The 72,089-nt window shown below is 44.5% G+C and overlaps 1 long non-coding RNA gene and 1 pseudogene across 1 annotated transcript; both read right to left on the bottom strand.

Annotated features, from left to right (window-relative positions):
* Positions 1-11,919: 11,919 nt before the first annotated feature.
* LOC149990129 (uncharacterized) lies at positions 11,920-25,988 on the bottom strand. The gene is made up of 4 exons (XR_016508922.1): positions 25,943-25,988; positions 16,472-16,589; positions 13,195-13,282; positions 11,920-12,007 (listed from the first exon to the last, which is right to left on the bottom strand). It is a non-coding gene; the product is annotated as an uncharacterized LOC149990129 (long non-coding RNA).
* Positions 25,989-33,178: 7,190 nt separating this feature from the next.
* Positions 33,179-70,455, bottom strand: LOC149990128 (CLIP-associating protein 1 pseudogene; annotated as a pseudogene).
* Between the last annotated feature and the right edge of the window lie 1,634 nt (positions 70,456-72,089).

The following is a 72,089-nucleotide window of genomic DNA, read 5'->3' as shown; positions in this document are numbered from 1 at the left end:
CACTGTAAGGGTCTGTAGAAGACATAGCACTGCCCTGGCTGGTGTGGCTAAGTGGATTGAGCGCCAGCCTGTGAATCAAAACGTCGCCAGTTTGATTCCCAGTCAGGGTACATGCCTGGGTTGTGGGCCAGGTCCTCAGTTGGGGGCGCACGAGAGGCAATCAATTCATGTATCTCTTGCACACCAATGTTTCTCTGCCTTTCTTTCTCCCTCTGTTCCCCTCTCTCTAAAAATAAGTAAATAAAACCTTATTAATAAAAAAAAAGGTAAACAGCATTAACTTCTCTTATATTACCTCGTTTCACAACCTAACAGGTACATTTTCCACACTATGGGAGAAGGGAAACGGGCCAAGGCAAGGCAAGCCAAGCCACGTGACCCCTGGGCTCAGGTCACGTCAGGAGCAGATATAGAACAGTCATCTGCTGAAGTCTCTGTCTTTCCTCCCACTGGCTAGCTAGGTGGCCCCAGGCACTGCCTGAGCTGACCTCTCTAGAAGCTGGTGACAGTGAAAAAGGACCAAAAGCCACAACACAGACAGTCACACAGTGACAGGGACAGAGGGGACACTGGTCCACCTGGGGAGCCAGCAGCCAGGCGCTCCTGCTGTGGCACCTGAGCAACACGGTGCCTTGGAAGAATCACAGGCGGGTGACTCAGTAAGTACATGAGGGTCAGGCCCCAGGGTCTGACCGTCTGAGTCCAACAGCTTCTTTCTCATTTTTAACCTGGAGTGTATGAGTCGGATGGTTGGATTCTGCGTCCGACTGTGCCACGTCCCGGGCATGTACACTTGGACACGTGCTTCATCTCTCTCTGCCAATCTCCTCACCCACAGAGTGGGATTAATAATTGCACCTGCCTTTGCAGGCTGTGAGAATAACTGTATGTAAAGTACTTAGAACAGAAGGAAAGAAGGAACTCCTACCCTTCACGACAGCATGGGTGGAAATGGAGAGCATGACGCTAAGTGAAATAAGCCAGGGGGTGAAAGACAAATACCGTATGATCTCATCCTGTAAGTGGAACCTAATGAACAAAACAAACAAATGAGCAAAACAGAACCAGAAGCACAGAAACAAGGCACAGACTGACAGTGACCAGAGGGGAGGGAGGAGGGGGATAACAGGGGGAAGGAGGGGAAGGGTCTAGTCAAGGCACCAGGATACATAACCCACAGACAGCTGGGTTGGGCAGGGCAGGGGAGAGTAATGGGGAAAAACTGGGACAACTGTAACTGAACAACAATTAAATTTTTTTAATGAAAAGAAAATCATACAACCACCTCGGGAAACAGTTCAGTAGTTTCTTAAAAGAGGATGTTCATTAAAAGTAGATGATTTAGCCTGGCTGCTGTGGCTCAGTGGATTGAGCGTCGGCCTGCGAACCAAGTGTCGCTGGTTCGATTCCCAGTCAGGGCACATGACTCGGTTGCACATCAGGTCCCCACTTGGGGGCGCGCAAGAGAGGCAACCACACAGTGATGTTTCTCTCCCTTTCTTTCTCCTCTCCTTCCCCTCTCTCTGAAAGTAAATAAATACAGATAAGTAAAATAAAAATAATAAAACAACAACAACAAAATGAACTAACTAAATAAATAAAAGGAATAAAAGTAGATGATTTAATAATTAAAAAAAAATAAAGTACTTAGAGCAGGAGTTAGCAAACTGCAGCCCCCAGCCTGTTTCTGTAAATAAAGTTGTTTTTAAAGATTTTATTTATTTATTCTTTGAGAAAGGGAAAGAGAGGGAGAGAAACATCGACTGGTTGCCTCTCTCACACCGTGATGAAAGACTGGCTCCACAACACAGGCACGTGCCCTAACTGGGAATCGAACCGGCAACCTTTCGCTTTGTGGGATGACACCCAACCAAACTGAGCCACACTAGTCAGGGCAATAAAATTTTGTTTTAATTATTTTTTTTTTATTTGCTGATTTTAGAGAGAGAGAGAGAGGAAAAAAGAAAAAAACACGTCGGTTTGTTGTTCCACTCACTGAGGCATTCATTGGTTGATTCTTACATGTGCCTCGACCAGGGATGGAACCAGCCACCCTGGCACATTGGGAACAATGCTCTCACCAACTGAGCTACGTGTCCTGGGCTGTAGATAAAGTTTTCTTAGAACAAGGCCTTATACTCATTACATACTGTCTATGCTGTTTGATGTGACAACAGGTAGCCGTCCATATTCACTATCTGGACCTTCACCGGAAAAGTAACCCTGGCTTAAAACAATGCTGGAGTAAAAGAAGTACTCAGGAAATATCAGCTATTACTTACACCCAAATTCACTTCCAGAATGATAAACCTGAGTGTGTGCACAAAGAATCTCTACACACAAGCACTGATGGTGCTGGTGACACGTGGAATAACAATGTTAACTAACAGGAAGCTGATTAAATAAATTATGGCACATCTATACTAAGGAATACTATACTCTTGCAGCCATTAAAAAGAATTTAAAAGAATAAGGGAAGTCTGAGTATATGTACTGTATATACCAACATATAAAGACCTCCAAGATCCTGCCTTGGCCAGGTGGCTCAGTTAGTTGGAGCTTCACCCTGTATCCAAAAGGTTCCAGGTTCAATTCCTGGTCAGGGCATATATGGGAGGCAACCGATCAATGCCTCTCTTTCTGGTATAAATGTTTCTCTTTCCCTTTCTCTCTCCAAAAGCAAGGAAAAAATTTCCTCAGGTGAGGATTAAAAACATTTTTTAAAAAAGACCTCCAAGATATTTAAGTGAGCCAAGATGATCAAATGAAAATATAATCTCATCATGTTACCCAAATAATACACACACAGAAACAGAACTATGTGTTTTCCCAGAAAAGCCATAAGCGAAGTACGAGCATTAAAGTACTGAGGGAATTTTGCTTTTGGTGTAAGTAGTTCTGTGCTGTTTAAATGGTTTGTTTGTTTGTTTAAGATTTTATTTATTTTTTGAGAGAGAGGAAGGGAAGGAGAGAGAGAGGGAAACATGGATCAGTCACACCCCTCCAACTGAGGCATGTGCCCTGACTGGCAATCCAACCTGGGTCCTTTTGGTTCCCAGCCGAGGCTCAACCCACTGAACCCACACCAGCCTGGGCTGTAATGTTTAAATTTTTAAATAAGCTGGAGTTCTGTAACTGTTCTCATGACTTAAAAATATTAGTTGAATCTTTTCGGTTGTATCCTAGAGGTACACTTTTCAAACCTTCACGTCTGTACCTCTCCGGGCAAAAGGGAGTATGAATGAGTCCTAAATGCAAGACTCTAAGTGAACTAGGCCAGACAGACAGACTCCGGACTACGTAGGACATTGGGGGTGGGGTGGGGCAAAACTGTAGGGATGGGGACCAGTTCCGTGGTTGCCAGGAGTTAAAAATGGGGGAAGGGTGCCTACAAAGCGACAGCAGGACGGATTGTAGGGGTAACGGAGCTGTTCTGTATCCTGATTGCGAAGCCAACTGCAGACTATGCGTTTGTCCAAACTCAGTGAACTGTGTACCAAAAAGTGACTTCTACTACATGTAAATTTAAAATAAATTCAAATAAACACACACACACACACACACACACACACACACACACACACACACAGAGAACAAGCTTGGGGAGTGAATTTTCTCTGAGCGATCTATGAGCACACAGACACGTGAACTCAGGAAATGTTTTCCACCACAATTCCCCGTCCGTCTCAGGTCCGGAGCTGAAGCCGCGGGGACAAGAGGGCGGCGTAGAAGGAACGACACTCTCTTCCTACTGACTCCCGGCCAACGCAGACCTGCCGGGTCCGCGGGGACCAGACGCCCTTCTTTCTCTCGCGCTCCGTGCCTGCCTCTCCGCTCTTGGCAAGAAGAGGAAAGCCCCCAACGCCCGCAGGCGCAGGGACCGCCGCGGGGCCCCTCCCCAGGCCGGGCACAGGGGCACCTGGACAGGACTGTGTAGCGTTGCTGACGAGTTGCCAAGAACCGCGATCTGAGCTCCAGTCCCGGGAATCGCGGCGGCTCCAATCACAGATCAGTTTAAGGAGTCGGGTTAGACAATGGGCAGGACAGGCCACCGGGCTCGCGAAACTGCGGGGAGACCCCGTCTGGGGCCCTGGCACCCTGTCCTACTGGAAAGGCAACCCTGCTTAGGCTCGATCGCCCGAGACGCGCGAATCTTGCGGTTCGGGTTGGAAGAAGCCTCCGCGGTCCGCGCCGTTTGGACAGCGCGGGAGAGGAGGCCACGGCCCGGCGCCGCTTGGTGTACAGCTCGCTCCCAGAGCCCGTTTCCCAGTCGCCGCTCCGCCTTCTCTCTCTCACTCCGCGCTGCAACCCCGGCGCACGCACCCCGCTCACACCCGAACCCCGCAGGGCTGTGCCGGCGGCGCGCGCCCCGACCACCGCGCTCAACAAAGCCGAGATCACGCCGGAACCCGCTCCCCCAAAAATCGGCTTCTCCACGATCTCAGTGCAAGCTTTGTGCGCCTTACTTTCCAACAATAACTGCGGCACGCGGGTGACCCCCTCCCTGCTGGAGCTCCCCGTGCGGGCCGCGGAATCCAGGGCGGGCGGCCACCGGCGGGTCCTCGAGGCCGTGGGAGGCCGCGCCGCGGGAGCCCAAGCCCTGGGCGCCCGCGGGGCCCCGTCCCGGCTCGGAGGGCGTCCCAGAGCCCGCGGGGCCGCGGGGCGGGGCGGCAGCGGTCCTCACCTGGGTCTGGGGCAGCGTCCGCTGCTCCGGGGTCCGGTGCGGGTCCTGGGAGTTTCCTGCCGGAGTGAGTCAACTCGAGCGGGCCGGGAATGCGCCAGGGAGGACCCGGCCTCCGCCCGTTCCTCCCGGGGCGGGGGCTCTCCCGGCTGGGCCCCTTCCTCCCCGCGCTCCTCCGTCCTGGCGCCGCCGCGCCCTTTGCCGCGGCCTGGAAGGGCCACTGGCACAGTTGGGGCCGCCCTCGGCTCTCGCTGGCTTGGGCCACCACAACTCTGCGCGGCCCCGCGGGGCCCCGCACCAGATCCCGGGGTTCCATGGGGTCGGGGCGGTGCGTGGGAGGAGCTGCTTGCAGAGGGTCCCGGGAGGGGGGAGCCCCGAGAGCGCGCACACCTGCGCTCCTCCGCCCGAGCCCCGCCGGGGGCGGGCACCTGGGGCGGCGAGTGCCCGCCGCCGGAGCCCAACTGGGAGAGAGCCACTCCGACGGGTCCCGGAGTGATCACGCAGGTACCGACCCATCCCCCTCCGAGCCGGAGCCAACGCCTGCCCAGGCTTGTGGAAATGGCTGAGAGAAGAAAGCCTGACGCGAACTAGACCCAGAAACCTCTCAGAGGCCTGGGAAGCCGCACAGCACACGGAAACGCTGCGTGGAGGGAGCTCGTCACAGTCACGCTCCAGGGAACCGCGGTGCCAAAGTTCCCTCTCGCTCCGCTTCATCCCGCCCCCATTCCGGCTTCTGATGGAGAGAAGGATGCTGCCAGCCGGGCAGGCGGGGACGCTCATCTGGCCTCTGCATGATGAGAAGCACGAGAGGTCTGACTACCCCTGGAAGTCCTCTGGGTTTGACACAGTTAGAGCAAAGGGATGCTGATTAGTAAGTTGTCTCAATTCAGAGAACACTTTTTCCCTCCCACGCCTACACGACGTGGGCTGTGAGTGACTTTCTGGTTCTCCGCCCACACGTTTCCAATCAGCAAATGACCGCTTGTTTTTGCCCAGAGCCAGGTGTCCAAGTTCCATTCCAAAGGCCGTGTTTGTTTGTTTGTTTTACATTACAGGGAAGTGAGAGAATACACATTCAAGGTGTATTGGGATAATTTTAAAATACTGTAATCCCTAGAACAATGAATACAAAAAAAAAAAAAAAAAGAGGAATAGCTAAAAATCCAAGAGAGGAAAGAAAATGGAGTGTTAAATAGACTCAATCCAAAGAAGGCAGCAAAGAGCGAGCAAAAAGCACACAGGACGGTAACACAGAGCAAGAGCCATTTGGCTTAACCCACCCGCGTTACTAATGACATTAAGTGAACTAAACACTCCAGCGAAGCACAGAGATGGTCACATTGGATAACAACAAAACCCAAGTATATGCTGCTTAAAAGAGACGTGCTTTAATATAAGGACACAAAGTGACTGAAATGAAAAAGATGGAAAATAACCTACCATGCACATACTAATATTAGAAAGTCGAAGTATTGACGAAAAGGGACATGTGATAAAAATAAGTGGGTCAATTTATTGAGGAAACAATAATTAGTGTATGTACACCAGATAAGCTTTGAAATACTTGGGGAAAATTGGTACAATCAGAAGTAACAGTCAAATACACCCCCATAATTAGAGATTTTTAACATTCCTTAGTAATGATGGGACAGGCAGACACAAAAATAAAGGTACAGAAAAATTTAAAAAGCAATTAACTAATTTGGTCCAAATAATACCCCCACGAAACAGAATGCACAACACATTGTATTTAATGAAAGATGTTCAAAACCTTTATACTGAACTTTCAAGGTATGACTGAGAAGAATTAAGGTTGTTAAATATAGATGTAGCATTCACAAAATGTAGCATACGTGAGGTAATAAAACAAGCCTCAGTATATTGATTTCAAAAGATTGGAATCATAAAACTTTCTGTGTCCACCAGGAAATACAACTAAAAAGCTGTAACCAAAAGATAATTTTTCAAATGCCCAACTGTTATAAACGTCCCTTCGCTTAAAGAAGAAATCACTATGGAAATTGAAAAAGATGCTGAACTAAACAATAATGAAAAAGTATCAGGCATCATTTAGCTGAGAGCGAAAATGAATGCTCAGAGGGAAAGTTTACATGTGAAAGGTATATGTTAGAAGACGAGAAAGGTTTAAAAAAAAGGAAACAAAGATTTAATATCAGTTATCTAAACTACCTCAAAACAGTTAGAATATTAAATATTAAATCCAAAGAAGACAGAAGTGAAGAAATAAAGAAAAACAAACAGCCCTGGCTGGTGTGGCCCAGAGGACTGAGCACTGGCCTGTGAATCAAGGGGTTGTGGGTTTGATTCCCAGTCAGGGCACGTGCCTGGGTTGTGGGTCAGGTCCCCAGTTGGGGGCATGCGAGAAGCAACTGTGCATTGACATTTCTCTCCCTCCCTTTCTCCTTTCCCCTCTCTCTAAAAATAAAATTTAAAAAATAAAAAGAACAGACATAATGAAGTGGAAAACAAATGCCCAAACGAGAAAATATCAAAAAACTATCTTGGGGGGGGGGAAGGTAATGGAAATCTGAATCGTTCCTTATTTCTATATGGGTGAGGAAAACAAATGAATTTGTAATCTGAAATCTCATAAAGAAAATCTAGGTTACATAACTTCCCTGGTGAATTCTATAAAGTAGTTGGAAGAAACAATACGAATTTTACAAAGCCACAGTAATTAAAATAGTGTAGTCTTGGCATAAGGATGTACAAATAGGTCAATGGAACAAAATAGAAATAAGGCCTAATACGGGCTAAGTGTTTATGTCCCTTAAAAATTCCTATGTGAAAACCTAATACCAAGTGTGTTGGTATTTAGGGGTGGGGCCTTTGGAAATGATTATTAGGTCATGAGGGTGGATCCCTCAGAAATGGGATTAATATTTTTAGAACAGAGACCTCAGAAGATTCCTTCATCCTTTCTGCTATGTGAGGGAATAGGTCTATGAACCAGGAAGTGGGCTTGGACCAGACAATGATCTGTCAGCGTCTTGATCTTGGGCTTCCCAGATCAAAGAGAAGGGAAGTCTTTTTAAAAGAAAAAAATTTTGTAATGTATTGATTTGAGAGAGAGAGAGAGAGAGAGAGAGAGAGAGAGAGACATCCGTTTGTTGTTCCACTTATTGATGCATTCATTGGTTGATTCTTTTATGTGCCTTGACTGGCCCTCAACCTTGGTGTATCAGGATGACTCTAACCAACTGAGCTAGGTGGGCCAGGGAAAGTTGGGTTTTTTTTAAGGTTTTATTTATTTTTTAGAGAGATGGGGAAGGGAGAAAGAGAGGAAGAGAAACATTAATGTGTGGTTGCCTCTCTCATGCCTCCAACTGGGGGCCTGGCCCGCAACCCAGGCACGTGCCCTGACTGGGAATTGAACCGGCGACCCTTTGGTTTGCAGACCAGCGCTCAATCTACTGAGCCACACCAGCCAGGGCAGAAGTTCTTCTTTGTTTGTTTGTTTGTTTGTTTTTAATGGTACTAAATAACTGCATAACCATTTGGAAGAAACTGAACCTTGACCCCCCTTTCCACACTATACACAAAAATTAACTCAATATGGCTCATAGACCTACATGTGAAAGCAAAGGATACAAAGTCTCCAGAAGAAAACATAACAGAATAATTTTACAACTTTAGGGTAGAAGTAGACAAAGATTTCATAGAACAGAAATGTACCAACCATGCTTTTCAGTATTCTAAGAAAAATATGATAAATTGACAGATCAAACTTTTAAAACTTGCCAGCTCCGGCTGTGTGGCTCAGAAGATGAGCACCAGCCTGTGAAGCAAAAGGTTGCCAGTTTGATTCCCCATCAGGGCATTTGCCTGGGTTATGGGCCAGGTCCCTTTCCCTCTCTCAAAAAATAAATAAAATCTTAAAACAAACAAACAAACAAAAAGTGCAAGTAATTAATTTAAAAATAGCAAATAAAAAGTAAAAACGATTAAAAATAATATTCAAAGAACCCCTACAAATCAACAATAAAGTGACACCCCCCCCCAAAGAAAAATAAAAACAGGACACTGTTTTCAAAGAAGAAATCACTTTGGAAGTCTCTTACACAGCCAGACATATAAAGCTATGGCACAGTAATTCTACTTCTGTACATTTACCCAAGATATATGAAAATTTATCTCTACACAAAGACTTGTAAATAAACATTCGTATTAGCTCTACTCATAATAGTAAAAAATGAGGATTGAAAGTCTGTAACTAGGAGAATGGATTGAAAAATTATAGCGCATTGATACAATGAAATATTACTAATTAATACAAAAGAATGAATGATCCAAGTATTGTCACAAAATAGGTGAATCTTAAAATTATTATGTAATTTTACAAAACACAACAGGTAACACATTGCTTGGTGTGAGCAAGACGGCAGAGTAGGAACCACTAGGCCCTCGTGCCCCCAGAAACACCCTGTAAACACTGTGCTGACCAAAGGGGTTTCATGAGAACTTCAGGAACCAGTTAAGGATCTATACCACCCAAGGAACGCACAACCAGGAAGAATGGCACTCAACGTTCTCCCAACAACATTTTCGAGGCATTTTTTTTAAATCATTTTTTTTTAAATTTATTGATTTGAGAGAAACATTCATTTGTTGTTCCACATATTGATGTACTTATTGGTTGATTCTTGTATGTGCCCTGACTGGGATCGAACCCACAACTTGCATATTGGGAGGATGCTGTAACCAACTGAGCCTCCTAGCCAAGGCCCAAGACATTTTCAATCATCCTTACCCCCTGCCTCCCCGCTGCAGAACACATAGGAGGAAGCTGCTAGGTTTCTGTTTCCTCCCTTAGGATGGAAGGGAAAAGCAGAAGTTGTTTGCAGTCCTCTGACTTGTTTGCGGGCTGTTGGAGGGACTGTCTTCTCTCCTGGGGGACTCCAAGTGCTGACGGGGATGGGGGAACCAATCTGGATATCAGGCTGGAGGCAGATTAAAGCAGTAGTGGATGCCAGAGCATCGTGAAGGGCTGTAGGGGGATCCTAGACCCCTGAGCACCTGGGGGCAAGAGATTGTGGGTACAGGAATAGAAAACATCTAAGACCCTGAGAAATAAGACTTTTTTTAAAAAGTATTTTTATTGATTGGTTTTGAGAGAGAGAGAAAAGGAAACATTAATTTGTTGTCCCACTTATTTATGCATTCATTAGATCATTCTTGTATGTGTGCTGACTGGGGCTCGAACCCACAACCTTGGCATAGGGGTTTGATATTCTAACAACTGAGCTACTCGGTCAAGGCAGAAATAAGGCGTTTTATAAAGGAGCTGTGTATACAGGGGTGTTGTGGGAAGGGGTCAGACACACAGGCCTAAGAAAGATGCATGAGCCCTGGCTGGTGTGGCTCAGTGGATTGAGCGCCAGCCTGCAAGCCAAAATGTCACGGGTTCATTCCCAGTCAGGGCATATGCCTGGGCTGCGTGCCAGGTCCCCAGTTTGGGGTGTGCGAGAGGCAGCCAGTGTTTCTCTCACACATCGATGTTTCTCTCCCTTTCTCCCTCCCTTCCTCTCTCTAAAAATAAATAAAATATTGAAAAGAAAAAAAGAAAAACGCATGAGCAGAGAAGCCTTCACGCTGCTCTCATAAGTGAAGGTCTCCCTGCCCCGCCGCCCGCCCACCCACCAGAACGGTCCTCAGAGACTGGAAGACGCGCCTGTTTGTTGTTGTTGTTGTTTAAGTTCTTATTTACTTTTAGACAGAGGGAAGGCGAAAGAGGGTGAAAGAAACATCAGTGTGAGAGAGTGACATTAACTGGTTGCCTCTCAGAGGCACCCTGACCAGAGACTGAACCTTCAATCTGGACATGCGCCCTGACCGGAAATTGAACTGACAATCTTTTGCTTTGTGGGTAAGCGCTCCAGCCAACTGAGCCACACTAGTCAGGACTGCACCTCTCTTTTCAAATGCCCAGTTTTGACCGATGCTCAAAAGATTTAAAACAAAAAAGGCTGAGAAATATGACTCACTCAAAGAAACAAAATAAATCTCCAGAAACTCACCCTCAAGAAACACAGGCTTCATCCCTGGCTGGTGTGGTTCAGTGGCTTGAGTGCCGGCCTGCGAACCAAGGGGTTGCTGGTTTGAGTTTCCGTCCGGGCACACACCTGGGTTGTGGGCCAGGTCCCCAGGGGCAACCACATATTGATGTTTCTCTCCCTTCCTTTCTCTCTAAAAATAAACTGATTAAAAAAAAAAAAACACTTCTGTGTTTAAAGAAAAAAAAGAATCACATAATCTCTGATGCTGCCTCTTTTAGGTGAGCAGATTCTTCAATCCTTTCCTTAAACAGAAGTGGTAAGTGACGTGTTGCCAAGATAAAACAAAGCCTCACAGATGAAGCCCATTAAAACGCTCACAGCGCGGAGGCCCCAAAGCCACATACTCACCGCCAAGCCCCCAGGCCCGCCTGCCAACCTTCCACAAACATGAGAGCCAAGTTCAACACCTTCATGATGGCTTCTTTCACAAAGCCGACCTGCGGGGCAAAGCCGGGACAGAGCACAGCTCAGTGACTATGTCTGGACACTGAAACCACAACTTTTGCCTACTCTGAACGTCACAGAGAAGGCTCACCAGTGCAATGGTCGCCTCCTGGGTCTGAGAAAGGGCGCTCGGCTGTGAGCAAAGCGCCCTGGGAACCGGCCACACGCCCCGCACCCACGATGCAGGTAGTGGCAGCACAGCCTGACCCGCAGAGCAGCCACCATCTCCTAGGACAATGAAACGGGGCAAGTAATTCCCGTGGCTGTGACAAGATGTAACCCTAAATACTCACACTGAGGGGGACGTGCTTCCTGACTACTACACACATGCAGATAAAATTTTCCAACTGAACCTGGGCTGGTGTGGCTCAGTGGTCTGAGTGCCGGCCTGTGAACCAAAGGGTTGCTGGTTCGATTCCCAGTCGGGGCACATGCCTGGGTTGTGGGCCAGGTCCCCAGTTGGGGGCGTGTGAGGGGCAACCACACACTGATGTGTCTCTTCCTCTTTTTATCCCTCTCTTCCTCCTTTCTAAAAATAAGTAAGTTAAATATTTAAAAAATGTTTTTCCAACTGAATCCAAGTGCGAGTAGATAGATTGGCCCTACAGGTCTCACCTGCTTCTCATACAGATAATTTCTGGTCAGATGACCCAAATTTGTAACCTCATGTGATCTGGTATTTCCTTAAAGAATATTCTACAATTAACTTACATGTGTCAAATGGGTCACTGTAATGTTGTTTCTCACAGTTACCTTCCCATCTGCCAACTGAAATATAAAGAGCTTTTTGACTCCTGAAAGTAGCCTGAAAAGAAATAGGAAATATCTGTGTACTTTCAGTATAGAAAAATATTCACTACAGCAGTGATTAAGAATTGTAATAAAAGACTCAGAATTAGGGGGGAGCAAAAAGGGCCGATAATTAGAAAACAGAAGACATTAATCTTTTAATCTGATTACCTAACACTTAATATATTTCAATATCCTTAGAGAGGAGTTCAAGAGTGCTGTCAAAGCATCTCCTCACATAGGGGACAGTCCACACAGACCCTTCTGCTTTATTTTTGTTTTGTTTTTAAACATTTTATGTATTTATTTTTAGAGAGAGGGGAAGGGAATGAGAAAGGGAAGGAAACATCAATGTGCGGTTTCACCCAGTCATGTGTTCCGACTGGGAATCGAACCAGCGACCCCTGGTTCACAGGCCAGTGATCAATCCACTGAGCCACACCAGCCAGGGCAGATGCTCCTGTTTTTAAGAACATCAATATCAAGCCTTCTGGCAGAGGACTGGAACCTGGAGATCTCAGAATGACAGTTCTACATGTCATGCTTTTCAGTTTCCTTTTTGTGGGAACACAATCTGATTTCTTACCTCCTGGTCTCCAGGTGTGGGGCACAGGCTACTTTCATGATATGTTCTGCCTATTACAAGCAGTAAGTAGCAAAGTAGAAACCTTGCTTTGAACTCACATATTAGAAAAGTGATGACTTAGACTAGTTAAAATGATATATTTATTAAGCTATTCAAAATGGGGGGAAAAAAAGCAAACACATCAAAATCTCAATCTCCATGGCTGAAAATAAAGTTTGGGCTTCTCAGGTCCCCCAGTGCAAGTCAGGTGCCTCCTGGGAACTTTTTAGGGTTCATACCTAAAGGCCTGTTTCTGGTTTGCATGTGAAAACCCCCTGAACACTTTTCTTTTTTTAAAGATTTTATTTATTTATTTTTAGAGGGGGGAAGGGAGGGAGAAAGGGAGGGAGAGAAACATCCATGTGCAAGAGATACATTGATCAGTTGCCTCTCACACACCCCCAACTGGGGAACTGCCCGCAACGCACGCACGTGCCCTAACTAGGAATCAAACCAGTGACCTTTCAGTTCACAGGCCATCACTTAATACACTGAGCCACACCAGCCGGGGCCTGAACACTTCACTTTAAACCACTAATAAAGTCTTCTAGGCTATTAATTAGGTCAACAGGACTTACCACAGGGTTTCCCGAATAACCTGCGTCTCAGTGACAAACACTGTAGTCCGGGAGGTATAGCGGGTCACTGCTGTACAAGTGTTGGTCCCTATTACAAAGAAAATATCAAACGTCAATGCAAAGGTTTCTCATTTGGTAAAATTACTTCTCAAAGAATTTATGCAATTTAATGGTGATTTAACCAGCACTCAAAAAGCAAATAAACATAACACAGGCTCTAAAGGCCCTGCCATATCCATTTTCGCGAGTCACCTATAATACTCCCAGGAGGCACTTTCAGAGTGATGCCAACTGTTACGTTTATTGCTAAGTGATGTAAGTACTTAAACTATGTATCCTTTTTATTTTTTCTGGTCAAAATGGTAATGGTGTTTCTGCAGTAAGTGCACTGAAATGGAAATCAAATAAATGGCCTTATAGCAATCCATTTACGTTGAAAATCAAAAGAGAAATTAAAATTAAAACAGTATGTTCATTTAAAAAATAAAATATAATTAAAAACTGTTCAGCTAACACTGTTAAAGACACGGTCAGTTTAAATTTCAGGGATGTACTTGATCTAAATCATACATCAAACCAAAATTAACATCAAATTTTTTTTTTCCCCAAAGGACAGACAAAGCATAAACTTTTTACTTCCCCAGCCAGTCGATGCTGCAGTTTAAAGGCTTCAAGGTGCACAAGCCAGTGCCTGGACTTCCCAGGGACAGGGCGGGGCCAGGGGCAGGAGGGGCGGTGTAGGAGGACAGCTGTAGGACAAACGGCAGGCATTTCTCTGAATCTGTGGCACAAGCACCAGCCCAATTTCCTCCTCAGCCCAAGGATGGGTTTCTGTCTCAGTTTAATGGCAAGAAGGTGCGCAAACCGGAGGTGGCCTGGGTCTCCCTCCAGGTGAGCTGGGCTGGGTGCGTGTGAAGGGAGGCAGTGCCCACGGTCACGGAGGACTCAGCTCTGGAGAAAACGCTCCGCTCCTGCATCCGTGAGGGGCACGTGAGCTGCCTGCTAGCCCCCAAGGGTGCCCACACCCCACACCTCGGCCGGACACTGCCTGTTCCTCATGCACAGCTACATGGGAAGCATAAAAGCCTCTGTGAACGCCTTTTATTTTTTATTTTTTTGCGGGGGGATCTTAGGGAAAATGTGCGATGGGTTTTCTATTCCCCCACTAGCAAAAACTATGTATCCACAGCCCTGGCCGCATCCTGATATGCCAAGGTTGCGGGTTCAATCCCTGGTCTGGGCACATAAGGAAGCAAACAGTGAATGCATCAATAAGTGGAACAACACATCAGTGTTTCTCTCTCCCCCTTCCTCTAAAATCAATCAACAAAAATAAATTACATATCTACACACACAGTTAAGACACACACTCATGTCCATTTTCAAGAAAACATTCTTGCCTATGACCACAGAATCCCAGCATCCAGCCATCCCCAGGCTGAGACGGTCTAATAAGTGCACAGATGGGGTGCAGCGACACGTGCGAGGCTCTGTGTTGTCACACAGTGAGAGGGCAGGGAAACCGAGGGGCTACTCATGCGGGATTTGCTTTCTGTCCAATCTCAGGTCCAGGCTGTGGGCCCGATGCCGTCAACCTAAGAAACATCCAAACCTGAAACTGATGACAGCTGCCGGGAAGCAAAACCTCAACGGATGAGAAAATTCTCCAGAAAATGGCAGTTTTGTACCTTATTTTATACATTATAATCAAGAGAAGACGTCAGCAGGGCGCATGAAATCCACTGGTAGCCCTGGCTGCGTGGCTCAGTGGATTGAGCATCGGCCTGCGAGCCAAGTGTTGCTGGTTCGATTCCCAATCAGGGCACATGACTAGGTTGCACGTCAGGTCCCCAGTTGGGGGCACGAGTGAGAGGCAACCACACAGTGAGCTTTCTCTCCCTCTCTTTCTTCTTTCCCCTCTCTCTAAAAAAATAAAATTAAACAAATAAATAAATTATTATTTTTAAAAAAAATCCACTGGTGATAGATTAGGGAGGCGGAGAAAGCAAAGCTGGCGGGGTGGGGAGGAGAGGGGAATCTCTGCAATCCGATAAAAAGTAAAATGACAGACACGTACTTCTTTCACACAGGTGGGTACAGGACAGTAAACAATCAACAGTTAACACGATGGTAAAAGGGAGGGGGTTTGTGGTTTCCCTCTGGTGCGGTGCCTGTGCTTTGAGGGGTCCGGAAAAAGGAAGTCACTCGGACCTTCCAAAGGCAGCTTATCTTAGATGCAAAAAGACAACGGACAGGCTTAATTAGGCACAGATGACCTTTGCCAGGGAAGAGTCCAGCCTCGGCCATGACTGCCCGCCACGACCTGCTTTTAGTAAGTTTTCATTTCAGACCATCCTGTGTGGTTCCTTTCGGTGTCCAAGTTTGCAAGGCCGCCATTCGGGCCCCCCGAGCTTGTCAGGAGTGTGGCCCCTTTCTGTACACAATGCGGTGGGTGGCTGGATGGCCCCCGGTCACTGGGCTGAGGGGGAGTGACTGGGCAGAGACCAAGCAGGACAGGCCTGGTGCAGCACAGCAAGGGGGCCGAGCTCAGTGACGGGGGCCAGGAAAGGAGCACTGTCAGCAGAGTGAGGCCCCATGCGCGGGGAGCACGACTTGTGCCCGTGGTGCCCGCAGGGGCCGGCCCCATTCTCATCACCAAGGACTCGACCCTGCTAAGGGGGCCAAGCCTGTGATGGAGGAAGGCAGCCAGAGGCAGTGCAGCCACCCTGTGCTGCTGGCCTGGGACACAGGTATCCCCGAGTAAACTTATCCCATCCTCGCTGCATTGCCTCAGGACGGTGACCACAGGCACTGTGTCACTGTGCCCATACTGGCAGGACCCGCTGACAATGACATCTCTTTCTCATCAGCTCTCACAATGCCACAGCGCCTGACTGGCAGCCACTACAACATCTCTGTCCCCCACCCAACAGAGGTCACTCACTCAGGCCTCTATCTGGATGCCAGCGGAGCAGGGGCCTTGTTTGGGGACAGCACTGGGCCCTTGAAAAGCCAACCCAGCAGCAGGCGCTCAGGCCAGAGGCCCCGGGCAGCAGTGCGCATCCGACTGGCACTACGCGGTCCCCCACTGCCGCTCCGTACAGGTGGCCGCTTTAGTGGGAAGGCCCCACTCACTGGCTGCTGGGGACAGACGGGGAGGCAGGGGTCCAATGCCAACCTAAACCCAAAGTGGGCGCCTGCCAGAGATTCAGCTCCGGCAGGGCCCCAGCCGGAGTTCCTTCTGTTAACACATTAAATGAAGAAACCAGGCTCTTACCAGACAGCAGCTAGATTGGAGTGCAAGTGCGAGCTGTGGGGGAGCCGCGGGGAGCGCGCCGGCCAGTACTGGCGGACCACGTGCTGCTCCAGCCAGCTGCGGGCGTCCGGCTCGTCCGCTGCAGGGAAGTTAAGGCTTCGGTTAGGCGTTAACGAAAAAACACAAGCGATTTGGCAACAATACCTGAACTCATGACTCCACTCAAATATTCAACAGAAAAAGGCTCTCTTAAAATAACAGTTAGGCTCCATTTTCTTCCTTTTCTTCAAGTCTCTTAATATCCTTACCTATCTTCATATAAACGGTTTTAAAAGTTATTGTAGGGGACTAGTACTGCTGGTGGGTCAGGGTTCGGAAAAAAAGAAGAGTTATCATAGCCCTGGCTGGTGTGGTTCAGTGGTTTGAGCGCCGGCCTGTAAACCAAAGGGTCACCGGTTCGATTCCCTGTCAGGGCACATGCCTGGGTTTTGGGCCAGGTCCCCAGTTGGGGTATGTGAGAGGCAATGGGTTGATGTTCCCCACATTAATGTTTCTCTCCCTCTTTTTCTCCCTCCCTTCTCCCCTCTCTGAAAATAAATAAAATCTAAAAAAAAAAAAAAATAGGTAAGCACTGTGCTCACCTCCTCCCACAACCACACCAAAATTACAATTACACTACAGAACAACCATCATTGAGAACAGCCTGAAGTCTAGTTGAACACAAGTCATCCAGAAAGAAGTCACGCTAAGACGGGTCCCACACCCATATGTGGTAGCTGAGAATCAGGAGGGATGTCCTGGCTGCTAAGGTTCCCCCCGAGGGGCCAGAACTCCCAGCCCCACAACAAGCTCCCCTGCCTGGGCTTCTAGTGCTGGTAGGAGGAGACCCCACAATATCTGGCTGTGAAAACAAGCAGGAACTCTGTTCATCCAGGGGAGATGGTGTAACAGGACCCCTGGGCTGCTCCGATGGAAACAGAACCCACGGCCTGTTCAGTTAGGGGCCCGATTGCCCGCGGCCAGAACCATAACTCTCAATACCAGAGTTTGGTGAAAAGAAAAAGAATTGTTTATTTGCACATAGTTCTGCCGGCCCCTCCCAGACCTGGCCCGTCTTAGGAAAGTCAGGAACACCATTTCCCTACTTCCTAGGCACAGTTCAGCTTTACCAGTAGCCGCCAATCCACTCAGTTCTGATTGGGGAGGTCCTTTCTGTGCTGTGGTGCCCTCCAGCTTTCAATGCACAACCGCCTGGATTCTCAGCCTCCTTGTAAACTGCCTTCTTCCTGCAAACCTCATGGATCTCCTCTCCTTCTCAGAACCGCATGGCGAGAGCTTCTTCTTTAAGCAGCCTGGAGACCCCTTCTCCAAGCCACGTGGAGGGAGTCCATGAGAGCCAGAGCCAGCCTCTTAAAGCAGTCTGGAAAAACCTGTTCCTCTAAGCCACATGGAGGGAGCCCACGAGAGCCAGGGCCAGAGAAAAAGCAAGCCCCAGAGAGCCGGAGCCAGCCTCAGAGCCCCGCTAACATGTCTGCAGCTGCTTCTTTCTCCCTCACTGCGTCCTCTGAGGCAGTGGGTGTTGCAAGCAGTTCTGACCTTTCACAGAACCCTACGCAGGCTCTGTAGGCTCCTTCCGTACCATTCCACAGTCCAAGATCCCTCCCATCTTCCTGAGCCTTGGAAGTAAAGCGGATCTTTGCAACAATGTTTCCAGCCAGTAGCTCCAAGCCTGCAAGGGCATCCTGAAAGCTGCTTCCTTTTCCCTATCTCCTAGCCGCAAACTCTGGGGTTTGTTTTTCGACTCCCCTGTTTCTGTAACAATGGGAGTCTAATAGAAACCAAGGAGCCCACTTAAAGGGCGTGCAGACTTGCCAAGATGTGGAAGCAACCGAAGTGTCCCCTGATAGAGGTGAGAAACGCTCACAATAAAAAAACTGGGACACAGGACTTGAGCAGCGAAGCGAGGCCTTCACTTACGAGTCTGCAGAGCCGGGCGCACCCTCACAGCCAGGAGAATGTGCGCAAAGATGGCTGGTTTTATAGTCTTAGCATCCCCACGCTGAAATGAAATTGATTAGCTTCCTCGCCCTAAAGTGAGAGGATCAGCTCACCCTCCCCTCTCCTCCTTGCCGGTTTCCTCATTACTGGTCACTCCGGAGTTACAACCTAACACGTGCATCTAAACGCCCCTCCTGTGGTTTGTAGATAGGCCAGTGCTGTCAGCTCCCCTCTCAGAGATCCTCTAATTACATCTGCCCTTTGTTATTGCCGATTTTGTACTGGTCTGGGAGTCACTATGTCCTTGTTTCCTACATAGACGACTGGATAAAGAAATGGTGCATATATAATGGAATATCACTCGACCATAAAAAAGAATGGAATCTTACCATTATTGACAAAACTGATGGCCTTAAAGGCATCATGCTAAATGAAATGAGTCCTACAAATACCATATGATTTCACTTATATGTGGAATCAAGAAACCAAAATAAATGAACAGAATGGAAGCAGACTCATAGATGCAGAGAACAGACTGATGGTCACCAGATGGGAAGGGGGTTGGGGAGCTGAGTGAAAAGGTGAAGGAATTGAGAACTAGAAATTGGAGGAGCCAGTCAAGATGGTGGCAGAGGCAGATGTGACTCACCTCTTCACACAACCACATCAAAATTACAACTAAAATATAGAATAACCATCAGCCAGAACCATCAGAAATCGAGTTGGATGGAAATCTAACATACAGAATTAAAGAAACCACATCCATCGAGAAAAGTAGGAGGGGCACAGACATGGAATGGGCTGGCCCCTCACCCACGTGTGGTGGATTAGGATTGGGAAGGGACATCTCAGGAGCGAGGGGACCCAGCCCCACACCAGGCCCCCAGCCCAGGGTTCCAGTCCCAGGAAGATAAGTCCCCGCAACTTATGGCTGCAAAAACTAGCGGGGATTGAGTCAGTGCAATCAACTGCTGGAGCCCAAAGCAGTTCCTCTTAAAGAACCCCCACACAGACTCACGTGCTCAGACTCACTCCCTCTGAGCTCCGGCACCGGGGTAGCAGCTTGAAAGGTACCAGTGGCACACAGGGAGGAACTGAAGTGTCTGGCATCAAGGCCAGCAGAGGCCATTGTGTCTCTTCTAAAGCCTCCCATAACAGAGCTGTCAGGCTGTTGACATATCTGAGACTCCATCAACCTGGCGAACATGAGGCCCAGAGACTCCTCCCCACTGAACTTACCGGCCCACCCAAGCTCCGTTTCCATATGAATGGCTGCTGTTGGCTCCTGGTTCACAACTTCCTAAATCCTCTCAAATAAGCAACAGCCGGCCTCAGTGAGCCTCCAGCATAGCATTAGCAGCAACCAGCCTAGATTCACACCTTGGCTTCCCCTGGGAATCTCCAAGCCCAGCACAAGTAGCAGCCATCTCAGATTGCTTTATAGCTCAGCCAGGGCGCCCGGGGCAGAAAACAGGTGGGGGCTGACCTTGGCCTGTACCACCCGGGAAAACCCCAGGGCCAATGCACCCACTGGACAGCTACAGACAACGTCAGAGAGCCACCACCCTGACCCTGCACAGCTGATCCTCCACGGAGGGTGGAGGGTGGTGGTCAGTGGTCACAGGCAATCCTTGCAGCTGACTGGCCCGGTTTAGTCCCTCCCACTGACCTGCTGTGGGCAACCACTCCTCGTGGTTTAAGGAACTGCAGCCCCGGCCTGAGCACGACGAGCCGCCAGCTTTCTGGTCATACTCGTCTCTAAGTCTCAACATAGGCTGTGTGTGGAGCATGATGGACAACCACGCAGAGGGTTGCCATGGGAATTGGATCCAAGGATGCTTGTTATGCTCATTATGCTTTAGAACTTGCTCTGCTTTCCTTATCAGTAAGGTAACATAAACAACCTCTAGCAAAGAGTATATGAGACCTTGCATCTGGTCAAGATGTTTTATGGACCCTGACACAGGCTGGTCACTGTGGCCCCTGTACTGGTATGTGTTATCTGTTACTGTCAAACGCCTAATGGCTATTGACGATTTATGAATTTTAGCCTTGTATCTCTCGTATGTATCCTCCTCAATAAAAGGCATAAGGGATGAAGGTTTGGTCTCCACTAGAGAGGCAGTCACCTTCCTTCCCCCAGACATAATAAAGTCTCCTGGGTAAGTTTGTTCTGCTGTGGTCACGAAGCCTCTGCTGGACAGAGCAACTTCCAACTGAGCCTAGGGTGTGTGTGGCACCACCGCCATAACCTGCCAACAGCAACCAAGGCTCAACTACAAGAGGAAGGTGTACTCAGCCCACACCAATGGCACACCTCAAGTTCCCAGCTTGGGTGATAGGGGAGGCTGTGCCACTGGACCCTATAGGACACCTACTACAGTAGGCCACGCTACCAAGACACGGAGTCAAGGCAGTTCTACCTAGTACACAGAAACAAACACAGGGAGGCTGCTAAATTGAAGAGGCAAAGAAATATGGCCCACATGAAAGAACAGAACAAAACCCCAGATAAAGAAATATATGAAATGTAGATAGCCAACCTATCAGATGCAGAGTTCAAAACACTGGTAATCAGGATGCTCAAAGAAATTATTGAGTACAGCCACAAAATCAATGAAAAAGTGAAGGTTATACAAAGTGAAATGAAGAAAAATATACAAGGAACCAACTGTGATAGGAAGAAAGCCAGGATTCAAATCAACAATTTGGAACAAAAAGAAGAAATAAACATGTACCCAAAACAGAAAGAAGAGACAAGAATTGAACCTCTAGGACAACTTTAAACATACCAACATCTGAATCCTAGCGGAGCCAGAAGGAGAAGAGAAAGAGCAAGAGACTGAAAACCTATTTGAAAAAATGAAAAACAGCTTCCCAAATTTGGTGAAGGAAATAGACATACAAGTCCAGGAAGCAAAGAGAGTCCCAAACAAGCTAGACCCAAAGAGGACCACACCAAGACACATCATAATTAAAATGCCAAAGGCGAAAGATAAAGAGAGAATCTTAAAAGCAACAAGAGAAAATAAGAGAGTTACCTACAAAGGAGTTCCCATAAAACTATTGTGGGCAACCACTCCTCACGGTTTAAGGAATTGTAGACCCGGCCCGAGCATGACGAGCCGCCAGCATCCTGGCCACTCTTGACTCTATGTCTCAACATAAGGCTGCATGCGGAATGTCACTGTCAACCACTCAGAGGGTTGTTGCCATGGGAATTAGATCAAAGAGCGCTCATCATGCTCATTATGCTTTAGAACTTGCTCTGCTTTTCTTATCAGCAATGTGGTGTAAGCTATCTTTAGCAGGGAGTATATGGGACCCTGCACCTGGTCCGAATGTTTTATAGACTTTGACTCTAATCGGTCAGTGTGATTCCTGATTTAGTGTATGTTATCGGTTACTGTCAAACAACTGAATACAATAGGCAATTTAAGAATTTTAGCCTTGTATCTCTCATATGTATCCTCCTCAATAAAAGAAATGAGGGATGAAGGTTTGGCTGCTGGTCTCCACTAGAGAGGCAGTCACCTTCCTTCCCCCAGACATGACAAAGTGTCCTGGGTAAGTCTGTTCCACTGTGGTCACGAAGCCTCTCCTGGACAGAGCAACTTCCAACCGAGCCTAGGGTGTGTGTGGCACCTCCACCATAGACTATCAGTTGATTTCTCAAAAGAAACTTTGCAGGCTAGAAGAAGCTAGCAAGAAGTATTCAAAGTGATGAAAAGCAAGGACCGACAACCAAGACTACTCTACCTACCAAAGCTATGCTTTAGAATAGAAGGGCAGATAAAGTGCTTCCCAGAGAAGGTAAAGCTAAAAGAGTTTATCATCACCAAGCCCTTATTATATGAAATGTTAAAGGGACTTATTTAAGAAAAAGATAAAAACTATAAACATTAAAATAACAACAAACTTACAACTATCAACAACTGAATCTAAAAAATAAAAATAAAAATAAATTAAGCAAACAACCAGAACAGGAATAGATCATAGGTGCGGGATCATTTGGAGAGTGATCAGCTGGGAGGGAAAGGGGAGAAATGGGGAAATGGTACAGGGACTAAGAAGCAAAATGGGTAGGAACAAAATAGACAGGGGGAAGTTAAGAATAATACAGGAAAGGGTGAAGCCAAAGAACTTACATGCACGATCAATGGACATGAACTAATAGGGGTGAGGTGTGGATTGCTGGAGGGAAGGGGGTATCGGGCGGGGGCAAAGGGAAAAACATCGAGACAACTTAACAGCATAATCAATAAAATATACTTTAAAAAAAGCAAAAAAATAGAAATTGGTAATTACAAAATAGTCATGGGGATGTAAAGTACAGCACAAGGAATATAGCCAATAATACTGTAATAACTGTGTATGGTTTCAGATGCGTTCAAGGCTTATGGGGGTGCGGGGGTCACTAAGTTATATATATGTCTAACCACTATCCTATACACCTGAAGATAATATAATATTGAATGTCAACTGTAATTGAAAAATTGAGAAAAAAATTTTAAAGTAGTTCACCCAATCCAATAATGCAGTGAAAAAATAAAAATGACAGAATGATCAAGGAATTGTAGCTCAGGAATTCGGGGATGATTTACTATCAGAAAATCTATCAATGTAATAATAGAGTAAAGTTAAAATATTATAGGATTATCTTCCAAATAAAGAATAGAATTTTATAAATTCAATATTCATTCCTGATTAAAGAGTCCTAGAAAAACAGGAATAGAATGAAATTGTCTCAATTTTATAAAGGCCGCATACCCAGAACCTATATGCGAACCCTTCACATTTCACAGAGGAATTTCAGGGGCAATCCTCTTAGGATGAAACCTACCCACTTCCTGTGCCCCCGCTTCCTCTGTAGACTAGGGTGCTGGCTAGAAAAGAGACACTGTTAACACGGCCTGAAGAAGACATAACATATAAGAACCAGTAGAGGGAGAAGAAACTGTCAATATATGCAGAAGATGCTGATCCATACAAAAAAACTAACGGAATAAACTGTTATAATGAAAATGAAAGTTCAGCAAGAAAGTTGGATATAAGAACAATTTACAAAAGCCAATAGTGTTCTACACACGCAATGAACAGCCACTCACAACAAAAACCGTTAACACTGTGGAAATTAACAAATACATACTTAAGATCTTTATAAAGAAAATTTCCAAACTCCAGTTAAAACAAAGAATTAGAAGAAATGTAGATATTTTCACAGGACGGATGTCAAATCTTCCCTAAGCCAAACCTATAAATTCAATACAATCCCAATAGAAATCCCAGCGGGATTTTAAAAATGGAACTTATCATACTGCTTCTGAAATGTCTATGGAAGAATGAAAGTCCACAGAAAGCTAAGCCAGCTCTGGAAAAGAGTAGAGGAGGTGAGGGGGAACTTGCCTTCTATGTGTTGACACATATTACCGAGCCATATAAATAGAAACATTTGCTCCTCGGCAGCTCACTTTTAAGGCAAGAGAATGGAATGTTCAGAAATAAATGCGTGTCTTGATATAGGATAACGGTGGAACCACAGAGCAACATGGGAAGAAAGCACTATTGACTAGATGCTGCTGGGAAAACTGGCTCAGGGCACGGAGAAAAAAATAAGCTGGATTCTTTAACCTCACTTCAGACGTAACGATGGGCCTGGTGGTCCCTAGAGACTAACCCCAAGCTGTAAAAAAAGCAAACGGAAAAAAGAAGGGCATGCTTTTGTAGAAAAAGTATCAAGCCACAAATACTAATCACACCATGGAAAATTCACACGTTTGAAATTGTCCAAGATGACTTTGGAGGATACCTTGCAAAATGTCCACAGTTAGGTGACTAACTACAAAAGGATCTTTGCAATTTCTAAAACCTAGGAATTAGTATCTAGTCATCCAAAGAAGTCTGAAGGGTGAAGCTGGGCAGAAAGAACATGGAACCCAAAAGAAAAGCAAGCAAAGGGGTCAATCATGTTGTGACAGTCCACAGGGGTGCACAAACAAAAACATCTGGTTGCAAAGGGCAGAATCCTCCACAACAGGTTGGAGAAACAGAAGAAATGTTTGCAGAGCGGTATGGGCAGATTTCACCTAGATTTCAACGCAAAGAGGAACAGGTCCAAGTTTACACACAGCGACACACCCGCATGTGATTTAAAGTCAGGACCCACCAACCAACACCTGTGAGAACACAGACATCCTCTCCATCAGAACAGGCGCTCATCACTGGGGACACAGTTGAGCATGAAATACCAATGGCAAGGAAATAAATGCAAGGCCCTGGACAAGCCAGTGACAATGGCAGGCTCTGCACCGATTAATCCACACTCTACCCTAAGGGTAGAATGAAAGGAAAGAGCCCTGGCTGGTGTGGCTCAGTGGATTGAGCACCTACCTGTGAACCAAGGGGTCACTGGTTCGATTCCCAGTCAGGGCACATGCCTGGGTTGTGGGTCACGTTCCCAGTTGGGGGAGTGTGAGAGGCAACCACACATTGATGTTTCTCTACCACTCTTTCTCTCTCCCTTCCACTCTCTCTGAAAGTAAATAAATAAAATCTTTAAAAAAATAAAGAAAAGAAAACCAGAAAATCATCAGGATGCTAAAATCAGCTTTAACAACTTTGTGTCTTTGGCGTAGGAGGATTAGCTGATCTAATATATAAGGTTGCTTCAAGCTCTTTCTAGATTCTACAAGTTCATAGCTCTTCACTAAAGTGGAAAAAGCAGACATCCAAATTGAAAATTAAATGGCATAGATCTTTTCCTTTCTTTTACCAACCTGAGCAAAGGCCATCCTCCAATAAAAAATAAACTAAAACATTCAGGACTAACAAAGTTCTCAGAACTATAAGAAAAGAACAAAACTGCAGTCTAAATCTCATTTCAACATTAATTCTATAGCACTACCTCTTAGGCAACTATAGAAGAAAGACCTAATGATTTAAAAAGATCCGTTTTAGCCCTGGCCGGGTGCTTCAGTTGGCTGGAACATCGTCCCATATACCAAGGTGGCAGTTTGATCCCTGATCAGGGCACATGCAAGAATCAACGGATGAATGCACAAATAAGTGCAACAACAAATCAGTGTTTCTCTCTTCTCTCAAATCAATGAATAAAACATTTATTTAATTTTAAAAACTCTCTAAGGATGGCAGAGCTTACCAATGTCTTAGATAATATGGAACTGATTCTCAAAGCTTGCCTTTCCTTCTAGAGACCTTTTCTATTAGAAAGGGATGCCAACCCTGGCTGGGGTGGCTCAGTGGGCTGACTGTCCACCTGCAAACCAAAAGGTCACCGGTTCGATTCCCACTCAGGGCACATGCCTGAGTTGCGAGCCAGGTCCCTGGTTGGGGCATGTGAGAGGCACACTACTGACGTTTCTCTCCCACTTGAGTGTTTCTCTTCCTCCTTCCCCTCTCTCTAAAAATAAATAAAATATTTTTTTTAAAAAAGAAAGGAAAGAAAAAATGACAGCAGCCAAGAATACACAGTACCTTTCCAGCTGACACGTGGCCCCGGTTTTCTGTTGTGATCTTGTTCTTCTAATGGCGTCCTATCCACCTGAATCCCGAGTCCTCTCTGCTCAAGGGCTGTTGATCCTCTTCATCCTCGCTTTCTTCAGACCAATTCTGATTAAAATAGGAAGTACACCTTACCCTTAGAAGGCAGAACACCTGAAGCTATTTATATTAAAAGCTTAGGAAAATTTCAGAAGAAAAGCAGCAACTACACCAAATGAAACTTTTTCTAAATGTCTTGAAAGTGACTATTACAGCATGGAATTCTTTTTGGTGGCAAAAATCCCGAGTCAGAGCTCCTCAAAGGATAATTTAAGGGTATTCATTCCATTCAACTGCCCAGTGCTAACGATCTGATGCAGAACCTTAGTAAATCCGCCCTGAGAAACTACCCTGTTCACTGAGGACTGTCCGTGTTTCGGCTGAGTTGCTGCAGGACAAGAGGACCCATAAAAATCACCCACGTCACTTGGAATTTTTTAACAGCAAAGCTACTGCCGTTCGGACTAAGATCAATTTCTTCACCTTCCATCAAGCATTTTCCCCAGTCAAAATCATCTTTCTTTTCTAAAATTTAACAAGAATCTCATCAGCTTTACCAAATACGTGTGAAAAAACCCAGAAGTATAAGAAAAGTCTTCCAAAACTCAAAGTAAAGTGCACTTGGGAAATGATTCAAATACATTTTTAATTTCTTTATCTTCAAAAGTAAATTTTTCTCTGTATATGAGTATAATTGAAAGTGGTTCAAGTTACAAAGTCAGAATTCATATTTCAAATGAAAATTTGCAATTACGATTGTACACAACGTGACACAGATATTTTAGTTTCATAGGTTTTTACAAAGTTTTGTAAAATCTCAATGTCTAACAATTAAACAGTGAAACAAATTTCTCTTTTATTTTCACACACTGAAGCACTGGATAACGCACCCACTTCTTTGTCTCTACGTGTTTCCACATAACTGCAGTTGGAAGGAGACTCAGACAGACACAGGAGAAGGGACAGGATGGAATAATGCGCATCCGCCTTTAAAACGAAAGGGAAGAAAATGAGCCACTGAGGTTGGTAAGAGCTTTTAAAACTAATTTGAACCCTGGCTGGTGTGGCTCAGTGGACTGAGCACCAGCCTGCAAACCAAAGGGTCGCTGGTTCGATTCCCAGTCAGGGCACATGCCTGGGCTGCGGGCCATGTCCCAAGTTGGGGGGGTGTGAGAGGCCACCACACATCGATGTTTCTCTCTCTCTCCCTTCCTTCCCCTCTCCCTAAAAATAAAATTAATTTTTTAAAAAATGGCTTTAAAACTAGTTGGAGTAAAGATAATCCCATAAGAGTTACGTCCCCAATCAGTTTCCTGATTTGAAAACACATGAATTATACCTAAATAAATCCTAATCTCTAAACTATTCTTTCAAATTTTATTTTTCAATTACATTTGACAACTCAATAATATTTTGTCTTAGTTTCAGTGTAGTAGTTAAACAGTCATATATTTTACCAAGGGTTCCCCCAATATTTCAAGTACCCACCTGATACCATGGTTATTACATTATTGACCATATTTCCTATGCTGTGACCATCTATTTGTTTTTTTAGAGAGGGGATCAAAGCAGTGACCTTTCGCTTTGAGCGATGATGCCAACCAACCGAGCCACACCGCTCAGAGACCTATGACTGCTTTGTTACTGCCAATTTGTACTTCTCAATCCCTTCGGCTTTTCCACCCCAACCCCTCTCCCCTCTGGCAACCACCGGTCTGTTTTCTGTATCTGCGAGTCTGTCTCTGCTTCATTTGTTTGTTTATCTTGTTTTTTACAGTCCACATAGAAGTGAGATCACACGATATTTGTCTTTCTCAGCCTGACTTAGCTCACTTAGCACAACACCCTCTAGATCCTTCCATGCTTTTGCAAATACTAAGATGTCATTCTTTTTTCTGGCTAAGTAGTATTCAGTGTATATATGTACCACTCTAAACTAGTTTTACAGTTCAAATGTGTACACACAAGGAACCTATCAAAAATGCATTACCTAAATCATAATAAGAAATCATCTGACAAACCTAAACTGAGGGACACACTACCAAATAATTGGCCTACATAATTCAGAATGTCAAGGTTAAGAAAGACAAAGGCCGAAGAACTATTCCAGATTAGACACGACTTAAAGAATCTGAGGCAAGGGAGCACAGGAGTTCCTTTTACTATGCTTTAACTTTTATGTTTAAAAAAAAAAGTAATTATATGTGTTAAATTACGTATAAAAAATTATCCAAAAATAAAAACACCCCACATGTGCTAACAGTCACAAGCTATGCACGCAGGGAAGGTAGGAGAAGCCTCTGACTCCTGCAGACAAGCTCCCTCTCCCTGTTACGTGGTCCAGAGCACCCGTGCATCTCCCAGCGTTAATTATAAACAATATTTGGTGACACCACGTTTCTTTATTCTGTATTCCTGCTACTTAGTATGATGCTAGGAACAGAGCAGACACTTGGTAAGCTTTCCTGGAAACAATAAAGTAGCATATCACTAATATGGGTCCAAGGAGCTACCCTTTTTTGTGTGATTTCTCACCTGCTTAAAAATGCTTGAAATTCCTTCACAAATTTTTTTATTTTATTTTATTTATTTATTTGAGAGAGAGAGAGGAAGCGGGAGAGAGAGAGAGAAGCGTCAGTTTGTTGCTCCACTTATTCATGCATTCATTGGTTGAGTCTTGCATGTGCTCTGACTAGGGATTGAACCTGCAACCTTGGCATATCAGGACGATGCTCTAACCAACTCAACTACCCAGCCAGGGCCACAAAGAATTTTTATTCTACAGAGAAGTCATCTAAAATGTAAATTTGACCCACCCTTGAACACCCTGGGGGTTAGGGACGCTGACTGTTCACACAGTGAAAAATCCATACATAACTAAATTTGCATTAACCATCAGCTGACCAGTGAACCATCAGGGCTTGAACTGTGTAACTCAACTGAAGAATGTGGGCCACTGCAAATAACTAGACCCACGCATGTCAAACCCACATTGTTCAAAGGTCAACTGTACTTGAAGAAAATAACTCACTACATAAATCTATTATTTAGTAACAACTGCTGTCAGATTGGTTTTTTTTGCGGGGGAGGGGGCACTTTGTGCACCTGAAAAAGGTGAAAGTTACCAGGGAAAGAGGAAGGGCAAGAGTAATTCACGTCCAGCAAAATGCAGGACAGTGGTCTTCAAATCTCCGCAGAAGTAATTATAGCCCTGGCTGGTGCGGCTCAGTGGACTGAGTGCTGGCCTGCAAATCAAAGGGTCTCAGGTTCGATTCCCAGTCAGGGCACACGCCTGGGTTGCAGGCCAGGTCCCTAGTTGGGGGTATATAAGAGGCAATCACACACTGATGTTTCTCTCCCTCACTTCCCCCATCTCTAAACATAAATAATAAATCATTTAAAAATTTTAAAAAATTAAAATAAAATAAAAACTTAAGGGAATAAAAAGACTTAAGATAACCAGATCGAGCTATTATTATCTGTGCCAATCTCTGATCTCGATTTTCATAGTAGGCTGGGGCTGAGATGATTAACCAGGAGCGTTTCTGCTCATCTCAAGCCTGAGCCCACTTGGCTACATGGCAACACGTGTCACACGTAAGTCAGTTTCCCGGGTGTTCTGGCCTGGCCAGCGAACAACACTAAGAGAACGAATGTTTAATTAGCAGGCACAGGTTGACAATAACCAGACTGGAAATGGTAAAACACACAACAGAGATCTCACGATAGAACGCCTGCCTTTATCTCCTTTGTGCTCGGAAGTGATGCATTTAGAAATTCCTCAGTTAATCTCTTCCAGCTGGCAGCTTTACCGAGATCAGAATGAACAACGAATTTTCATAAACTCTAAAATATATTTTTAAAAATCAACTGACAGGCATAAAGCTATAGTGACAGACACACATATAAAACTGACTTACCCTCCTATTGTCTTCTCTACTTTGTGGCTGTTCACATCCAAGAAACGATGAAATCTAGAAGATAAAACCCAATTCTTACATCAATCGTGTCACTTCACTCAGCAGAGTGGCATCACTGCCCTCTGTGTCCCCCACACACCCTAGCTCAGTGACACGCGGAAGTGCGCCTCTCCCAGTGTATCGCCTCCGCCATCCAGGGGACCGACCACTGTGTCTCGGAGAGCACTCAGGCACCCTTCAGCAGGACGCAGGCCCTGCTGAGCCACCCAGCCCTGTCCTCCGGCTCCTCTATCTTCCCATCAGGCCCTGTGTCTGAGCCCAGCACGGCACATCCTGTATTGGGGTTCCTAACCTTTTTTTATGCCTCAGTGAAGCCAAGTGAAGATTCGGGACCCCTTCTCAGCATGTTTTTTTAAATTGTAAAATGAAACATACAAAGGTAACCAAATATACTGAAATACAGTTGTGAAGTGTTTCTCAAACTCTGTGATATAATGAGACATTTCCTTTTTCTTTTCTTTTTTTTTTTTTATCCTCATCCAAGGGCATTTTTTCATTGCTTCGAGAGAAGAGAAACACTGATCGGCTGCATCTCGTAAGCATCTCAACCAGGGGTTGAACCCGCATCCTAGGTACGTGCCCTGACTGGGGATGGAACCCACCACCCCTTGGTGTACTGGACGGCGCTTCAGCCAACTGAGCCACACGGGCCAGGGCAACGTATTTCTTTATGAAAGCATTAAGTAACAAGGTCCAGCAGAGGGTCCAGCAGTAATATTAAAATGGACTAAGTGACATCTGTAACAACTATACTATTATGTCAAACGTGTGATGTCTACTGGTGACACACACAGGTAAGCTAAGGCTGCTTGTTGCTTTCACTCATAATGGAAAGAAGTGCTACCTTTCAGAGGTTGGGGTAAATATTTTCTCGTCCAAATTCGTAACAACTGAATTCTATCTTCAGGCCCTCACTAAGAACTCCTATTTCATATGTGATTAACTTCTGTTTCTCTCCTCCTTAAGGACAGGGACTACATCTCACCTATGTCTGAATTTCTAGGGCCACAATTTTCAAAAGGCCAACAAATTGTTCATTTTTCTGATGGATTAAAGGTTCATAAAATTATAGCATAGCACAATGACTCTTTTTCAATAGTTTTGGTATCAAAGCCAACAATCTGTACTTAAAAGAAGTAAATCACACTACTAAATAACATTAACTCTATCCTCTAAACGGCTGAGTGAAACACTACTTTATCTACTATAATTTATTTAGCTTCTCAATGTGTGAAAAAGAGATGGTAACGTCTAAGGTCTTCCCTAACTCTAAAATGATGTCCATCTACTTACTGCCATTTAGAAAGATTAACAGAAAAATTATTTGGGATACAGCATTTACATTTCTGTCCTTGCAGTGTTCTTTACAACAGCCACGCTATGGAAGCAACCCAACTGTCCATCAACAGACGACTGAAGAAAAAAGATGCGGTACACATGCACAATGGAACATGACTCAGCCATAAGAAAGAATGAAATCTTGCCGGGGCCAGGTAGCTCAGTTGGTTAGAGCATCTTCCAGATATGCCAAGGTTGTGGGTTCAATCTTTGCTCAGGACACATACAAGAAACAGAGTGCGTAAATAAGTGGAACAACAAATTGATGTTTCTCTCTCTCCCTCCCCTTTCTTCTCTCTTTCTAAAAAATCAATACATTTTTAAAAAAATAAAATCTATCCCTGGCTGGTGTGGCTCAGCAGATTGAGCACCGGCCTGCAAACCAAAAGGACACTGGTGCGATTCCTAGTCAGGGCACATGCCTGGGTTGTGGACCTGTGAGACAGTGAGAAGCAACAAATTAATGTTTCACACACTGATGCTTCTCTCCCTCTCTTTCTCTCTCACTTCCCCTCTCTCTAAAAAATAAATAAAAATAAAATCTTAAAAAAAAAAATCTTACCACTTGCGACAACAGGGACAGACCTAGAAAGTATTACGCGAAGTGAAAAAGTCAGACAGAGAAAGACAAGTAGCATACGATTTCATTTATATGTGGAATCTAAAGAGCAAAATAAACAAAACAGAAACAAACTCATTAGACACAGAGAAGTTTGCGGGGGGGTGGGGTGGTTGGGTGAAGAAGGTGAAAAGGGATTAAGAAGCACAAACTGGCAGCTCTACAACAGTCATGGGATGTAAAGCACAGCCCAGGGAATACAGTCAATAATATTGTAATAACTGTGCGTGGTGCCAGGTGGGTACTAAACTCATGGGAAGATCACTTCTTAAATTATATGAATACTTAACCACTCTGCTGTACACTTGAAAGCAATATAATGTTGACTGTCAACTGTAATTGAAAAATAAAAATGAGGGTGAAGGCAGAAGAGGATACAGGGGGACAAATGGTGACGGAAGGAGACTTGACTTGGGGTGGGGAGCACACGGTACAATATACAGATGATGTGTTATGGCCCTGCACCCCTGAAACCTATAAAATTTTATTAACCAGTGTCACCTCAATGAAGTCAATTAAAAAATAAAATTTTTAAAAAGAAAACATAATTCATTCAATCTGTAGAAAAAGCATTGTTTTATTTGACTTCTTCACACATTGTAATAGTTACCATTTAAGAAAGGTGTTTATCATTTCAGAAACTTGTCCGGCTTTGACTTCATGGCTAGTCTCATTGCAAACCAAGTAGGCACTTCATGTATGATCGTTAAGGATGAAACTCAAGATTTCTGATTTTGGAACACTGTTTAGTACTCAAGATCTCTACTGACATTAAAAACAGGTAGAGTGTTAACGCCGACTAACAGGCAATGACGGTAACAGTACTGTGTAATTCACATCGCCCATAAATAAAAAACAGGAGCCCTGACTTCACCTAAGTACCTAAACCACACGAATCTCGAAACTGTATTCGAGGTCGTATGAGGCGGCTCCTTAGGGCGCGGCAGGCAGTTCCGGTGTCGGGGTGAGACACGAAGCAAACAGACCAAGACCCCTCCACGCCCCCTCCTTCCCGCCCGCGAGGGACTGACCTCCGGGGCCGGAGCGCCCGGGAGGCGGCAGTCCGTGACACAGAGGCCACCCAAGTGTCCTGCTCATCCCTCGGGGGAAGGAAAAAGGGGACCGGGGAGTGAGCGGTCCGGGGCGAACCGAGCAGGGACAGGGCGTCCTGGCAACACCGTTTTAAGGCGGGCGCGACCATTACTTTGCCCCAAACCCCACGGACCCACCCGTTCAAGAGTGCGCGCTGCGTTCTGTAGGGCGCTCGGGGCGGCGGGGCTGGCCGCAGGGCAGACTCAGACGCGCACGGCCCCCAGCCCAGCTCCGCAGGCGCGTGTCACCGGCCGCCAAGCCCGGCAGGCACCAGGGCACCTGGCGCGGCCGCGAACGCCCTGCCAACCCCTTCGGACCGCTTCCGGGCCCCGCCCAGCGCTGCGCCCCACACCTGAAGTTGGACCAGGCGAAGTTCAGGCAGAGCTGGAAGTTGGGGTCCGCCTCTTCCCGGAGGCCCGCCACATGGCGCACACGCTCGCGCACGTCGCGCTCCTGCTGCCGGTCTCGCCGGCTCCGGGACGGCCCGGGCCGCGCCACGTTTCTCCGCATCCTGGGCCCCGAGTCTCCGCAGCTCAGCGCCCGCTCTCGCGAGAGTACGCGCCGCCACCGCGCTGCCCGTACGGAAGAACTGAGGCTGCTCTCGCGAGAGTTCGTGCTTCTCCCGCGCTCAGGCAAGAGAGCGCCCCGGCTGGTGGCTGCGGCACGACTTCTCCATCCTTCCCTGCATAAATTCGGCGGCGTACTCAGAGAGTTAGGCGGTGTTTTTCATCTGATTAAAACCTGCTTGGTGATTTTAACTTCTCGTGTTTCGAAAGCAGCCGGTTAGCGGTCCTTCAGTCTTTCTCTTTGCACCTGCCTTTTCAGGTACCATAGCCTGGCAGTTGTCCGTCCTTCTCGAAGCTGGTTTGTCCTTGAGGAGGTGACCTCTAATGCTCTCTCAGTTGCCCCCTGCCAGTCTGCTCGGACCACGCTTCCTGGCCCTCGCTGCAGCAGACATCGGCACAGCCCCGGCTCGGGGCTTCCAGTGGCCCGAGGACTTGCTAAACCCCCGCGGCCAAAGCTGTCTCTTTGTTCGTAATTCACATTGTACCTCTAACCTGTTCCTGTTAAATATTGCTCATAACCATTCCGAAACCTGTTACATAGACGTCTTTATTTTTTCTTTTAGGGTTATTATAGGTTTTCGCGTGGTTTATTACATTGCATTGCTGCAGTGATGTAACGTTCTAAATTAAATTACAGCAGCTGGGTAGTGAGAGACAGGGATGACTGACCAGGTAATAATAGCTGTGGGCCAGCTGACCAATCACTGCTCACCTTCCTGAATCAGCACCCCTAGAAGGGCCACCGCATCCCACACGTGCATGAACTTATTGACCCTTGTTTTTAACCAATCAAAAGTAGTAAATACTTCTTCCTTCAGATTGTGCTATCACAAAACAGCCCTGCTTCACCTTCCCCCTTCTCTGTAGCCAATGTAGGTTCTTTCAAAACAACTTAGAACTTTCTTTCCAGTACTTGTACTTGACATACAGAAAAAACCTGTCAAATGGCCAATAGACATGAAAAGATACTCGACGTCACTAATCATCAGAGAAATGCAAATTAAAACCACAATGAGATACCACTTCACACCTGTCAGAACGGTTACCATCAAATTCACAACCAACAAGTGCTGGCGAGGACATGGAGAAAGGGGAACCCTAGTGCACCGTTGGTGGGAATGCAGACTGGTGCAGCCACTGTGGAAAGCAGTATGGAGATACCTCAAAAAATAAAAGATGGAACTGCCTTGTGACCCAGTAATTCCACTTCTGGAATTTATCTGAAGATGCCTGAAACACTAATTTGAAAGAATATATGCACCCCTGTGTTCATTACAGCATTGTTTACATTAGCTAAGATTTGGAAGCAGCCCAAGTGCCATCAGTAGCTGAGTGGATAGAACAGCTGTGGTATATTCACACAATGGAAGACTATTCAGCTGTTAAAAAGAAGGAAATCTTACCTTTTGCAACAGCATGGATGGACCTGGACAGTATTATGCTGAGTGAAATAGGACAGTCAGAGAAAGACAGACACCATATGACTTCACTTTTTCGACGGGGAACCCTCCAGAAACCAGGGATTTATTTATAAAAAATCGTGTATTTATTGTAACATGTTTCAACTTCAGTCACCTTCAAAGTACTCTCCATTTGATGCAATACACCTATTGAGGCTTTTTTTCCACTGGTCAAAACAATTTTTGAACTTGTTGATTTAGGTGCCTTTTAGTGCTTCTGCCGTTTCTTCTTTCACCTCTTCCACTTCAGCAACACATTTCCCTTTGAGGATTTGTTTCCATGGGGGGAAAATAAAAGTCGCTTGGGTGAGATTGGGTGAATAGGGAGGGTGGGGCATGGGGGTGAGGCCATTTTTGGTCAAATACTGTTGAACGCTCAGCGCCGTGTGGGCAGATGCACTTGTAAATCACCCATCATGAAATGGGCATGACCCCTGTGCCCCACCCTCCCTTCAAAAAAATTCACTGAAGCTGAATGCAGCCTCTCACAACTATGCCAGCTGATAGATGGATCCAGATGGGTTCCTAGAATACTCACCCAGTGAGGGAAGCCTGTATTACAAGGGGCCTGGCCTCCAGGGGATAATTCTGTTTTGGGTTTGTTTGTTTGTTTGTTTGTTTGTTTGTTTGGCTCCCCTCTTGTATGTGAAGTCTAATGAAAAAATAAACAAATAGAAACAGGTGCATAGCTGTCAGAGGGGCTGAAATAGGGGAGCTAGGTGAAAAATGTAAAGGGATTAAGAAAATAAAACTTCATTGACAGATAACAGTATGGCCATTACCAGAGGGAAAGTGGGGTCGGGGGAGGCAGGAGAGGGTAAAGGGAGGATAAGTGGTGATGGAAGGAGACATGACCTGAGGTGGTGAACACAAAAGGACAATATACAGATGACATGTTATAGAATTGCACACCTGACACCTATGTAATTTTATTAACCAGTGTTACCCCAATAAATTCAATTTTTTAAAAAAGCAAGAAAGAAAAAGCTCATCAACCCCATGAAGGTTGACGTGTTGCCTTCCCTCCTAGTCCTGCTGCTGGTGGTTTAGACTTCATGCCGCAGGACTTGGTCTTTTATTCTTGCTAGCACGTGGCTCAATACGCTTTTATTTTTAAGAGTTTATTTATTTATTTTTAGAGGGAAGAGAAAGAGAGGGAGAGAAACATCTATGTGCACCAGTTTAATTCCCAGTCAAGGCACATGCCTGGGCTGTGAGCCAGGTCCCCAGTTGGGAGCCTGTGAGAGGCAATCACATTGATGTTTCTCTCCCACTCATTCACCCTCCTTGCCTCTCTCTCTACAAATCTTTTAAAAGAATCAGGCCTTGGAGCCCTGGACGGGTAACTCCCGTGCTGGTTAGAGCACCGTCCTGATACCTTAAGCTGACGGGTTCGATCCCTAGTCAGGTTGTATACCAGAAACAACCAATGAAAAAATAAAAAAGAATCAACTAAGGAATACATAAATAAGAGGAACAACAAATCAATGATTTTCTCTCTCTCCCTTCCTCTCTATAAAAAATAATTAAATGAGCCCTGGCTAGAGTGTCTCAGTGGATTGAGCACTGGTCTGCAAACCAAAAGGTTACCTGTTCGGTTCCCAGCCAGGGCACATGCCTGAGTTGCAGGCCAGGTCCCAGGTTGGGGGCGTGCAAAAGGCAACTGATTGATGTTTTCCTCACAGATCAATGTTCCTCTCCCTCTCTTTCTCCCCACCTTCCACTGTCTGTAAAAATAAATAAATATCTCTGACTGGTGTGGCTCAGTGGATTGAGCGCCAGCCAGCAGCTGAAAGGTTGCTGGTTCAATTCTCAGTCAGAGCACATACGAACATCGGGAGGGTAACCCTCCCTGAGCTTCTGATCTCGCCTGGTCAGCCCGGCCAGCCCAGACTTCTTTCCCTCCATCCATCTGGCCAGCCTTCCTTCATTTCTTTTTCCTTTACTTTTTTCCTCCTGACTTCCTCCTATCCATCTTTCCTTCCTGCTGTCCATCCATTGACGAACCCACTGAAAGACACAGCCCCCCCAGCCTGCGCCTGCGCCTGCCCATCACAAGAGGGCAGCCAGGTCCTCTGGTATTTGTGACGCACCGTCGCTTAGCAACGGGGGAGGTCACGTGGGGCTGGCGTACGCATGCGCAGTTGGAGGGCTGGCTCCTACGGGGAAGAGGGAGTCTCGGAGGAAAGCGGCGGAGAGGAGGGCGCCCACAACTCTCCCCGCTCAGGGTTTCCAGGTCCCCGATCACTGGGCCTCTGGCACTGCCACCACCACAGCTGCACTCACGCAGCCCACAGCCCAGCCCCGGCCGGCAAACGACCGCGTTCCCTCCCGCCCTGGGCCGGGCTACGGGGTGGCGCCCTCGCTGGTCAGGCACACCCGTTGGCCAGGCGCCTCCCGCTCCGGAAAGGCGCGGTGATGCTTCTAGGAAACCTGGGCCGGGTCTTTTTATGTTTAACTTTGCAAGTGTTGTTGCCCCATAGATTCTTGCCTCCGTGGCAGCGCCCCACCCCCCCTCCCTTGGATACCGCCAGCAAGCCGCGTGGCGCCGCCATTTCCCTGCTTGCCGTCTGTGGACTGGGGCAGAGGCCAGCGCCGGGGGGCTCCGTCTAAAAGCTGACACTTTTCTCATTTCGGAAGCACGCAAGCAGGAGACCCTGACTTAGTCCTCAAGGCTGAGGTGCGAGGAAGAGGGGGGTGAGCCAGGACCCGCCGGTGTGGTCCCTGTTCTCTGGACGCCCTACCCAGGGTGACGTATTCATTGAGCCAGATCTTTCTCGGTTTTCTGTCTTCACGATGACATTTCCTCCTACGGGAAAGAGGGCTTAAGCTGTGTAATGAGGCCTCGTTTATCAACGAAGAAGTGAGGCCCCGGATGAACCTGCTGGCAGGGACGTGCCCTTCATCTCTGCAGGTCAGAGCCCGCAAACAGCCGGCTCAGAGCTTCTTGGTTTTGTCAGTTTGGTGACCAGAACTTGGTTGGAGGAGGTGGTCCAGTGTGGTAATCCTTTCCAGCCGGGGGCGGGGGGGCACAGTGTTTTGGGGCAAGAAGCAGTGTATTCTTGAGAGATGACGTGAGTCCACATGCTGGAAAGCAAGTGCTTCGGACTTCAGGCTGAACTTGTAGTTGAAATGCCATGCATGTAGGTGGTGTCTATGGTGTTTGCCCTTGACCCCTACCTCAAACCGTATCAAAGAAACAATTCAAAATAGATGGTACATGTTAAATGTTAAAGCAATATTTCTAGGAAATTATAAAACAGAACACCTTCATAACTTTGGGGTAGTCAAAGGTTTTATAAAGCAGGGCACAAAAGCATTAACAAACATAATGGGGCAAAGTAATAATTTGGACTACATTAAATCAAGAATTTCTGTTAAGAGAAAAGGTGAGCCACAGAGAAGATGTTTGCATTACGTCATCTCTCACAATATTTATATCCAAAATACATAAAAACTCCTACAAATGAATAGGTAAGACAGACAACCCAACACAGAAATGGACAAAACACTTGAACAATTACTTCACAAAAGAGGATATTGGGCCCTGGCCAGGTAGCTCAGTTGGTTAGAGCATCGTCCGAATATGCCAAGTTTGCAGGTTTGATCCCTGTTCAGGGCACATACTAAGAGTCAACCAGTGAATGCGTAAACAAAGTAGAACAACAAACCAATACCCCCCTTTCTCTAATATTAATTATTTTTTAAAGAGGATATTGAAATGCTAGGAAGTATATTAAAAACTGCTAAATTCATTAAGTGTTTTGGAAAATACAAGCTAAAACTACAATTCAATACTACTAATCAGCTATAAAACTGACTGACACAGACAATACCAAGTGTTAGTAGGATGAGGAACACATGGGACGTTCCATATTGCTGATAGGAGTGTGAAAGGCACAGCCCCTTTGGAAAGCTGACAGTGTCTGCTAAGGCTGAACATACAGCCCTGGCTGCTGTGACTCAGTTGGTTGGAGTGTCCTTCAGGGTGATAGAAAATGTTCTGAAATTGAATTGTTGTTCCATAACGGCATATTTACTAAAAAACGGTGACCTGTACGGTCACAATGGGTGGATTTTAGGGCATGTAAATTATATACAAATAAAGCTAAAAAAATAGGCAGCTATTGTTATACTACAATGGATGTGTCGAAGATGCCACAGCAAGGGAGAAAAAGGACAACCAGTTCTGCCTGTGTAAGTGGGGCAGGAGCAGAGGGCAGAGAGGAGAGCAAGGCAGAAAGAATGGCACAGATTTCTGTCTTTCAAGGGAGGGAGAAAGAGAGGGAGAGAAACATTGATGTGAGAGAGAAACATCAATGCATTTCCTTTCGTATGCGCCCTGACCTGGACAGAACAGCAAATCAGGCACATGCCCTGATCAGGAATTCAACCCGCAACCTTTGTGTTTGGAGGGCGATGCCCAACTAACTGATCCGCATCAGTCAGGGCACACGGACTTATTTCTTCAACAACTATTTATTGTCCACTCTATTCTAGGTACCTAAGAACAAATCAGAGGCAGAGCCCTACATTTGTAAAACTCACATGTTAAAGTGAAAAGTAAGAGCCCTGGTTTATGTGGCTCAGTGAGTAAGGCTCATCCCACAAAGCGAAAGGTCACTGGTTCAATTCCTGGTCAGGGCACATGCCTGAGTTGTGGGTTCGGTTGTATAACTCCCTCTCTCTAATACATAAATGAAATCTTCAAAAAGAAGAATTTAAAAAACAACAGAATTCTTGTGCTCTACCTCAGCCCTAGATAATCAGCAAATTCCTTCCTTCAGCCTCACCCAGTCTAACGATGGGACTACCCATGTTTTCTCAGTCTGTCCCGGCAGGGTCCATGCAGGTCTGTAAGTCTTTGCTGGGAGATGTGGGCTCCAGGTTCCAGCAGGCAAGGACTGAGTAAGGACTCCAGAACTCAGCATAGACCGGAGACCCAGCTCCACATCTGAAGGAAGAACGTGGTCCACGGCGGCCAGTTGATGTGTGCCTATGGTGTGACTTGGGTTCGCTCATCAGGCACTTCCTGGGAGTCTGCAATGTGCCGGCCGGCATTGGGCACAGGCACCGGTTGCGTGTTTGCTTCCCCAGTGTGTAGAGCCAGTTGGAAATCATGTGAGCACATTCACGGACTCCTCCTTGGAGTTGTGTGTGATGTTGGTGAGAGGCCTGCTGGGGCAAAGGTCATACAGAGCCCCAGAGCAGCAGGTGGTGGCTGCCGTGAGGCAGAACCAGAGCAGGGCGCAGGTAGGAGGGGCTGGGAGTGAGGCTGAAGCTCTGCAGAGCCTGCTGGGCTGCGTAGGGGAGAGTGGACTTGACTCCAAGCACATGGGGAAGCGTTTTACAGAATAGAGGCATTTCCCAGCCTTTGTTACGACTGTCACATTGGCTACTGCATGGAGAATATAGGACAAGTGGGAGGTTGTCCAAGAAAGTAGATAGCCTTGCCTAGTGGTGTGGTTGTGGGAATGGGGCTAGGGACAGACTCGGACCTAACAGACAGCGCGGAGGTGACATTTAATGCCTTAGAACTGTGCTGACTCAAAAGGAGAGTGTCGATTCAAAGGGCCAGGCTGGTGACCTGAGCATTCCAGCATTCAACAGTCAGGTGGGACAGAAAGGACCCATAGAGACTGAACCCAGCACCCAGAGAGGTGGCGGTAAGAGCCTAAGGAGTCTGGTGTCTGGGGAGCCAGGACGTCATGTCTCTAAGGAGGCGCAGCTGCCCCCGTGGAGGTGAGAACAGACGTGGACATTAGACTTGGACACCTGGAGGCCTGGAAGAGTGGAGCCAGTGAGTGCACGGGACAGGAGCCTGTGTGCAGACAGGTGCAGTGGCAGATAGGAGCATGGTGACAGTGATCGCAGGCCTAAGAGCCTAAACGAGTCCCTCTCTGGCCCTTAGCAGGACAAGCGAGCTGCTGGTTTGCAGAGGAGCAGAAGTTGATACGGCCGTGGGGTCACAGGCATAAGAGCCTGGCCTTTAATGGAGCTGACACTCCTTCCTGAGTGGTCTTTGGCAGCCAGGGAAGGCAGGCCACCCAGGAGAGACAGAGGAGAGGTACACGGTGGAGTCCCTTTGGCCCTCGTTGACTGTGCTATTCCAGGAAAGCTGCAGAGGGAATTGTGGTAGGAAAAAGTATGGCCACCAGACTCCCCTCTGCCTTTCCCCTGGTGAGTGTCAAACCTGAGTCCTTTCCCATGGTCTTATGTACAGGGTGATCGATCATGAGAAGTGCCTAGGGTCTCATCCTCTTTCTTTCTCCCTCTTATTATTCTTTTCTCCCTTTTGGGATTTTTGAGAATGACAAAGCTTTGGTGCTTTAGCTACGTGAATGTGGATACACAAGCTCAGAAGGGAAGTACGTTTTGCAGAGTCACGGTGTGTGTGGTGGACCTGGAGTCCTTCCTCGAATGCTTCATGCCTGACTGAGTAACTCTGTGCAAGTTCTCCCTCGGTGCTTGTGGGCCACCTTTAAGATACGCTCAAGTGTCAGAGCTCAGGTCAGAGCATTGTAAACATAAATGCAATGTCCACACTAAAGCCTGCTACTAAAGTGCCAGTTAGCAGTGATGAAGCTCTGTCCCTGTGCAGCTCACTGTGGGGTTGCAGATAGTTTATGGGCCACAGGGGGTGACCAGTGACTTAGACTACATTCACACAGGAGGACCTGGCCTCAGTTCATCATGGCCTTGGGTGGCTTGGCCACATTGCTGTGGACTCACTGGATTTGGCCTTGAGTGGCGAGGCCTTACGTGGCATTGACCCTGTGGCTCAGCCCTTGGTAGATATGACCACTTCTGGTGTGGTCTGGGGTGATATAAATGAGTGGTCTTGACCTCTGGGGCTAATGCCTTGACTACCCTGACCTAGTGGTCACACTCAAAACTGGCCCATAACAGCTGACATAGCACTGCTGGATAAAATCTATAGGACTACAGTGTCAGGGGGAATAAATTTATTTCCTTTTACACACTCTTACACACATAGACACAGACATTCACACACACATGCTCAGACACAGACACACACACACACACACACTCAGACCCAGGCACACACTCATATTCTGGGGAAGGAGAGGAAGTTAATCTCTGTCTTCAAGGTGCTTTCAGTCTAGTGGGAGAGATCGCAGAAATAACTACACCCTGAGACGTGCTGAAAGGAAACAGCCTCGCTGGCGGGAGGGGACAGACCTTCCCGTCTCCACTTAGCAGCTCAGGGTGTCAGTCTCTCCACGTCCTGCCCTCCCTTGTTGTCCTTCATCTCCTAGGTGTAGCCTTCTGGGGAAGATGTCGCGTGGTCTCAGTGTGTGTTTATCTAATTACTAGTGATGCGCGGCATCATTTCACGTATTGTCCATTTCTGTATTTTTTAGTAGGAAGGAAATGCCTGTTTACACCCTTTGCCATTTTTAAATGGATTCATCTATCATTTTATTGTTGAGCTGTAACTGTTTATAAAAGATTCTGGGCTACTATCTCCTTATCAGATACTTGATCTGCAAACCTATTCTTCTATGCCCTAGGCTGTTTTACTTTATTGGTGGGGTCTTTTGAATCATAATTTTTAAACTTTTGACAAAGCCCAATTTATCTTTTTTTTCCCTTGTGTTGATTCTGTCTTTGGTGTTTTATCTGAGGAATCATTACCTACTCTAAGATCAAAAAGTTTTACACCCATGATTGATTGGATTTTAAGATCGGTGTGTTAATTTCTGCATAATAGGCAGCTTGGATTATCTAGGGAAACCAATTGAGGAAGTGTTGTCACTTTAACAATATTAAATCTTCCTGTCCATAAACATGAGTTTTTATTTATTTAGGTGTAATTCAGTTCCTTTCAATGATGTTTTGTAGATTTCAGTGAACAGATCTTCCAGTATTTTCTTGAAATGTTTCCTAAACACTTTATTCTATTTGGTGCTATTATCAATGGAATTGTTTTTCTAATTTTCTTTTCAAATTGTTAATTTCTAGTATGTAGAAATACAATGGGTTTTTGTATATTAATTTTATATCCTTCAAACTTTGTTTTTATTATAAAATACCAAGTAATTTACATTGTAATTGAATTTTGTTATGCTCTATTGAATTTTTGGGTTGTGTGAATGTATTTCTTTGCTCCAATAGTCTGAGTTTTTTGTTTGTTTTCTTGTTTCTTTTAGAATTCCTTATGATTTTCCACATGCAAGAACCTGTCATGTAGAAGTAGATAGTTTCACTTCTCCCTCTCCAATCTAGAGGCCATTATCTTCTCTTTTCTTTTTATTGAATTTTTCAGGTGACATTGGTCAATAAAATTATGTACGTTAAAGGTGTACAATTCTATAACGCATTTTAGGTATATTGTAGTGTGTGTTCACCACCCCAAATCAAGTCTTCTTCCATCACTATTTATCCCCCAGTTACCTTCTCCTACCCCTCCCCACCCTGCTTTTTCTCTAGTAATCATCACACTGTGGTCTGTGTCTATGAGTTTGTTTGTCTTTTTGCTTAACCCCTTTATCTTTTTCACCCAGTCCCCCAGTGCCCTCTCCCTGACAGCTGTCAGTCTATTTTCTGGACCACGGAGTCTCTTTCTGTTTGGTGTGTTAGTATATTTTGTTCATTAGATTCCACATGAAGGTGAAATCATATGGTACTTGTCTTCCTCTGACTGGCTTATTTCACTTAGATAACATTCTACAGCTCCATCCATGCTGTCGCAGAGGGTAAGATTATCTTCTTTTATATGGCCGATTAGAACTCCATTGTGTAAACGTACCACGGCTGTTTTCTCCACTCATGTACTGATGGACACTTGGGCTGCTTCCATGGCTCAGTGATCGTAAACAATGGTGCGATAAACACAGGGGTGCATGTATTGTTTCAAATTAGTGTTCTGGGTTTCTTCAGATATATTCCCAGAAGTGAGATGACTGGGTCAGAAGGCAGATGCATTTTTACTTTTTTGAGATAACTCCACACTGCTTTCCACAGTGGCTGCACCAATCTGCATTCCCACCAAGAATGCACAAGGGTTCCTCTTTCTGCACATACTCAGAAGCACTTGTTGCTGATTTCTTGATGGTGGCCATTCTGACAGGTGTGAGGTGGTATCTCACTGTGGTTTTACTTTGCATTTCTCTGATGATTAATGAAGTTGAGACTTTTTTCATATGTCCATTGGCCATCTGTGTGTCCTCTTTGCAGAAGTGTCTATTGAGAATCATTGTCCATTTTTTAAATTGGATTGTTTATTTTGGTGGTAGTTGTGGAGTTTTTAATAAATTTTAGATATTAACCCCTCATCAGAAGTACCTTTGGTGAATATGTTATTCCATTCAGTAGGCTGATGATTTCCTTTGCTGCGCAAAAATTTTTAGTTTGATGTATTAATAGTTGGGTTTTTTTTTTTCTTCTTCTTCTTTTTATCCCTTGCCTGAAGTGATGTATCAGAAAAAAAAAAATATTGCTACAGGAAATGCCTGGGATTTTCCCCCCTATATTGTCTTCTTGGATTTTTATGGTTTTCAATCTAACACTTAAGCATTTTATCCATTTTGAGTTTATTCCTGTGTGTGGTATAAGAGGTGATCTAGTTTCACTTTTTTGCACATATCAGTACAATTTTTCCAATGCCATTTATTGAATAGACTCTCCTTACTCATTGCCCTGGCTGGTTTGGCTCAGTGGATTGAGCGTCGGCCTGCGAGCTAAGTGTCGCTGGTTCGATCTTCCAGTCAGGGCACATCAGAGAAGGAAAACTCTGACTCCAAAAAACCTCCGCTGCCTTGCGGCATACCTCTTCAGGGGAAAGGCTAAGGGAGTAAACCCCGACAGAAAATCCGGAGCCGGAATCCCTAAGGCGGTTCGACGTTGTAGTCAACACCGGCAACTCCTGCGGCGCACCTGAAGCCAAGCTGTATTGACTCCGTCTTTCCCTTGGACCCTTCAGCTGCGAAGAGAGGGGGGGTCTGCTGCATGGGCAACAGCAGACCCTCCATATCACCCTGCCCAGGCTCTGTAGCTTCAGCTTCACTGGAGAGGACACTCCAGCGTCATCACAAGATGTCGATTCAACACGGGAGGAGACAGATACCGTGTCACTCCCGAGTTGGACTGCACAGCCATTCTCGGCAGTGCAGATAGACTCTTAAGAAGCTACACCATCGTCTCTCGAGACGGACGGCTGCCGACAACTCATTGTATGATTTTGTCTCTTTTGTCAATAGATTAATTGGCCAGATAGGTGTTGGTTAATTTCTGGGCTCTCCTATTCTGTTCCATTGATCCAGGTGTCTGTTTTTAGGCCAGTTCCATGCTGTTTGATTACTCTGGCCTTGTCCTGTAGTCTCACGTCAGGTAGTGTGGTTCCCAAAACTTTGTTCTTTCACAAGATTTCTGAAGCTAGTCAGGGTCTTCTGTGGTCCATATGAGTTTTAGGAATATTTGTTCTACTTTAGGGAACACTTCTTGTATCTTGATAGGAATTGTGTTGAATCTACAGATTTCTTTGGGTAGTATGGACATTTCCATGATATTAATTCTCCCTATCCATGAGCACAGTATGTGCTTCCAGTATTTGTACCATCCTCAGTTTTGTTCTTCAATGTCTTATAATTTTGTGAGGACATATCTTTTACAATCTTGGTTAGTTTTATTCCTAGGTATTTTACTCTTTTTGAAGCAATTGTGAGTGGGATTGTTTTATTCACTTTCCTTCTGTCAGTTTCTTATTTGCATATAAAAACGCAACTGATTTCTAAATATTGATTTTTTATCCTGCTAGTTTGCTGAATTCATTTATCAATTCTAAGAGTTTCTTAGTGGAGCACTTGGGTCTCTCTATGTACAATATCATGTCATCTGCAAATGAAGACAGTTTGACCTCTTCCTTTCCAATTTGGATGCTTTTTACTTCTTCTTCTAGTCTAATTGCTGTGGCTAGGACTTCCAGTACCATGTTGAATAAGAGAGGAGACAGTGGATACCCCTGCCTTGTTCCTGATCTTAAGGGAAATGTTTGTCGTTTTTGCCCATTGAGTATGATGCTGGCCTCAGGTTTGTCATCTATGGCCTCTATTATGTTTAGGTATGTTCCCTATGTGCCCACTTTGCTGTGAGTTTTCTTCATAAATTGGTGCTGGATTGTATCATACTTTTTCTGCATCAATTGATATGGTCATGTGGTTTTTATCCTTCATTATGTTTATGTGGTTAATCACATTTATGGATTTGTGAATGTGGTACCAACCTTGAATTCCTGGAATAAATCCCACTTGATCATTGTGTGTGAGCTCTTTGAGGCATTGCTGTATTTGATTTGCCAATATTTTGTTGAGGATTTAGCATCTATGTTCATCAGGGATATTGGCCTATGATTTTCTTTCTTTGAGAAATAAGTCATTTAAAGAAAAACAAAACAGTAAAACTCACTCTTTGCCAATGGCATTAGACTCTATAGAAAAACCCAAGAGAATGAAACAAAAAAATGAATAGAATTAATAAAAAAATTCAGTGAGATATCAAAATGCAAAGTTAATATACAGAAATGTGTCACATTTGTATAAAATAATAACAAAAAATTGTGAAGATGAGTCCTCAGTGGTGTGATGAAGTAGGTTGGGCATCAGCCTGCAAATTGAAAAATCACTGGTTTGATTCATACTCAGGGTACATGCCCGGGTTAAGGGCCAGGTACCAGCCTGAGGGCCTGTGAGAGGCATCCAGTCCACGTTTTTCTCATACATCAATGTGCCTCTCCCTCTCTATCTCCATTTCTTTCTCTCTCTCTAAAAAATAAATAAATGAAAAAATTTAAAAATCCGAAGAAGAAATAAGTTAAATAATAGCATTTACAACTACATGAAAAATAATTAAATGCCTGGAAATTAACATAATCAAAGATGTGAGAGATTCTTGAATCAAAGTTATATGACATTGAAGAAAGTTTTGAATAAAACATGAGAGAACTAGAGGAATAGTTTCTGCTCACAGAGTAGAAAGGTTAAATTTTTAAAAATGACCATACTTTCCAAAGCAATTTACAGGCTTAATGCAGTATCTGTTAAAATACCGATTTTATTCTTCTCAAAAATTCAAACAAATAATTTTAAAATTTGTATGGAACAACAAAAGACCCTAAATAGCCAAAGCACTCTTGAGAAGAAAAAAAGAAGCAAAAACTTGGAGGTATCATGAAACGAGATCTCAAACCACACTACAAAGAAATAATAATCAAAACAGGATGTCATTGGCAAAGAAAAAGAAAATCCCACAAAGGTTAATGGAGATAATAGAGAGCCCAGAAACAAACCCTCCTCCATATGGACAAGTCATGTATGACAAAAGATGTAGAAATATACACTGAAACAATGACAGTTCCTTCAAAAAGTGATCTTGAGAAAACACGACAAATACATGCTAAAAATAGACCTAAACACTCTCTTAAACACTATACAAAAATACTCTTAAACTGAAGCCAGCCCTACACAATTTTCCCAGAATCCCAACTGACACTGGCCCTGCCCACTTTTTTCTGTCTTTAAGCCGATTGCAGATTTTCCCACATCTTTTTACCTTTCAGTTGACACCAGCCTTGCTCACAGTCTGCAGTCCAACTGATGAGGTCCCCACCAGTCTGATCCCAAACTACCTCTCTTCTTATCTTGTTTATTCACACGCCTCATTTTTTAAAAAAGCTCAAAACCTGAGATCACAAGTGTTTGAGAGCACCAGTGTTGGAACACCCCTGTTACTCATGTAAAACCTTCAAAGAAGGTGTCCCAGGGAGAAACATTAGAGATTCTCACTCCCAGTTGTCTAAGACTGGGTCTCATTTATGGCCTCAGCTCTTCCCAGCTTTCCACCTGGGACAGCATCTGTCTCTCTGGTTAATGGCCCCTGGGCCATGCTACTAAGCTTTCTGTCCTCCTGAGCCTCACACCCCTCATGCCATGGTTCTGGAATCAAATGACAAAATGTAGCAACTCGGAATTTTTACCGAATCCCTCACACAGGACACAGCTTTGCCCCATCACAGAGCCACACCCACAGGCTACAGTGCCTTCAAACTTATACATATTTTGAAGACTAAAGGACAGCAAGCACTTCGTATGCATCTGCATTGGGGCTTTTCAAGGAGAGCAACTATTGACATTCTAGGTCAGAGTGTTTTTGTTCTGGACGGCCATCAACTGAATCAAAGAATATTCATTGGGTCCTTTAACACAACCCAAAATATTGCAGTCCCCAAGTCCCCAAAATTGGTATTAAAAAAGGAGAAGAGACAGGGAAAGAGAAAGGGGAGAGGCAAAGAGAGAGAAAATAAAAGATTGAAACAAAAGGAAAACAACTCAAAAAAGTTTATGAGAGAAAAGTGACATTATTGTTAAATACAACTTGCATGTGACTTCATATCACCTGGCTGTATCGTGTGCTGGAGTATGTGGTTGGCAGTCACTCAGTGGTGATACAGAGATGTGCATATCAGGAGGCAGGGTCCACTGGGAGCCATTGTGGAGTCTGCCCATCATGCAGGCCCACATGACACACAAGGTCTGATCCTAAGTATGACAGGACAACATAAAAGACTTATATGAAATAAAGGATAATACCTTTGCTTTCCTAATTTCAACCTCTTTAAGGGGAAGACCTAAAAATGTGGCCCAGGGCAGTATGATCCTCTTAGGATCACATTGCTGAATCCTAGGCCTAAGCCCTGCTTATAATTTTGTCATCTCTGAGACTTGGCATCAAATCCTTGTAACAGTGGCCCACAGATAGTGTGGGTTTTATGTTAATACACACCTGACAATGTATGTAGGAATTAGTCTCTTGTGTCATCTCCACTGTGCAGCTAAAGTTACTCAGGAGGGCCAGGAAGACTCATGGATTATGCGGGAAACTAAGCAAGTCAGAAATCGCAGGTCTAAATGCAGCTGTCTCTCCTGAAAGCCAGGACCCTGGATTCATTATGAAGAAGGTGTGGGGAGGGCTGTGTTGGGAATGTTTGCATATTTATGGAGGTGCTGGCAGTGAGCTCTTGAAAGTTCTGAGGGGTTTACAGGCAAGTCTGATGATTGGAGAAGGCCCATGGGATAGAATGTTGAAGAAGTTGTTTCACTTCTTTGGTGACAGAACAATAAAGGTGTTAGAACCCTAATAACCAAGCACCCACATTTCCAAGACAGGCCCCTGACTACCTGCCTTCAGTAAAGATAGTTGAGAGAGGAGGATGTTTTCCCATTGTCTCCAGACCTTCTTAGGCTTTGGAATTTGGAAAGCCTGTAATAAAATTGTTTCACTAACAAGGTAGACAGTGGCTCCAACCTCTTGTTTAACAGCTGTGGTCAGTGAGCAGTGAGCAGCCTTGGGTCACGTATGGCAGCTCAGGGCAGGCCACCCAAGGTAAGGCCACATCTGTCATCTCACGTGGGAACCTTCCAGCCCCTGCCACTTCAGTGTGCTGGACTGGGTGACACTGCAGGTAATTGTTCACAGCATTCTTGAATGTTTCTAATCTGTGGTGTCAGATAAAGCATTTTTTATCATTTCTGATTATTTCTATTTTTTCTGCTGGATGAGTCTTACAGGAAGCTTGTCAATTTCATATATTTTGGAAAGGACCAGCACTTGGTTTTACTAGTGTGATCTTTTGTATTTCAATTTTATTCATTTGCACTCCGATCCCTGCTATATTCCTTTCTGCTACTTAAATATTCTTTTGGCTTCTTCAAGAATAAATTTTTAAGTTTTTAAAAGAGTCTCTCCTGTTGAGATAACCCCGTATAGCTATAAATTTTCCTCTTGTAAGTGATTTTGCTGTATCCCAGATTTAGTTAGGTTGTTTTCCAGTTTTCCTATGTCTCTAGGTAGTTTCTGTTTTGGTTTGTTATTCTCTTTGATCTGCTGGTGATTTACAAACATGTTCAAATGCTTGTACTGCTTTCTGTTTTATTTTCTTGATATTTTATTTCAACTTTCTTACCAATGAGGTCAGAGAACATGGCAGATATAATTTAACATTTTGGGCTTTATTTGTGGCCTAGTACAAGATCTGTCTTGGGAAATGTTCCATGTGCATTAAAAATGCATAAAATGCAAGTTTTTTTTTTTTTTTGCCTTAAATGATCTATAAATGTCTACCAAATCAATCTAGTCTAAAGTGGAAGGCAGAGGTAAGATGGCGGAGGAGTGAGGAGAGGTTGCGGTTTTAGGCTCCGGAGACCCGTCTGCAGTTTGGTCTAATTGCAGACAGAACATCTCAGTGAGCAGCTGGACATTGGCGGGAGTTGAGCCAAGGCACTGCTGGATTAGAGAAAATCCATCTGGGAACAACCTGTTTAGTGAGGATAGCGGAGAAAAAGGGGACGAAACGGGATTCCTGACTGGGGCGGCTGCCCGAGCTGTGGCGGGAAGCACACAAAGGATCTTTGTCGACCACAGGCTACCCCAGAGAGGAGTCAGGCGGAGAGCGGATCTCTGCCCGCTGGCAGAGACGGGACTCGACCAAGTGGCATTGGCGCTGAAGGACAGGAGACAGCGTGCTGCTGGGCAAGTGAGAACATAATTCCCCTTTATATTTTTCTCTAGTGGACGGTGGAGACGGGAGGAAAGTTTGGGTGTGGTAGGCCGTTCTGGAGGAGCCCAGGCGCAGGGGCGCGCTAATCCACTCCTCAACCCTACCATTGGGTCGCGGGGGCGCACATAGGGAAGTGCTCTCATTCACTGGCCCAGGTGCGCGGGGCCGTGAGTCCAGGCGTCCCTCGGACACTCCCCAACGGACATAAGATCAGTGCCCCAACGGGCACAGGGAGGGCCCACTGAACACGCAGAGGACTGTGCACAGACACCCCTAGACAGCTCCCGTGGGCGCAGGGCCCTAGGCCGGAAAGCAGACCACTAGCGCAGGCTCTGTTTGTGCCCACCCAGACGGGTGAGGGAACGGGGCGGCTGCAGCACGGGAACAGCGAGAGGCGGCGACCCACGGATGCTCGATTCCACTGAGCACAAGTGTCCCTGGCCCTGCCCTAAGAGGCGAGAGACCAACTCCCGGAGCTCGGCTCAGTGGGACTGAGGGCACGGGGCAGCGCGCGAGCGCGAAAGCACCTCAGTCCGGGGTCAGTGGGAGCTCTCGGGCCGCCTGTGCGGGCAGGGTCACCTCGGCGCGAACGGGGAACCGCCGCGGCCCAGCGAAAGCAGGACCCAATCCCGGGAGAAGCGCTCGGGCCGCCCGCGCGGGCAGGGTCACCTCGGCGCAAACGGGGAACCGCCGCGGCCCAGCGAAAGCAGGACCCAATCCCGGGAGAAGCGATCGGGCCGCCCGCGCGGGCAGGGTCACCTCGGCGCGAACGGGGAACTGCCGCGCCCCAGCGAAAGAAGGAGCCAATCCCGGGGAAAGCGCTTGGGCCACCCGCGCGGACAGAGACACCTTGGCGCGAACGGGGAACCGCTGCGGCCCAGCGAAAGCAGGAGCCAATCCCGGGGAAAGCGCTCGGGCCGCCCACGCAGGCAGGGACACCTCGGCGCGAACGGGGAACCACCGCGGCCAGGCAGCAGTGGGCTCCAACCGCGGGGCAAACTCTCGGGCCGCCCGAGCGCGCAGGGGCTTGCGCGCAAGGGCACCTCAACTGGCTACAGGGGGCAGCAAGGTAGCGCGCCGTGCCGGCAACCGCGGGCGCGCACCATAGCGGCAACCGGGTGCGCACACCAGTGCAGCAAAAGAACAAGAACCTCTGACCTGCCACACTAGACCAGCTGCAGACCCAGAAAAAGAAGGCAACACACCAAGGCTAAAACGGAGTAAAAACATCGTTTGTTTTTTTTCCAAATTTTTTCTCCCAAATTTTTTCTCCCTTGTTCTTTCTTTCTTCTTAATAATTTCTTTTCTTTCCTTCTTTCTTTATTCTTTTCCTGGGGTTTTTTTTGGGGGGGTTTTGGGGGGTTTATATATATATATATATTTTTGTTGTTGTTGGTTCAATTTTTTTTTCTTTTCTCTCTTTTTTCTTTCTTTCTTCTGTATTCTTTCTTTTCTATCTTTCTTTGTTCCTTTCTTGCTTACCTTTTGGGGTTTTTTTGGGGGGGGTTGTGGTAAATTTTTTATTTTCTTCTCTTTCTCTCTTTCTTCTTTTCTTTCTTCTATTTCCTTGGGGATTTTTTGGGGGGATGTTTTTCCTCCACCTCTTCCAATAATAACAAACTTTATCTCTAACGTGTTGCATATAACCTCTCCTTCTCATCCTTTCTCATTAATAGTGGTTTATTCGTTTGTGTGTCTAGCTTAGCCCCCCTATTACTTTAAATAATACAATATAATTACTATATAAACCCAAATACAATACAATCCCACTTTCTTACTATACTAAGTATTTTTCTATCCTTTTCTTCTATTTTTCTTAACATACAATGTAAATATTACTAACTGGCTTGCACAGTCTCAACTATTATTAATCTATCAACCCCTATACTAAGTATTTTTCTATCCTTTTCTTCTATTTTTCTTAACATACAATGTAAATATTACTAACTGGCTTGCACAGTCTCAACTATTATTAATCTATCAACCCCTATACTAAGTATTTTTCTATCCTTTTCTTCTATTTTTCTTAACATACAATGTAAATATTACTAACTGGCTTGCACAGTCTCAACTATTATTAATCTATCAACCCCTCTATCAAAAATTATATTTTTCCTCCCCCAAAACAACTCGTATCTATTCTTCTTATAGTATAAAAGCTCAAATCTCTTTACATTTATATTAATACGGGCTAGTTGGCTAACGATAGCAGGATAGAGTGGGGGATACTTTCTGAGGGTGTGGGTCTCCTGCCTGGGCTGTGTGTTTATGTCTTTAACAGCATATCCACAAAAGAACTCAAGACAAAGCAGATAGAGTGACTCTCAACCAAGTAGCCAGAAGGAAGATCCTATCAAAGAACATCTGAAATATAACCGAACAGCATAAACAAACGACATAAAGGGTAACTCAAGACCATCAGGCTCAGGATATCAAAGAGACTGCACCACTGAAACTCCCAGACCTTCGATAAAGAATATTACACCACAAAGGAGGGAAGTCAAAGCAGACTACCCCCCCCAATAAATAAATAAATAAATAAATAAATAAATAAAAACAAAAAGAATCCAACATGGTAAGACGCAAAAATAACCCCTCAATGAAAAGAAAAGAGGAATCCTCAGAAAGAGAGATAGACGAAATAGACATAGCCCAAATGTCAGACATGGAATTCAAAACAATGGTGGTAAAGAAGCTCAATATACTCGACATCCTTAAAATCAACTATGACAACCTTCAAGGAAGTTACCAGCAGCTCCAAGAAAATTACAGGGAACTTGCAGAGAACTACACCAGCATAAAAAAAGACATAGAAATCGTTAACAAGAACCAGGAAGAACTTAAGAATACAATCTCTGAACTGAAAAACACAGTAGAATCAGTCAAAAGCAGACTAAACGAAGCAGAGGATCGGATTAGTGAGTTAGAAGATAATGTAGAGAAAAACTCCCAGACAATACAGCAAAATGAAAAACGATTGAAAAAATATGAACAAGATGTAAGGGAATTACAGGATAGCATTAGGAAAAATAATTTAAAGATCATCGGAATACGAGAGGAAGAAGAAAAGGAACATGGAATTGAAAATCTGATAGGAGAAATAGTGACAGAAAATTTTCCGAACCTGATGAGAGGAAAAGCTATGCAAGTCCAAGAAGCACTGAGAGTTCCAATCAAGAGGAACCCCCAAAAACCCACTCCAAGGCACATCATAGTTAAAATGGCAACATTCCAAGACAAAGAGAGAATCCTAAAAGCAGCAAGAGAAAAGCAGCAAATAACATACAAGGGAGCTCCGATAAGGCTATCAACTGATTTCTCAAAAGAAACATTACAAGCCAGAAGGGAATGGTCAAAAATATTTCAAGCAATGAAAAACAAAGGCCTACAACCAAGAATACTCTACCCAGCAAGGCTCTCATTCAAAATAGAAGGTGAGATAAGGAGTTTCTCAGACAAAGGAAGACTGAAAGAATACATCTCCACCAAACCAGCATTGCAGGAGATGCTAAAGGGACTGTTCTAAGAAAAAAGAAGGAAAAAACAAGAGAGGAGAGGAACAGAGGTACAAAGGGAAATGAATAAATACACGTCAATAATAACCTTAAATGTAAATGGATTAAATGCTCCAATTAAAATACATAGGGTAACGGAATGAATAAGAAAACAGGACCCACATATTTGCTGTCTACAAGAAACACACCTCAAAACAAAAGATTTACACAGACTGAAAGTAAAGGGATATAAAAAAATATTCCAAGCAAACGGACCAGAAAAAAAAGCCGGGGTAGCAGTTCTCATATCAGACAAAATGGATTTCAAAGCAAGGACAATAAAAAGAGACAAAGAAGGACATTTCATAATACTTAAAGGAAAAATCCATCAAGAAGATATGACTTTGATAAACATATATGCACCCAACATAGGAGCACCCAAATACATAAAGCAAATACTAGAAGACCACAAAAAGGATATCAACAACAACACACTCATAGTAGGGGACTTCAACACTCCATTATCAACAATAGACAGATCATCAAAGCAAAGAAACACCAAGGATATACAGGCATTGAACAACACACTAAACCACATGGATCTAACTGATATATATAGAACTTTTCACCCCAAAGAAGCAAAATATACATTCTTTTCAAGTGCACATGGGACATTTTCAAAGATAGACCACATGATAGGTCACAAAACAAGCCTCAACAAATTCAAGAAAATTGAAATCATATCAAGCATCTTTTCAGATCACAATGCCTTGAAACTAGAAATCAACCTCAGAGGAAAAAATCAAAGACACCCAAACTCATGGAGATTGAATAACATGCTATTAAATAATGAATGGGTTAACAATGACATCAAAGAAGCAATCAAGAAATTTCTAGAAACTAATGATAATGAGCACACAACAACCCAAAACCTGTGGGACACAGCAAAAGCAGTCCTGAGAGGGAAGTTTATAGCAATACAGGCATATCTGAAAAGGCTAGAAGAATCTCAAATAAAAAACCTAACCACAATGCTACAAGAACTAGAACAACAACAACAAACAAAGCCTAGGGCAAGAAGAAGGAATGAAATCATCAAGATCAGAGCAGAACTAAATGACATAGAGACTAAACAAACAATTCAAAAGATCAACGAAACTAGGAGCTGGTTCTTTGAAAAAATCAACAAAATCGACAAGCCTCTAGCCAGTCTAATCAAGAAAAAAAGAGAGAAGACACAAATAAACAAAATCAGAAATGAAAGAGGAGAAATCACGACTGATACCTCAGAAATACAAATGATAGTTAGAAATTACTTCAGACAACTGTATGACAAGAAATTTGACAATCTAGAAGAAATGGACAAATTTCTAGAAACATACAACCTTCCAAAACTGAATCAAGAAGAAGTGGAAAGTCTCAACAGACCAATAACAAAGAAGGAAATTGAAACAGTAATCCAAAATCTCCCGGCACACAAAAGCCCTGGACCAGATGGCTTCACAGGCGAATTCTACAAAACATTCAGGGAAGAACTAACTCCTATCCTCCTCAAACTGTTCCAAAAAATCCAAGAAGAAGGGAAAATCCCAAACTCTTTCTATGAAGCCAGTATTATCCTAATCCCCAAACCAGGTCAAGACACAACAAAGAAAGAAAACTACAGGCCAATATCACTGATGAACATCGATGCTAAAATCCTCAATAAAATATTGGCAAACAGGATCCAGCAACACATCAAAAAGATCATACATCATGATCAAGTGGGCTTCATTCCAGGGATGCAAGGATGGTTTAATATTCGCAAATCAATAAATATAATACATCACCTAAACAGAATGAAAGACAAAAATCACATGATCATATCAATAGATGCAGAAAAAGCATTTGATAAAGTTCAACACCCATTTATGATGAAAACACTCAGCAAAATGGGAATAAAGGGAGCATATCTTAACATAATTAAGGCTATATATGAGAAGCCTGAGGCCAACATCATACTCAATGGACAAAAACTGAAAGCATTCCCCCTGAACTCAGGAACGAGACAAGGTTGTCCACTCTCTCCACTCCTTTTCAACATAGTGTTGGAAGTCCAAGCCACAGCAATCAGACAAGAAAAAGAAATAAAAGGAATCCAAATTGGGAAAGAGGAAGTGAAACTTTCATTATATGCAGATGATATGATAGTATACCTAGAAAATCCTATAAACTCCACTAAAAGACTACTCAATATAATAAGTGAATTTGGCAAAATCGCAGGGTACAAAATAAATATACAGAAATCTAAGGCATTTCTGTACACCAACAATAAAATAGCAGAGACAGAGACAAAAAAGAAAATACCATTTACTATAGCAACAAGAAAAATAATGTACCTAGGAGTAAACTTAACCAAAGAGATAAAAGACCTGTACTCTGAAAATTACATAACATTGAAGAAAGAAATTAAGGAAGAAACAAATAAATGGAAGCAAATACCATGTTCTTGGATGGGAAGAATCAACATCATCAAAATGGCCATACTACCCAAAGCAATTTACAAATTCAATGCAATCCCTATTAAAATACCAATGACATATTTCACAGACCTAGAACAAATACTCCATAAATTCATATGGAACCAAAAAAGACCCCGAATAGCAAAAGCAATCTTGAGACAGAAGAACACAGCAGGAGGAATCACAACACCAGATATCAAACAATACTACAAAGTCACTGTAATCAAAACAGTATGGTACTGGCATAAGAACAGACATATAGATCAGTGGAACAGAATAGAGAGTCCAGAAATAAACCCAGGCCTCTATGGTCAACTAATCTTCGATAAAGGAGGAAGGAACATAAAATGGTGTGAGAAGAGCCTCTTTAACAAATGGTGCTGGGAGAACTGGATAGGGACCTGCAAAAAAAATGAAACTAGACCACCAACTTACACCACACACGAGAATAAACTCAAGATGGATCAAAGACTTAAATGTAAGCCGTGACACCATAAAAGTCCTAGAGGAAAACATAGGCAAGAAAATATCAGATATCTCACGTAACAATCTCTTCACGGATACATCTCCTAAAGCAAGAGAAATAAAGGAAAAAATAAATAAATGGGATTACATCAAACTGAAGAGTTTCTGCTCAGCAAAAGAAAACATCAGCAAAATGAAAAGGAAACCAACCATATGGGAAAACATATTTGCCAATGACATCACAGACAGGGGACTGATTTCCAAAATATATAAAGAGCTGATACGACTCAACATCAAGAAAACAAACAACCCAATTAAAAAATGGGCAAGGGACCTGAACAAACACTTCTCTGAAGAGGACATACAGAAGGTCCATAGACACATGAAAAAATGCTCAACATCATTAGCCATCAGGGAGATGCAAATAAAAGCCACAATGAGATACCACCTTACACCAGTCAGAATGGCCATCATCAACAAATCAACAAGCAACAAGTGCTGGCGAGGATGTGGAGAAACGGGAACCCTACTGCACTGTTGGTGGGAATGCAGACTGGTGCAGCCACTATGGAGAACAGTATGGAATTACCTCAAAAGATTAAAAATGGAACTGCCTTTTGAACCAGCGACTCCACTACTAGGATTATACCCGAAGAATCTTGAAACACCAATTCAAAAGAACTTATGCACTCCTATGTTCATAGCAGCACTGTTTACAATAGCTAAGTGCTGGAAACAACCTAAGTGCCCATCTGTAGATGAGTGGATCAAAAAACTGTGGTACATTTGCACAATGGAATACTATGTAGCAGAAAGAAAGAAGGAACTTCTACCATTTGCAACAACATGGATGGAACTAGAGAGAATTATGCTTAGTGAAATAAGCCAGGCAAAGAAAGAAAAATACCATATGATATCACCTAATACAGGAAACTAAAGAACAACAGAAACAAAGGAACTAAATAGAACAAAGAGCAGAATAGCAGTCAATAGGGGGGAGGGGAGAGGGAGAGAAGGGGGATAAGTAAGGGAAGGGTTTAATTAAAGAGCCTGTATAAAAGACTCATGGACATAGACAACGGGGAGGGATATGATTGCGGGAGAGGGGGTGGGCTGGGTGGGGGAGAGAAATTGGGGGAAAAGGGGACAACTGTAATTGAAAAACCAAAAAAAAAAAAAAAGAACACATGCTGAATAAGTTTTCTTTAAACACAGAATGAGTCAATATTCTGTTGGAACACAGGTTTAGTGTGTGTTCTGTTAGAGCAAAGGCTCAGTGGGTATTCTGTTAGAACAGAGGCTGAGTGAGTATTCTTTGAACTCCTACTGAGTATATATTCTGTTGAAACAGAGGCTGAGTGAATATTCTGTTCGAACACAGGCTGAATGAGTATTCTATTCAAACACAGGCTGTGTGAGTATTCTTTGAAAAAGATGCGGTCCATATTCTGTTAGAACACAGGCTGAGTGAGTATTCTTTAAACATAGACTGAGTCAATATTCTATTAGAACACAGTCAGAGTGAGTATTTTTTAATCACGGACTGAGTCCATATTCTGTAAGAACACAAACTGAGGGAGTATTCTTTGAAAATAATCTGAGTCCATATTCTGTAAGAACACAGACTGAGTAGGTATTCTTTAAATGTAGACTGCGTCCATATTCTGTTAGAACAGAGGCTGAGTGAGTGTTCTTTAAATATAGACTGAGTCCATATTTTGTTAGAACACAGGTAACAGAGAACTGGTGAGCAACTTGCCCGGCCTCATAGACAAGTCACTCCGGGTGAAGGCAGAAGACAGGTAACAAAGAAAAGGAGAGCCATTTGCTCGGCCTGGTAGACACGCCCCCCGTGGTGAAGGTAAAAAGTAGGTAACAAAGGACATGTGAGCAGCTTGCTCGGTCTTGTAGACACGTACCCCCGGGGTAAAGGCAGAAGACAGGTAACAAAGAACAGGTGAGCAGCTTGCTTGGCGAGGTGAACGCGCCCCCCGGGGTGTAGACAGAAACAGGGAACCAAGAACAGCATAGCCACTTGCTCGGCCAGGCAGAGAGGCCGCTGAGTTGAAGAGAGAGGACAGGTAACAAAGAACAGGTGTGCAGGTTGCTCGGCCTGATAGACACGCCCCCCGGGGTGAAGGCAGAAGAGAGGTAACAGAGAACAGGTGAGCAGCTTGCGCGGCCTCATAGACAAGCCACCCCGGGTGAAGGCAGAAGACAGGTAACAAAGAACAGGTGAGCAGCTTGCTTGGTGAGGTGAACGCGCCCCTCGGGGTGTAGACAGAAACAGGGAACCAAGAACAGGAGAGCCACTTGCTCGGCCTGGCAAACAGGCCGCTGGGTTGAAGAGAGAGGACAGGTAACAAACAACAGGTGTGCAGGTTGCTCGGCCTGATAGACACGCCCCCCGGGGTGAAGGCAGAAGACAGGTAAGAGAGAACAGCTGAGCAGCTTGCTCGGCCTGGCAGACGGGCCGCTGGATTGAAGGCAAAAGAAAATTAACAAAGAATATTCTGTTAGAACATGGACTGACTGAGTATTCTGTTAGAACTCAGGCTGAGTGAGTATTCTTTAAACATAGACTGAGTCCATATTCTGTTGAAACACAGGTTGAATGACTATTCTCTTAGGACATTGGCTAGGTGAGTATTCTTTAAACAGAGACTGAGTCCATATGGTGTTGAAACACAGGCTGAGTGTGTATTCTGTTAGAACACAGGCTGAGTGTGTATTCTGTTAGAACAGAGGCTGAGTGAGTATTCTATGAACTCAGACTGAGTCCATATTCTGTTGGAACACAGTCAGAGTGAGTATTTTTTAATCATGGACTGAGTCCATATTCTGCAAGAACACAAACTGAGTGAGTATTCTTTGAAAATAATCTGAGTCCATATTCTCTTAGAACACTGGCTGAGTGGCTACTCTTTAAACCTACACTGAGCCCATAATCTGTTAGAATACAGGCTGAGTGAGTATTCTGTTCAAACACAGGCTGTGTGAGTATTGTTTGAAAAAGATGGGGTCCATATTCTGTTAAAACACAGGCTGACTGAGTGCTCTGTTAGAACACAGGCTGAGTGGGTATTATTTAAACATAAACTGAGTCCATACTCTGTTAAAAGACAGGCTAAGTGGGTATTCTTTAAACATAGACTGAGTCCATATTGTGTTGGAACACAGGTTGAATGACTATTCTCTTAAAACATTGGCTAGGTGAGTATTCTTTAAACAGAGACTGAGTCCATATGGTGTTGAAACACAGGCTGAGTGTGTATTCTGTTAGAACCCAGGCTGAGTGTGTATTCTGTTAGAACAGAGGCTGAGTGAGTATTCTTTGAACTCAGACTGAGTATATATTCTGTTGAAACACAGGCTGAGTGAATATTCTGTTAGAACACAGGCTGAATGAGTATTCTGTGAGAACACAGGCTGAGTGAGTATTCTTTGAAAATAATCTGAGTTCATATTCTCTTAGAACACTGGCTGAGTGGCTACTCTTTAAACCTCGACTGAGCCCATAATCTGTTAGAACAGACGCTGAGTGAGTATTCTGTTCAAACACAGGCTGTGTGAGAATTGTTTGAAAAAGATGGGGTCCATATTCTGTTAGAACACAGGCTGAGTGAGTATTCTTTAAACATAGACGGAGTCAATATTCTATTAGAACACAGTCAGAATGAGTATTTTTTAATCATCGACTGAGTCCATATTCTGTAAGAACACAAACTGAGTGAGAATTCTTTGAAAATAATCTGAGTCCATATTCTGTAAGAACACAGACTGAGTAGGTATTTTTTAAACGTAGAGTGAGTCCATATTCTGTTAGAACAATAGCTTAGTGGGTACTTTTTAAACAAAGACTGAGTCCATATTCTATTGAAATTCAGGCTGGTTGATTATTCCCTTAGAACAGAGGCTAAGTGTTCTTTAAACATAGACTGTGTCCATATTTTGTTAGAACACAGGTAACAGAGAACAGGTGAGCAGCTTGCGCGGCCTCATAGACAAGCCACCCCGGGTGAAGGCAGAAGACAGGTAACAAAGAACAGGTGAGCAGCTTGCTTGGCGAGGTGAACGCGCCCCTCGGGGTGTAGAGAGAAACAGGGAACCAAGAACAGGAGAGCCACTTGCTCGGCCTGGCAGACAGACTGCTGGGTTGAAGAGAGAGGACAGGTAATAAAGAACAGGTGAGCAGGTTGCTCGGCCTGGTAGACACGCCCCCCGGGGTGAAGGCAGAAGACAGGTAAGAGAGAACAGCTGAGCAGCTTGCTCGGCCTGGCAGACGGGCCGCTGGATTGAAGGGAAAAGACAATTAACAAAGAATATTATGTTAGAATATGGACTGACTGGGTATTCTGTTAGAACTCAGGCTGAGTGAGTATTCTTTAACCACAGACTGATTCCATATTCTGTTAGAACACTGGCTGAGTGTGTATTCTTTTCAAACACAGGCTGTGTGAGTATTCTTTTAAATAAGTGGGGTCCATATTCTGTGAGAACACTGGCTGAGTTAGTATTCTTTAAACATAGACTGAGTCAATATTCTATTAGAACACAGTCAGAGTGAGTATTCTTTAAACATGGACTGAGTCCATACTCTGTAAGAACACAGACTGAGTAGATATTCTTTAAACGTAGACTGAGTCCATATTCTGTTAGAACAAAGGTTGAGTGAGTATATTCTTAGAATACAAGCTGAGTGAATAATTTTTAAAGTTAGGCTGAGTTTATGTTCTGTTATAACACAGGCTGACTGAGTGCTCTGTTAGAGCACAGGCTGAGTGGGTATTATTTAAACATAAACTGAGTCCATATTCTGCTAAAACACAGACTGAGTGGGTATTCTTTAAACATAAACTGAGTCCATATTCTGTTGGAACACAGGTTGAATGACTGTTCTGTTAGAACATTGGCTAGGTGTGTATTCTTTAAACACCGAATGTGTCCATATGGTGTTGAAACACAGGCTGAGTGTGTATTCTGTTAGAACACAGGCTGAGTGTGTATTCTGTTAGAACAGAGGCTGAGTGAGTATTATTGAAACATAGACTGAGTCCATACTCTCTTACAACCCAGTATGAGTTAGTAGTTTTTAAACATAGACTGAGTCCATATTATGTTGGAACACAGGCTGAGTGAGTATTCTGTTAGAACACATGCTGAGTGAGCATTTTGTTAGAACTCAGGCTGTGTTTGTATTCTGTTAGAACACAGGCTGAGTGGGTATTCTATTAGAACACAGGCGAAGTTAGTATTCTTTAAACATAGACTAAGTCCATATTATGTTGGAACACTGGCTGAGTGACTATTCTGTTAGAACATTGGCTACATGAGTATTCTTTAAACATAGACTGAGTCCATATTCTGTTGGAACACAGGCTGAGTGTGTATTCTGTTACAACACAGGCTTAGTGGGTATTCTCTTAGAACTCAGGCCGATTTAGTATTTTTTAAACATAGACTGTGTCCATATTATGTTGGAACACAGGCTGAATGACTATTCTGTTAGAACAATAGCTTGGTGAGTATTCTTAAACACAGACTGAGTCAATAATCTGTTAGAACACATTCTGAGTGAGCATTTTTTTAGAACTGAGGCTGAGTGTGTATTCTGTTAGAACACAGGCTGAATGAGTTTTCTTTAAACAGAGATTGTGTCCATATTCTGCAGGAATACAGGCTGAGTGAACATTCTTCAAATATACACGGAGTTAATATTTTGTTAGAACACGGGCTGAGTGAGTAATTTTTAAACATAAACTGAGTCCAGGTTTGTTAGAACAGAGGCTGAGTGAGTATTCTTTGGAAATAATCTGAGTCCATATTCTCTTAGAACACTGGCTGAGTGGGTACCCTTTAAACCTAGACTGATTCCATATTCTGTTAGAACACTGGCTGAGTGTGTATTCTTTTCAAACACGGGCTGTGTGAGTATTCTTTGAAATAGATGGGGTCCATATTCTGTGAGAACACAGGCTGAGTGAGTATTCTTTAAACATAGACTGTGTCAATATTCTATTAGAACACAGTCAGAGTGAGTATTCTTTAAACATGTACTGAGTCCATACTCTGTAAAAACACAGACTGAGTAGGTATTCTTTAAACGTAGACTGAGTCCATATTCTGTTGGAACAAAAGCTGAGTGGGTACTTTTTAAACAAAGACTGAGTGCATATTCTATTGAAATTCATGCTGGTTGATTATTCCCTTAGAACAGAGGCTGAGTGAATGTTCTTTAAACATAGACTGAGTCCATATTTTGTTAGAACACAGGTAACAGAGAACAGGTGAGCAGCTTGCGCGGCCTCATAGAGAAGCCACCCTGTGTGAAGGCAGAAGACAGGTAACAAAGGACAAGAGAGCCCTTTGCTCAGCCTGGTAGACACGCCCCCCGTGCTGAAGGTAAAAGATAGGTAACAAAGAACATATGAGCAGCTTGCACGGGCTGGTAGACACGTACCCCTGGGGTAAAGGCAAAAGACAGGTAAAAAAAGAACAGGTGAGCAGCTCGCTTGGCGAGGTGAACGCGCCCCCCGGGTGTTGACAAAAACAGGGAACCAAGAACAGGAGAGCCACTTGCTCGGCCAGGCAGACAGGGCGCTGGGTTGAAGAGAGACGACAGGTAATAAAGAACAGGCGAGCAGGTTGCTCGGCCTGGTAGACATGCACCCCGGTGTGAAGACAGAAGACAGGTAACAGAGAACATGTGAGCAGCTTGCTCAGCCTGGCAGACGGGCCGCTGGGTTGAAGGGAAAAGACAATTAACAAAGAATATTCTGTTAGAACATGGACTGACTGAGTATTCTGTTAGAACTCAGGCTGAGTGAGTATTCTTTAAACATAGACTGAGTCCATATTCTGTTAGAACACAGACGAGGTCAGAATTCTTTAAACAGAGAATGATTCCATATTCTGTTGGAACACAGGCTGAGTGAGTATTCTGTTAGAACAAAGGCTGAGTGTGTATTCTTTAAACAGAGACTGATTCCATATTCTGTTGGAATACAGGCTCAGTGCGTATTCGGTTAGAACACACGCTGAGTGGGTATTTTATTAAACATAGACAGAGTCCGTATCCTGTTGGAACAGAGGTTAGTGAATATTCTGTTAGAACACAGGCTGAGTGATTATTTTTTAAACATAGGATTAGTCCATATTCTGTTAGAACACAGGCTGATTGAGTATTCTGTTAGAACACAGGCTGAGTGAGTATTCTTTGAAATAATCTGAATCCATATTCTCTTAGTACACTGGCTGAGTGGGTACCCTTTAAACCTAGACTGAGTCCGTATTCTGTTAGAACACTGACTGAGTGTGTATTCTTTTCAAACACAGGCTGTGTGAGTATTCTTTGAAATAGATGGGGTCCATATTCTGTTAGAACACAGGCTGAGTTCGTATTCTTTAAACAGAGACTGAGTCAACATTCTAATAGAACACAGTCAGAGTGAGTGTTCTTTAAAGATAGACTGAGTCCATATTTTGTTGGAACACAGGTTGAATGACTATTCTGTTAGAACATTGGCTAGGTGAGTATTCCTTAAACAGAGAATGAGTCCATATTCTTTAAACATAGACTGAGTCCATATTCTGTTAGAACACAGACGAGGTCAGAATTCTTTAAACAGAGAATGATTCCATATTCTGTTGGAACACAGGCTGAGTGAGTATTCTGTTAGAACAAAGGCTGAGTGTGTATTCTTTAAACAGAGACTGATTCCATATTCTGTTGGAATACAGGCTCAGTGCGTATTCGGTTAGAACACACGCTGAGTGGGTATTTTATTAAACATAGACAGAGTCCGTATCCTGTTGGAACAGAGGTTAGTGAATATTCTGTTAGAACACAGGCTGAGTGTGTATTCTGATAGAACAGCGGATGAGTGGGTATTCTGTTAGAACACAGGCTGAGTGATTATTTTTTAAACAAATTTTTGAAACACAGGCTGAGTGTGTATTCTGTTAGAACACAGGCTGAGTGTGTATTCTGTTAGAACAGAGGCTGAGTGAGTATTATTGAAACATAGACTGAGTCCGTACTCTCTTACAACCCACTCTGACTTAGTAGTTTTTAAACATAGACTGAGTCCATATTATGTTGGAACACAGGCTGAGTGAGTATTCTGTTAGAACACATACTGAGTGAGCATTTTGTTAGAACTCAGGCTGTGTTTGTATTCTGTTAGAACACAGGCTGAGTGGGTATTCTGTTAGAACACAGGCTGAATGAGTTTTCTTTAAACAGAGATTGAGTCCATATTCTGTTGGAACACAGGCTGAGTGAGCATTCTTCAAACATACACGGAATTATTATTTTGTTAGAACACAGACTAATTTTTAAACATAAACTGAGTCCAGATTTTGTTACAATAGAGGCTAAGTGAGTATTTTTTGAACTCAGACTGAGTCCATATTCTGTTAAAACGCAGGCTGAGTGAATATTCTGTTAGAACACAGGCTGAGTTAGTATTCTTTGAAAATAATCTGAGTCCATATTCTGTTAAAATACAGGCTGAGTGAATATTCTTTAAATATAGAATGAGTGCAAATTGTGTTAGAACAGAGGCTGAGTGAGTATTTTTTGAACTCAGACTGAGTCCATATTCTGTTTAAACACAGGCTCAGTGAATATTCTGTTAGAACACAGGCTGAATGAGTATTCTGTTAGAACACAGGGTGAGTGAGTATTCTTTGAAAATAATCTGAGTCCATATTCTCTTAGAACACTGGCTGAGTGAGTACTCTTTAAACCTAGACTGAGCCCATATTCTGTTAGAACACAGGCTGAGTGAGTATTTTTTTCACATAGACTGAGTCCATATTCTGTTAGAGCAAAAGTTGAGTGGGTATTTTTTAAACACATACTGAGTCCATATTCTGTTGAAATTCAGGCTGGTTGATTATTCCCTTAGAACAGATGCTGAGTGAGTGTTCTTTAAATATAGACTGAGTCCGTAATTTGTTAGAACACAGGTAACAGAGAACAGGTGAGTAGCTTTCGCTGCCTCATAGACAAGCCACCGGGGTTAAGGCAGAAGACAGGTAACAAACAACAGGAGAGCCGTTTGCTCGGCCTGGTAGACACGCCCCCCGTTGTGAAGGCAAAAGATAGGTAACAGAGAACGTGTGAGCATCTTGATCGGGCTGGTAGACACATCCCCCGGGGTAAAGGCAGAAGACAGATAACAAAGAACAGGTGAGCAGCTTGCTCGGTGATGTGAACACGCCCCACGGGGTGTAGACAGAAACAGGTAACCAAGAACAGGAGAGCCACTTGCTCGGCCTGGCAGACAGGCCGCTGGTTTGAAGAGAGAGGACAGGTAATAAAGAACAGGTGAGCAGTTTCCTCGGCCTGGTAGACACGCCCCCCGGCGTGAAGGCAGAAGACAGGTAACAGAGAACAGGTGAGCAGTTTGCTCGGACTGGAAGACAGGCCTCTGGAGTGCAGGGAAAAGAAAATTAACAAAGAATATTCTGTTAGAACACGGACTGACTGAGTATTCTGTTAGAACACAGGATGAGTGAGTATTTTTGAAACAGAGACATTTTTTATTCTGGTGGAACACATGTTGAATGACTATTCTGTTTGAACATTGGCTAGGTGAGTATTCTTTAAACAGAGAATGAGTCCATATTGTGGTCAAACACAGGTTGAGTGTGTATTCTGTTAAAACACAGGCTGAGTGAATATTCTGTTGGAACACAGGCTGAGTGAGTATTCTTTGAAAATAATCGGAGTCAATATTCTCTTAGAACACTGGCTGAGTGGGTACTCTTAAACCTAGACTGAGTCCATATTCTGTTAGAACACAGGCTGAGTGAGTATTCTGTTAGAACACAGGCTGAGTGACTATTCAGTTAGAACACAGGCTGTGTGAGTATTTTATTAAACATAGACAGAGTCAATATTCTGTTGGAACACAGGTGAGTGAATATTCTGTTAGAATACAGGCTGAGTGGGTACTCTTAAACCTAGACTGAGTCCATATTCTGTTGGAACACAGGTTGAATGACTATTCTGTTAGAACATTGGCTGTGTGAGTATTCTTTAAACAGAGAATGAGTCCATATTGTTTTGGAACACTGGCTGAGGTCATATTCTGTTAGAACACATGGTGAGTGAGTATTCTTTAAACATAGAATGAGTCCATAATCTGTTGGAACACAGGCTCAGTGAGTATTCGGTTAGAACACATTTTGCGTAAGTCTATTCTTAGAACACAAGCTGTGTGAGTATTCTTTAAACGTAGACTGAGTTCATGTTATGGTGGACCCGAGGCTGGGTGACTCTTCTGTTAGAACTCAGGCTCAGTTAGTATTCTGTTAGAACACAGGCTGATGCCAATTTGCGCTGCGTTTCTCACATCTGAACTCTTTGGTTCTGTTGTCCAGGTTATAATTCTAGAAACGGCAAGCCTGGTCTCACTAGAGTTTATAAAATCTGTTGGATCCATCTGCCTGGCAAGAGACTCAATGTACTTCAGGATTGCAACTTTGACCTTGAGGTTAGGAGTCTGAGTTTGATCCACAATAAATCTCATCAGAATGTTAAATTGTTGATCAAATGGAAAGGAGTCCCTTGTGACATCTAGAGCCTTCTGAACGTTTGCTTGCACAGATCCAAGTAAATCTGCTCCCATTTTCTTAAGTAATTTTCTGAGAAGAACAAAAAGCCAGTCCTGCAAGTCATGCTTATGAATTATTATAAAATCAACAAGAGTCTCCAAAAACATACTGAAAACTCTCCTGCTATGTGGGTCAGCAAACATTCGTGTGAAGATTTCACACAATCTTTTCAATTCTACTCGAATCAGCGTTCGTTAGCTCTTCAGTAAGTTCTGCAGGCCTAGAAGCCCTTCTTTCCTTTCTGACCAGTTTGAACTAGCACAGTGGTTGAGCACTTCTGCTACATCCTCTGTCTGCCGCAGATAATGGGGAATGCCACCATTCCTGGAACCATAGGAGCGCTTAGAGCAAACACTCGAGGCATCACTATTGGCATCATCATCAGAATACATCCCATACGGCTCATATCTCCTTCTCACAGGTTTCTTCTTGCTCCTGGAGTCTCCTAACAGCAAAGCATCAGCAACAGCAGCTTCCAGATCGGTACTTGTGCTTAAAACGTGCATGGCATTCACAGAACCAGGTATTCTTCCTGCCTGGCCAAGCCCAAACCGGTCTAATCCTATTCGGCTTGGACTTGTTTCTCGGCTACATCCCTGACTCCTGGGAATCTTGCTTCATTTTTCTGAAGAGGGTGCCACAGGTGGGCCTCTTGAGGATCCCCCAACAAGGCCACTATAACCACTTCCCAACAATTTCCCTGGGGAACTTGACCGGCTGCCAAGCTGGGACTGTGAAACCACTTTAGCACGACTGCGGCCTCGATTATCAGAAGGTATAGAGGCGACATTGGTGGCACTCCCAGAGTTTTGTCGTCTTGTGCGAATCCGACCTAAGGATGCATATGACCCTGGAGGTAAGGCCGCCGCAGAGCTGAAGGGTGTAGCGCCTGAAGCTGAGGAGACTTTGGATTTGGCACTGGCTGCTGCATTGACATCAATATCACTTTGAGACCGCTGAAGGGACCCAGTCGTTGATGCAGATTTGGTACTGACTCTGGAGGTGGTACTCCCAGTAGAACTTTTGGCAGAGAGAGGCTGGTTTAGACTTTCTTGAGAGCTAGAAGATGAGCGATCAGATTGTGGCAAAGACACGATGCTGTCTGAGTTCTTTAAATGGGACTGCAGGGCCTTCTGATAGGAGGACTCCAAGGTGTGGTATAGGTGCTCTGCTTCTCTGCTGAAGTGACTGTGGAAACCCCAGTAACACTTTCTGGCTTCTATTCTTGCTTCAGAATCAGCATCATGTATTCCCTTCTTTATTGTTTCGGCTAATACCGATATGTGTCGTTCCAGTGAATGTGTCTGCCATTCTTGTAAAAGTAAATCTAAAAATTCAAAACAGCGTCTTCTAACTGCAACAGACTTAGAGGTACAGTTGCTTGTTATGACAGGTATTAGCCTAGGGATGTGTGTGTGCCGAATGATTAACCTAACAGCTACAACACCAGAAGTGGCCATAATTTTGGCACTGTTTGGAATTAAATTAAAGATAGTTGGCATAATGGCTTCAGCTCCATGGTCAAATTTATTCCCCAGAACTGATGAGAGATGCCCCAATGTGATACAAGCCTCCCGCACTACCTGAGACCACAGATCCTTAGCAGATAGTTTAAAGGCTCCATCCAAAAGTCGCAAATGTTGAAAGAAGTTATCATACTCAGCAGCACCAGCCAAAAGTAAAGATCTAATCTTTTTTAGAGCATTTACTCTTTGCTCCCAATCATGCTTGTCATCAGATAATATTTCTCTAATCTTGTTTATGGATTCCTCAAGGTCTCGGCTGGAATAAATCTGAACTACAGGTACATCATCAAACGCTTTAATAAAATCCTCTTCATCAACAGCACCAGCTCCTTCTTTTGTGGCTGAAGACTTGGATCCAAGGGTGGATGATCCAAGCCGACGGGTGGTCCCCATTCCAATATTCTTCCTTGAGGTTGGTGGAGCTTTGGATGATGTAGAACTAGCAGAGGAAGGTCTGTTACCACCTACAGAATCTTCATCATCAAAATTTTTATCATTCGCAGATTGTATCATGTTTCCAGGTTTTTGGACTTCATCAAATTCTGTAAATATCACATCCAACCGGGACTGCGGCAACCCTTTTTCACTGAGGTCTGCCCTCACACGCTCTCCTACGTGTCTGTAAGTCTCCACTAAGCTGTTTATTGCTGCATCTCGGACCTGGCTATTTGGATCTCCAAGCAAGTTACATATATGTGGCACAATCTTGGTTAGTGTCAAAGTATGTGCTCCAGAGGCATTGAGTGTAGCAACAAGGCAGACATATGTGCCTTCCCGAGTCCTGAAATTCTTGTGCTTGAAGCCTCCCAGCATTCGTTCCCACACATACTGGGGACTAGCAGCTTGATCCATGATCTTGAGCAGCAGAGTCTGGTCTTGCTCCCTCACGGAGTCTTTAGCATCTCCCAGTCTGTCTATTAAACTTGGCAGCACTGTGCCGATCTGCGCCTTGAACTGATCCTGCAGCCGGGTGACCAGCGCAGACAGCATGTCCATCCCCAGAAGAACCCCCTTGTAATTGCTAGAGTTCACCCAAGAGGTAGCAAGCCCATCCACAAGTTTATCTCACATGGTCTGGTCATGCTCAAGGCCAGCAGACTTCTGTTTGTCTGAGAAATAGTCTATAAGTTCTTGGCCAACCTGCAGTTGCTTCCCCACATCCTTCTGCAACACCTGTGCCAGGCAGGACTGCATGTGAGGCTCCATGGTGAAATTCAAATCCAGATCCAGCAAAAGTTAGAGGGCAGTCAGGGCGCCACCCTCCCGGTAAATGTACCCAGGAGGTCGTCTCTCTGTTCGCTGAAGGTTATTAAGAGCCTGTGTTTCAAAGATGCAATCCGGGGAGTGGCCCCTTGGCCTCAGTCAAACTGCTGCCTGCCACTAAGGAGATTCGCATGCCGCCGCCACCTCACAGGGAGAGAGGCCACGCCCGCCACCCTCGGAGTCCTGACAGCTGCAGCTCCCTGGCCACTTCCTTGCAAGGCTCCTGTCCGCCTGAGACAACAGGACACAAAAAGCAAAGCACCCCATGTTGGGTTTGCCTCCTCTGTTTACCTGACTGTCCAGAGCCCACAGAAACCCACCTGCACCCACCGCTGCGGCTGGATCATCTGGCTCCTCTTCTTCAAGCTGCTGCCTTCCCTCGGGGCCATAGTGTCCTGCAGGCTGAGGGCAAGGCGTGCGCAGGTCCTCAGTACACCGTGTGCGCCCGGGCCTAGTGCCCGTCACGCGCTTACCAACACCCTGTGCAGGCAATGCAACAGACTTTTTTCTCATCTTTTTCTTTTCCCACTGCCCTTTATTTATCAAACATAATACACATCAAAGAACAGCAAATAAAACCTTTGTAGATCCTACAGGACTTTGCTAACAATGATATTTGAAAAATAAAAAAAAATGATCTAAAAAAAAAAAGAAAAGAACACAAGCTGAGTGAGTATTCAGTTAGAACACAGGCTGAGAGGGTACTATTTAGATATAAACTGAGCTCATATTCTGTTAAAAAACATGCTGAGTAAGTATTCTTTAAACACAGATTGAGTGCATATTCTGTTATAACACAGGAGGAGGGAGTATGCTTTAAACATAGCCTGAGTCCATATTCTGTTAGAACACTGGCTGTGTCAGTATTCTTTCAACATAGACTGAGTCCATATTCTGTTAGAACACAGGTTGAGTGAGTGTTCTGTTAGAACACAGGCTCAGTACATTCTCTGTCAAAACACAGGCTGACTGAGTATTCTGTTTGAACACAGGCTGAGTGAGTATTTATTTAACATAGACTGAGTCCATATTCTGTTAGAAAACAGGCTGAGTGAGTATTCTTTAAAAATAAACTGAGTCCAGATTCTGTTAGAACAGAGGCTGAGTGAGTATTTATTTAACATAGACTGAGTCCATATTCTGTTAGAAAACAGGCTGAGTGAGTATTCTTTAAAAATAAACTGAGTCCAGATTCTGTTAGAACAGAGGCTGAGTGAGTTTTCTTTAAACATAGGTTGAGTCTATATTATGGTAGAACCCAGGCAAAGTGAGTATTCTGTTAGAACACAGGCTGATTAACTAATTTTTAAACATAGACTGAGTCCATACTCTGTTAGAACACAGGCTAAGTGAGTGTTCTTTAAACATAGACTGAGTCCATATTTTGTTAGAACACAGGTAACAGAGAACAGGTGAGCAGCTTGCGCGGCATCGTAGACAAGTCACCCGGGGTGAAGGCAGAAGACAGGTTACAAAAAAAAGGAGAGCCGCTTGCTCAGCCTGGTAGAGTGGCCCCACGGGTTGAAGGCAGAAGACAGGTAACAAAGAACAGGTTAGCAGCTTGCTAGGCCTGGTAG

This window comes from Furipterus horrens, unplaced genomic scaffold (genome assembly GCF_987537825.1).
Source record: "Furipterus horrens unplaced genomic scaffold, mFurHor1.1.pri manual_scaffold_24, whole genome shotgun sequence".
Taxonomy (NCBI): Eukaryota; Metazoa; Chordata; class Mammalia; order Chiroptera; family Furipteridae; genus Furipterus; species Furipterus horrens.
The sequence above is the reverse complement of the archived record's forward strand: the minus strand, read 5'-3'. Positions and strand labels throughout refer to the sequence as shown.